Source organism: Agelaius tricolor, unplaced genomic scaffold (assembly GCF_023055355.1).
Source record: "Agelaius tricolor isolate 1412-34295 unplaced genomic scaffold, bAgeTri1.0.p SCAF_9, whole genome shotgun sequence".
In the NCBI taxonomy this organism is placed as follows: domain Eukaryota; kingdom Metazoa; phylum Chordata; class Aves; order Passeriformes; family Icteridae; genus Agelaius; species Agelaius tricolor.
In genome coordinates, this window is record NW_027269269.1 from 32619630 (window position 1) to 32691718 (window position 72089).

General features: G+C 40.1%; 1 protein-coding gene across 1 annotated transcript; it reads left to right on the forward strand.

Annotated features, from left to right (window-relative positions):
• The first annotated feature begins 1265 nt into the window (after positions 1-1265).
• IMPG2 (interphotoreceptor matrix proteoglycan 2) lies at positions 1266-56020 on the forward strand. The gene is made up of 20 exons (XM_071433539.1): positions 1266-1554; positions 2923-3176; positions 14535-14701; positions 22993-23024; positions 23123-23146; positions 31857-31903; positions 32361-32452; positions 35462-35623; positions 36690-36748; positions 38066-38083; positions 40003-40247; positions 40882-40964; positions 44547-44859; positions 45313-46970; positions 47800-48019; positions 49229-49439; positions 51095-51283; positions 51471-51669; positions 52580-52659; positions 53534-56020. The coding sequence occupies exons 1-20, from the start codon at positions 1475-1477 to the stop codon at positions 53544-53546; spliced, it is 4146 nt and encodes a 1381-aa protein (XP_071289640.1). The 5' UTR covers positions 1266-1474; the 3' UTR covers positions 53547-56020.
• The last annotated feature ends 16069 nt before the right edge of the window (positions 56021-72089 follow it).

Genomic DNA, 72089 nt, shown 5'->3' on the forward strand with positions numbered 1-72089 from the left:
CCAGTGCAGTGTTGTCTCTGTGCTGTTCCATGTATAGCTCCAGCATAGTGCTGCCAGCATCATGGTGAGCTTGGCAGAGGCAGACTAGGTCTGATAGTGATGGTTTGATTCTAAGAAAACTGGGGGTGTTCAAGCATCTCAGTGGTTAAGCTTTAAGTGTAATTTAATAATTTTGGGGCAGAGAGGGGAGAACTAAAGAAAGTATGTTGCTGTTTTGAAAAATATCAGCTAGAGTCTGTTAGATGTTAGAGACAGAGCATAAAAACAAAGGTAATTTTATTTGATTCCTGTGAGTGTTGTATGTGTAATACTGCTGATAATTCCTGATATGTGAATTGCTGGCAGTTCAGTAGAGCAGCTAGAAGAGAGAAGTGAGCATTGTACTGCCTAAGGAGCTCTGTGTAAAAGCTTTGCAGGCAGACACCTGGGAATCCAGCTTTGAAATACTTATACAAAACCACTACCAAAAATAGTCACTATAGCCAAACCAGGAGTTTGTTCAGAGTGATCTGAACACAGTAACCAGGAAGCCCTGAGTAACACCATGCAGAAGACAGCCCTGAAGGAGATTTCCTAGGGGTCTGAATGCAGTCTGCCATTGCAAGGCAGCTTCCATACATGTTTCTACAGTGAGCTGACAGTGGAAGGGAACTGAGAATGCTGCTACTTTCCTGTGCTCTGTCCTTGGCTGATCATCAGCTATCTGTAATCGCTTCTTGCTGCTGCTCATGTCAGGTAATACCTGAACAGAAATGAAAGAATCATGACTTGCCCTGGCTTTATGTTTGGAGGAAGCACTGCTTTTGGGGTGCAAGGGATAGTGGTGGAACAGCACAAGACTTTCTCCTTTAGCACAGACTCGACAGCAGCCCTGTAACCAGAGGAAACAGTCCCACAGAGAGGTTGCTTCAGTGTTTACATATACCATGGTGCTTAAGGACTCATGTATTTATATATGTGTTTATATTTGTACAAGCAGAAGACAAAACACACAAGATTTTCTACTGGAGATTAGTGTGCTCCCCCTGATGTTTTGTGGCCAGCAGGATTTTTAAAAAGTGCAGAAATTGAAAGGCCAGTGAAAAAGCGTGGTTAATTAAATGTGAAAGGTGCTGTCCTTGTTTGGACTGTCTGTTAATGGTATGACAAGCCCTGGTAAAGAGCTTAGCTGGCCAGATTAAAATTAAAAAATTGTGTCAGTCCATCTGCTAGCTCCAAGGAGTCTACTTCAATCACCTTTTCTTGTTTCTTCACTAAAGCAGAATACTGTCTTTGAAAAGAGCGGAGCCAGGATGTATTGGTTGACTTTTTTTACCTAATGCTTTCTCCAAAGATAATATGTGACATCAAGACATTTTCAAGAAGTGCAATGTTCTTGGTTGGGTCAAGGCTACAGTAAAGACAACAGCTCTTTTGCTAAAAGGAATTGGGATTATTTTGCTTTTATATTATTTTTTTAATTACACGAATAAGTATGTTTGGCTTCATGTGGAAAATCTTTCTTTGCCTTCCGGGAATGATTAACACAGATCTTCAAATAGTTGCAGGTAATGCAGACATCTTTCTTATGTTCTTGTTTACAAATTTAGCTATGGTAGTGGATAGAATTAGAAATACCTCTCTGATTTAATTGTAACAAAGTGGGCTAATACAGAGAAATGTTTGGTCAAATCTGTGCTGTGATAGCAGTGAAAATATGGAATACTTAGACTGATTTCCAGGTGGCATAATTGCACATTTGTCTTGCTCTGAGTGTAGAAGTAACTATAGGAGGCAATTTTTTTCAACTTTGAGACGTTAAATGCTGGTATTTTTTTTACTTTTCTTTTTCCTTTATTAATTTTGTGTTGAATCTTTAAAAGTAAGGTTCTATCTTCTACATATGGACACTGAACATGTGTCAGTTTGGGTAAAGATTGGCGGTTTGCCTTAGAGACCTTTTTTGATGTTTTTTCTGCCTCTGCTGTACCATCTGGTGATCTTCTGCAACAGAGCTGATTATGAATACACCATCAAAATAACCATGCCTTTCATCTTTCAGTCATAAAAGTCAAAGGTCTACTGACTATGAAGCTGCAGAATAAACCCATAATCTATTGGATGACAAATGCCATAGAGTTATTACTATTCTTTCTCTGATAAGTGATTGGTTGTGATTGTTTTTCAGGCATGTTTTCCAGGAAAAAGTGAAAGAAATTGAGCTAAATAATTTCAGATCAACTGACTTCAAAGGGTGGAAAATTAGACTGTCAGACTAAATCTCAATATACATGTTCTTACCTCAGCTGTTTCCTCAAGTTTCCTCTGGAATGATGTGGAACATCTAATATAAGAGGGAATTAAAAACAAAACACACATGCACACAAAAAAAAAGCAAAAAACAAAAAACCAAAAACCAAAAAACCCAAACCAAAAAAACCACCACCAAAAAAACCCCAACATAAAGCTGATGAGGCCTTTTATTCCTCTTTTTTCCCCTCTTCTGTAGTAGAGTAGAGACCTGTCTCTACTGATGAAGTTTAAGTGTCAATTCAAGCAGCTTTCTTTTTGCAAGGTATAAAAATCTGTTATGGAAAGAAAGTATGGAGGAGGATTATTTCTCAATTGTTTCTTTTACTTCGGAAAAGCCCTGAAAGCTTCCAAATACTTGTTTGTTCACAAATATAGTCCCATTGCCTTAAGCCTAATGGCAGATGCAAAGTTAAAAACAAGGCATTAGAATTCAAAGGGTTAGAGACTTATGCTATTTTACCATTTGATGGGATATTGTAAAGAGCTTAAGGTTGTTTATAACATCACAGTCAGGGACAGGTTCTGTTAACAGAAAAAAAGCACAGCAATCTCCTTCAGAGACCACAGAAGTGGCATGAAGATAGGGATGGTTGCATCATTATCTCATCTGATTAATTTTGTGTGGTTTAATTTCACATCTGCAGGAGGAGGACAGGCTAAAGATGTTTCACCAGCCCCTCAGCTCAGTGACTGGCAGTTGGCAAACCCTTCTCTGCCTCCTGGCTTGAAAAAGCCTAATGGCATCATGGATGCTGAGCAGTTCCACAGGCATGTGCAGTTACGGAGGAAGCGATCCATTCTCTTTCCCAGTGGAGTTAAGATCTGCCCTGATGAATCTGTTGAGCAGGCTATTGCCAACCATCTCAAGTATTTCAGGCTCAGAGGTAAGTACATCTCATGGGTAATTGATAAAGAACATTCACTTATTAAACAATAGTTCAAGCTTTTAAACATAATACATACCAGGCCATAGGAAATATATTATTACTGGTGAAACTAATTTTTCTGTGATAATCTTGCTTATGAGAGCTGTTCTGGGCTAAAACCCCACCACTATCTGTCTACACTCATATATCATAAGAACTCTCGCTCCCTGAAACCACATTGTTTACTAAAATAATCCTTTCTCAGAGCAATTTGAATGCTAAGAAAAATAGGTGCTACATACAGAGTAGCCAAATAACAGAATTTTTTTGGTTTGTTGAGTGTTCTTAAAGTGCCAGTAGAATTCATTGAGGGGCCAATCAGAAAAGTTAAATCTGAGACACTGGCACTTCAGCCATGTGACTTCTGGCTATGGCTGGTTGTACAAAGTGTGCAATCTCTGTGTGTCAGGCTGTAGTATAATAGACAAGCAAGCTTTCTTTTAAGATATGGGAGTTGGCGTGGCACAGCTTTCTCTGCAGAGCTGCCATATTCCTGCTAACATCTTCTTTCACTTGGTGAAATATTACAGTGACATGATGTATTTCAAACCCTTCTATCTGACTGCATTGGAATGGGGCATCACAGTCATGCAGCACTTTCTGCTCTTTGTCTCATAGCATTCAAACAATTTGTAGCTATCTTAATGTGTCTGTAGAAAACTGGCAAAATGACAGAGTTGCTGTCAGAGTAGAAGGAAGGGTGTTCAGAGACTCATGTTTGATGAGATTTGATTGTCTATAGAGAAACTCTCACTGGTGACAGTTTATTTACTTAGACAAGTGAAAAACACCGACAACCGTGAATTGCTTAGTGTTTGCATAAAAATAAGCATAACAATGTATTTGGAGAACAAAGTGGAATTATATGGGGTTTTACAGCCTCATTCAAATATGAATTTTGCCCAGCTTGCAAGGGATGTTGACACTGATGGTGATGCTGATGGTTTGACAGGCTTTGCTAGTTTCTTATTTCCATCCAGGAGGACTCAACCATTCTTTGTTTGTTCAAAGTGATCCATACATACCATGGGCTTTAACTGCAGTCACTCTCAGTTATCTGTGGTAGGGGTACATTAGGGCAATACCAACTAAGCAAAGATGTGAGTGATAATAAAGAAGAAAGACATCTGTAAATTAGGTTGCAAAAGTGTATTTAGGTCTTAAGAACCCTAGGCTGAACCAAAAATCCACCTAGTCCATCTGTTTCCTTACCGGATTTAACAGCTTTCACAATCCACAAGGTTTTCTTGAGCAGAGAGGCTGTGATTACTATTAGTGCTTTTAAATTAAAACTTTTGAAAAAGATCTCTGAAAATGATAGAGGTGACTAATTAGCAGCAAGTCACACGAGGTCTAGTTCAAGTGACTTGTCATTTTCATTCTGTTAGCAGCAGCTGCTGTTCCAGGAGTGTTGGGTGGTGTCTAATGATGTCCTGAGTAGGCACCTGAGGTCATGAGAGTTCATGTGCTGTGTATTGGGTTTGTGTGGCAAAACTTTGGTGACAGGGGGCTACAAGGGTGGCTTCTCTGAGAAGCTGCTGGAAGCTTCTATACCAACAGAGCCAAGGACAACCAGCTCCACTGGTCAAGGCCAATCCCATCAGCAACAGTGCTAGCACCTCTGGGGTAAAATATTTGAGAAGGAAAAAGTTACACAGCAGCAATTGCAGTTGAAAGAGAAGAGTGAAAATAAAAGAGAGAAACAGCTTTGCAGACACAAACTGAGTGAAGGAGGAGGAGGAGGTGCTGCAGGTGCCAGAGCAGGGGTTCCCCTGCAGCCTGTGGTGCAGACCATGGCAGTCAATGGAACTGCTGAGGTCCACCTGCAGCCCATGCAGGACCCCATGCCAGAGCAGAGGGGTGCCCATAGGAGGCTGGGACCCCATGGGAAGCCCACACTGCAGCAGGCATTTGGCAGGAGCTGTGGCCCCCACAGAGAGAGGAGCCCACACTGGAGCAGGTTTGCTGGCAGGACTTGTGACCCCATGGGATTCTGTTCCTGAAGGACTTGCACCCCATGGGAGGAACCCACACTGGAGCAGCCTGTGAAAACTGCAGCCCATGGAAAGGACTGATATTGGAGAAGGTAGGAAAGAACTGTTTCCCATGGGAGAGACCTCACACTGGAGCAAGGGAAGAGTGTGAGGAGTCCTCCCCCTAAGGGGGAAGTAGTGGCAGAGACTGCAGTGATGAACTGACCACAGCCCCACTCCCCCATTCCCCTGCACCACTGTAGGTGAGGAGTTAGAGAAAACCAGGAGTGAAGTTAAGCCTGGGAAGAAGGGAGGGACGAGGGGAAGGTGTCTCATGATTTGGTTTCATTTCTCCTTGTCCTGCTCAGATTTGATTGGTAACAAATTCAAGGAATATCCCCAAGTTGAGCCTGTCTTGACAGAATGTGGTGAGTGATCTCTCACTGTCCTTATCTCAACCCATGAGCCTTTTGTTACATTTTCTCTCCTTTGTCCAGCTGAAGAGTGGAGTGATGAAGCAGGTTTGACAATGTCTGAATTCAGTGTTACTGAATTATGTGCAAAGTTTTTAGTAGCCATCCAGATAGCCACAGTCCACTGTCAACAAAATAATCCTAGGAAAAAGTATAGTCACTGTTTAACACTCAGAGACCAGCTACTATGGGTCGCTAGGAAAACTGACCCCAGAAGGGAATAAATATAAATGTACACAGAACCTGCTGATTTTTCAATCTCAGTGTGTATTGCTAGAATTTTTTTTTTAATTCTGTATATGTTGAAGTAAGAAAAGACTTCAATATCAATATATACTTTCTCTGGAAAGGATGGTTCTAAAGTCTATTCTTTCCTTGGTTTTGCTGTACTGCCAGCAGTACCATGCCACTACGTTGGAAGGAAAGGCAGATTGTATTGTGATGTAAGAGCTTATTAGAAAATAAGAAAAGGTTTGCATATGCTGATTATCCAGATTGTCTGTTCTATCAGTGTCTACCTTAGAAGGAAACAGGTGGGAATATAATTATCTGTCTGTAGCTCCTATATCTTTATTTACTTCTGCTGGCTAGAAAAAGCCTCTCTAAGTATCAGAGACTGACAGATGAACATTCCTGTCATGGGCTTTAAGGAAGTGCTTCTGTCCTATTGCTGTAAGCTTAACAGTGGTTTTTTTGGTTTTTTTTTTTTTTCTGCCTACAACATCTGGATGGTTTTGAGCCTTAAAAAGCTACAAGATGAAGAATATGATAAATGCATAATAAACCATTAAAAAATATCAAAGTGCAACAAAATACAGGGATCCAGAGAAAAATCAGTATTTTCTAAACCAGCGGTATCACACTTCAACATATGAAAGTCTAATTAATGGTATGATGATTGGTGGTCATTTTATTACTGTGGTATTCACAAGCAGCAGCTTGGAATGGGGTGGGTTGTTCTTGCTTTTCTACACTTGCAGTCCACAAGACAAATTTCTGAAGTGCTGCTGTATTCCTACAGTCAGAATAGAGTTTTGCAGTAGCAGATGATGCTATTTTCACTCTTTTGAGACAAATCCTGTATTATGATTGTCTCTGTACTGCCCTGTCTCTGTATCTGCTGTAGCTGTGTATGGAGGTTGCTGCCATAGGGTGACTTTGTATTTCATTTTTTGGAATGTGGGGATGGAAATCAGTCATAAATGTTTTACAGACTGGGTACTGTAGGCCTATAGGCTGGATCTTAGAGTGCTTTTGAGTGGTGTCCTTTTAAAATGGTGTAACGTTATGGTTGCTGATGGAAGAGTCATGTAAATGTAATGGTGGTTGGTTCATTGCTAGACTGTTGTGACAAACACAAAGTGTGTCCAATGGCAGCTGGAGATTCTACAAAAAATATGTTGTGGAATAGTGGGATTTCAGACAGTGAGTGGGCTGTACATGTTAGTGTCTGCTATGATGTTCTTTACTGCTGACAGGGAAATGGTAGCCTGAGCAATAGATAAATAAAATTTATTACAGAAAAACAGACACACCCACTCAGACCAAGCCTTTTGTGACCAGTTACCTTATGTGCACAATTCAGTAAATTTGTCCATTCTCTGTTGGGTAAGTTGTTGGTAGAGGATTGTAGTAGTTGAATTAGCATGTAAAACAGAAACAGTTTAAGGATTACAAGATGGGTAAGCAGTACAAGCCATGCTATCCCATGCCTCTTAATTGGGCTGCTGGATTTTATCACCACGGCTCAGGGTAATATGCTTCTTTGCCACTCTGAGATGTAATTACTCTACCTTACTAAATTCTCAATTCTACAATTTCCCCCTACTGTGAACCTCTGTCTTAAACAATTCAGTATATGTTTTGAGCACTTTTTTGGTTTTTGTGGGGTTTTTTTTGTGGACACTGATCTTTTCACATGAGTAGATCAGATAGTCTCTCTGCCAGAACTGTTCTTGTCAGCCAGAGCTTCAGATAAATCCAAACATCTAAGCATAGCTTTTAAAGACACTGACCAAACAAGGAAATAGATGGTATTGCAGTGAGCCATAGCTGATGAGACACATGGATGTTTTTGAACTTTGGAAAGAATTCCTGTTTCTAGGGAATTAAATTCTATGCATGAATGTAATCCCTAGATTGGGCATAGCACTATGCCTGCTCATTTCCCCCTTTCTTTGGTCCCTTAAAATCTGTTTACTGAAGTATTAAAAATAATGGTGTTATTTTCTGCATGTGAACATAGTCAAGAGTAAAGTTTCAAATGAAGATAGTTAAGAGCAAAGTTTCAATTTGATACTGAAGTCATAATGTTACAAGTTATTCAGATTTTGCTAATAATGATGAAAGCAAAGAGCAAAAAGTCATGAAAAGTACCTGGCTAAAAACCATACATTAAATAAAGAATCTGAGTGAGCCTTTTTTCCCTGTTTCCCCTGCATCTCTGGCACATATTCCATATACCTCATACTCAGCAATAAATTTCTGAAGTTTATTTGTAGAAGGTCTGTCTCCTCTACATTTGAATTTTTAGATACCAGCACATGCTTCTAATAAACTTGACTTTTTCCATGGAGGACACTTGTTAGTTTTTACTGAAATATTGTTGGTGAGAATAATTTATGTGCTAGAGTTTAGTATGTGAGTGTTCAAATCTAAAATCTTTGATGTGAATTAACTAATTTGCATTCAATTATTTTCTCAATTTAAACCCCTTGTTTGTTTTGTATATTTTTTAAGGGATGCAGGCCTTGTGTTACAGGCCATACACAGCAGCATTCCAGCAATAGATGAGTGATTTCTCTGCATGTGTGTATTAATTTGTTTAACAAATACTAACAAAGCCTTTGCAGCAATGACCTCTTAGGAGGGGTCTGTCCCTGTGATTGCATTCTTCATCAAACCCCTCTGCAATTAAGCTGTTCAGTTGTACAGAAATTGTTAGAGGGGATGGGGAGTTGGTCTCACATTGCCTCAAAATAGAATATTTAGCCTGATTCAGTGCTCCTAGCTACCACAGACGATTCAACTCTTAAGAAGCACTAATGAGATTTAATTGGGATTAAGCTCCAGCACTGCCCACTTACACAAATGGCCAGAAAGCCACCCTACCCCCTACAGGGTGCTCAGTGCTGTCATGTGGTGCCCCCTCTGTTAACCTCAGAAATCCCTGAGCACAGACTGAGTGTAATAGGCTAATTCTCTCTCCTTGGAGAGATAAATGCATCCCCAGTGGTACAGCTTGAGCCACTAGGTTGCTGTATCCTACCCAGGTGCATGAGGGGTAGCCAGACTGGAGAATTTCACAGCAAGAGAAAGGTCATCTAATCACATCATAGATCTTAGCTGGAGGTTTTGAAAACAGTGACCATGCCTCTAGGAAAGGAAGCTTCAAATAAACTTTTTTTCACTCATTTCTGTAGATTAGTAGGACTGAAAAGAGCATGTGTCTCTGTATGAGGAATTTTTTGGGTTGAAACACAATTATCTTAAGCTTTTCAGGGTATTTGCTATTAGTTTTGAGTATTACTTGAGCTCAGGCACTGCATTTGAAGTAGATAAGCTCCCAATGGCTGGGCTTTTCTGCTTTTGAAGCAGATAGGCTGATAGACAGATCTCATTGGAAATGTCTTATGACATGTCTGGCTTTCTGAAGCATCCTTTGAAACCCAATTTAGCCTATAAATGTTAAGACATTGCTTACTTCAAGTGCCTGTGACACAGTAGAAGCTTGAACAAGAGCATGGACCAAAAGTGTCCATCTTTTAATTTTTTTCCTAGCCCTTCTTTCACATTGAAGATGATTATCTCAGTGATGAGTTAAGTGACTTTTAACTTGTGAGGCTTTTCAGGATGGAGTACATGGAAAATGTAGTATATGCATGCAAAATATACTTTGGAGTAACTGCAACCAAGCTGTGTGATTTGCATTCTTGGTTTGAATTCTGGTTTATTGTGCCAGTCAGTTACATGACTTCAGCATAACAATTCCTTTTCCTGTAGTCAGCTGGACCTGATCACAGCTCTTGTAGCAGGGAGCTTCTCTTCTCATAAGCCTTCATTCTTTTTTTTAACATTTGAATTCTTTGGAGGAAAATTGCGAGGTAGCTGAGAAGTTAACTAACTTAAAAATACAAGTTATTTATTACTGCAGCCATGGAATGAAAGAAACAATTTTCCAGGGGAGCTTACCTTCCCACTCATGTGTAGCTTCAAGATTCTTAGCTCACTGCCTTAAAAGATTGATCTCGATGTTATGATGCTTTTAATCAGTATTGTTTGCTGGGGATTAGAGGCCTCACCACAAATCCTGTCTCCTCCAGGGCCTGGTGTGGCTAATGCTGTCCCACATATCTGTGCCCCTTTAGCAGCCCAGTGAAAGTTTGGAGTGAGATCCAGGCATGAAGAGCAGCTCTTCACACATGGCCCGAGGGCTGAGCTGCCCTTCAGGTGGCAGTGGCAGTGCTGCTGGGTTGTTGGAATTTAGGACATCCCTCTGGCTGTCCTGGATTGCCAAGACCCCTCCCGGGGGGCTCGGAGACTCTGGCACAGAGCCCAAGACCCCTGTGCCTTTGATCTTGACCCATGGAGGAAATTACCAACCTTATATGAAGAATTACAAGCCACTACAGTATAAGTAGAATGATAGTGAATTTATCATGGGGTGAAAAATAGATTTTTAGAGTTTTTAGAATGGGGATTCAGGGGGCAAGATGGAGGAATCTGGGCATGTCCAGCCTTTCTCCTTCTTCTTCTTGGCCTCCATCTTCTACTGTGATGTTGGCACTTTTAGATTGGTTTAGAGTAGAAGCTCACTGTCTAACACAGGTGATAGGCATTGGAAAGTAGTTGTAAATATTGTACACGTAGTTCTTAGTATAAAAAGATAACACCGCCCCAGGGGCAGGCAGAATGCCTCTGTCTGTCTTGCTGAGCAGACCTCAGCATGCCAGGAGAAAGAATTTTATAGATAAGAAACAATAAACAACCTTGAGACTGAGAAATAAAGAGCTCTGACTCCTTCTTTGAATGCCGGGCTGGGAAAAGAGACTTTCTAACATCTCAGGGTCACTCTGACCAGCTAAAGTCCCGAGACTGGGTCTGCTCAGCAGTTCTTCCTCATGCTGGCAGGACTGCCTGCTTTGTTGTTTTTTAAGGATTTTGTAGCTAGTCTTTGAAAACTAAATCCTGGAAAGATCATAATGCAAAAACCTGCCCAGCAGCTTTAGTTGTAACTCTGGATAATTTGGCTCATGACAATTTATTATAAGCTCTCATGCAACAATTTTTTCCCATTCTCTATCTCCTTTAAAAGCTTTATATTTAAAACTCAGAGTAGCATTTCTAGTTGAAAAGCTCAGTGGTCAACTTTTTGGTCCCCCTGCCTCTCATTTTGTTTCATTTTCTGTTTAGGTGTGAAGGGGCTGCTATTTTAAATCTTCGCCAAAAGTTGTTTCATTTATTGTCAGCATATCTAGGTAATGTATTTGACACAGACACTGGCAAGTTTCTGGAAGGATAGAAAGGAAAGACAGTGAATTACTTTAAAAAGTAAGTTGTAGTTATTACCTGAAGCTTCCAGTCAAGTCCTGTTTCACTTTGGTTTTGTGCCTTCAACTTTTGTCTACAGTGTCAGAATGCTTAAAATCTAGTTAATGAAAAACACATTTTCTTTATGGGAGTTCTCCAGAATTTGAGAAACTTTGTAAAACTTCCCTCAACTACAGATAGCTGAAAACCATCACAGGGTGGGCTCCACCTTCAAGAAGAAGAAGGTCAATCACACTTTTTAGCCAACTTAAATGCACTGCGAGGGTGGTGTCTTTTCAGTTCCTTGGATGGCCATGTCAAGTCAAGATGAGAATTGGCTCCTTTTTTGATATTCCTGAAGGAGACGTGGAACACAGTATTGTGCTTGTCTCTTTCTTTACATGTGTGTGATTTGAACCCCACTGAATAGATTGTGTTGCTCTCTCTCTCTCTATGAAATGGCAACTCTCTTCTAACTGTAAAAGAATGAAGATATTTATGAGAAAGAGAGAGAACAGTTTTGTTTCAGTCTTTCTTAGCCAATCCATTAATTTACTGTTGAGCACCCTATAGGTAAGGACATCTGAGGATGGTTCTTGCGTTGAGCCCTTACAGCCTGGATTTGTTATCCTGCAAAGCAATCCCCTGCTTTACAAACTGGCCAGCTGGAATAAACCAGACAGTGACAAGATGGACTGTGTGTCAACAAGGTAGTGCAAGGGGACTGTGTTGGCAAGCAGCTCACCAAGGCTGAGGGTGTGGTTTCCTGGACACAGCTGATAGAAATGTTCAAATGGCAGTTGTGGTAGATGTTTGATTGGAGTTTTTAATCCCTCCCTGTGTCTCAGAGCTAACACACTCTGTGTGGATGGAAGAGAATATAGAAGGAGTTTGCACTGTGTTGTCCAACTTGTTGCTCACCTCAGTGGAAGCAGCTAGATAGGAGAGGCTAGAGAGGACAAAATGTGACTCCTTATCCCCATCTCATTTCCTCCTTTTGCAGAATACATGCCTGTGTTGACAGCTTAGGTCTAATTAATGGGCTTGGAGCCCACAGATGGCACAAAGCCTTTGCTACAGGAATTCAGTGGGGTGTCTAATTCCAAATGAAAGGACACTCAGAAAATCCTTAATCTATTGGGAGCCGATTGGAACAACTGTTTGTATGGGAGCAGCTTGTATTCAGGCAAGACACTGTCTCATCACATTTATTTTAAACTTGTTTAAGAGCATTAAGAAAAATTACCTTCAATTACTTGCAACTGGAAAGCCAGTCCTTTGCCTGTTGGTATTTGAAAACTCTAGGATTAGACAGTGTCCCTGCAATGTATTTGCAAGCTATTGCTGTGGCTTCAGTGGTTACTGGGAGTGTGCTGAGGACTTAGCCCAGCCACAGGGAGTAATCTCATTGCAGGATTGTTGCTCCACAATGTGGTGCCTGGAGTGAAGGGTAGGTAGGATACAAGTCCCACCAAAAGAAACATGAGCAAGTGGCATTCCTTAGCATAGGCTTCTGGACTTGAAACCAGACTTCAGTCTTTTCCTGGATGCCTAGCTCTTACAAGTGGAATGGTAGGGAGAATATTACAGATGTTATTCTGCTTCAGGAAGCTTATTAGTACTCCTGCAGGAACCAGAAATCCCAGAGCAGGATTATGCCTCCATTGCCTGAGGTTTGTGCAGAGGCCAGATGAAAATGTGGTCTCTGCCTCAAAGTGTTTGCAAGTGAAACTTGAGGGGGGAATGTGAGATGGTGCATGGATGTTTGTCAATTTGGCTATTTGTTTCTGATTAATAGAGATGCATACACAGATTGGAAACATGGACAATACTTTGCAAATCAGTGTGTTTTACAGATGAAGTTAACTGCCCAGATGCTGAAGGGGTGCTAGAACAGTGATATACTACTGACAGTTAATTATGCAGAGTTTGGGGACTTTATTGTTCTCTGGTTGTGCATACCATGCACATGGAGCTACAATGCTCCATGTCATAACCCTGGGAGCACGGCATGGAAATGAGAAATGTCTTTGTATCTGTAGAATTCCGCAACAGAGAAATGGTCTCAACTGCTCTGATAAACTAAAATTCAGGGTGAAGAAAAGGACTTTTTCTGCATGATTCTATCCAGTGTGCCAGAGTCAGCTCAGCTTTAAGGCTGATGCTGCATAGGAAACTATTCCTTAAGGCTGTTATTTGTAATACCTTTGCATTTAAGAAAAATGTCCATCTCTTGGTTGAATAAAAATGTTTCCATATGTGATCTATGTGTTAAGTTTTACATATGTACATTTCAACAACTTTGAATTTGGAAAACAAAGCATAGAGAAGAAATAACAGCAAGGTACTGCAAGGTACTTGATTTGACAGCCCAGAGCTAACTTTAAAGCTGATTGAAGAAAGTAGCTTTCTAGAGATAGATTCAGTCTCCTGTAAGGGCTTGCTTGTGATATCAGGACTTTCCCGGAATGCAAAGCATTTCTCTGCTGAACTGTGTGTCTAAGTAGTGAAATCAGATTAGGCCAAAAAGCAGGTGTTTCTGCTACTCTACCAGGATGGCATTTGGTATGAATGATTTTGAGAGTTTGCCTTTTAACATTGCTCTTTTCCAGGACACAAGGAAAATCCTATAAGTCGTTCTCTCTTTGAGTTATCCTGGGTCACAGAGTTGTTCTTTCTGGAGCATGTGATCAACTGCTCTGACTGGCAAAAAGAGCCTGTGCAAGGTTGGGAGGTTAAAGTAGGCAGTGTAGTGTATGATATTAGACCTTAATTCTCAGGCTGACTGTTCAGAGCTGTCCAGTTCTTTCTGAGTGAACATGTACAGTACAGTTAGAGCTTGACTTATTTAGTAGCATATTATTTTGTCATCATCCTGCCTTGTTTTTTGAATTATGAATGCAGTTGTAATTTCTGAAATGTATCTTAAATTCTGTGTAAAGGTGAATCTGAAGGAATTGTTACTGACTGAGCTTACTGAACTTTCATCAGTGCCACCCTCTTTCTTACAATTTAAGCTCCAACTCTACTTCCTATGAGGACATTTGCCATAGTATTTCAGTTTTCTAGGTTTTCTAAAAATTCAGTTCATTGACCAAATGGCAGTTTCAGTCAGTGGAAATATTGTTGTTCAGGGAGAGAGGTAATATGAGTGTGGAAGATCGACCCCATCTTCGTTTCAGTCGCTTCAGTGCTTTCCCCAATTCCATGCAGATGTCAGGTTGCTGTTTTCTGTGTTGATGTGCCGACAAGCTCACAACATTGGGACAATAATAGCCTGGGCACCTGTGCCACGGAAGCACTCCTGTTGTACTAACACCAGATCTTTCTTGTGCCTTCAGTGTGCCAGGAAACAGTCTGGGAGGTCTTCAAGACATTCTGGGACAGACTGCCGGAGCGTGAAGAATATAACACGTGGATGAGCCTGTGTGAGGAGGGCACGATGAGCATCTTTGAGATGGGCACCAACTTCAGCCAGTCTGAGGAGCACCGGAGCCTGATTGTGAAGGTGGGTGCAGCAGCTGCTTGGCAAACTAGTCTGTAATAAGAGAGACCAAATAAGAGATACCAAATGCTGTCACCTCTTTCCTCCACAAAATGTCACAAATCTCCCTGTTCTCATGGGCAAGGGGACCGTGTCCCACTGCAATGTGCACCTTTGGCATATGGCCTTTGGAGTGATGGACAGAGGCCTCAAACAGGTAGGAGCGGGTATTCCAGCTCTGGGATCTGTAGCTCTGAGATCAGTTCCAAAACAAAGAGAAAAGCAGCAATGAAGAAGAGATGTTGTTGTCAGTAGAGGTGTTCCTGACAAGTAGAGGGTGTTTAGACCCACAATGTCAGCCAGGCTGTAGTGCCTTTTCCCCTGGGGTGTGTAGCAGCCTCCCTGCTCTGAGCTGCACATTGAGGTGTCTTTAGCACAAATGGCACTTGGGAGCAGGAAGTTCCAGCTGTAGTTCTACCAAGCCCTATGGCACAGCTGCCTGTTGGATGTTCTACAGGTCTGTGATGTCTGTGCACTGCTGCCTGACTGAAATGAGTGTAGTTAAAAATAAAGTAGGACACCAAAGTAAAAACTTTGAAGGTAATTGTGGCAATTTGCAGGCAGTCCTGACATGAGAAGAGACAAGAATCTTGACTCCATGTTTCAGAAGGCTAGTTTATTATTTTATGATATATATATTATATTAAAAGATAATGATATACTAAAACTATACTAAAAGAATAGAAGAAAAGATTTCATCAGAAGGCTTGAAAGGAAAGAAGTGGAATGGAATGATAATAAAATCTTGTGAATGACCAGACTCTGAGACAGCTGGACTGTGATTGGCCATTAATTAGAAACAACCACATGAGACCAATCACAGATCCACCTGTTGCATTCCACAGCAGCAGATAACCATTCTTTACGTTTTGTTCCTGAGGCCTCTCAGCTTCTCAGGAGAAAAATCCCGGCAAAGGGATTTTTCAGAAAATATCATGGCTATGGGTAATAAATAACATTAGGTAACTTGCAATGGGAAGCTGCAGGTTAAAATCAGTGTACCACAAATGTAAAACGAGTCAATATAAATGCAGAATATCTTGGTATATTTTCTGTTGATTCAAGTTTATTTTAGCTTAAAGAAAATAAAAGAAATATTAAGTCAAACTAAAAAAAGCCTGTCTCATATGAAATACAAAGATGTAGTTTTAGGAGTTTGTGTATTTTAAAGTAGAGTGCTTAACTTTGGATTCATCTAAGGTACAGTAGATATCTTAATTTCTCTGGGTAAAAGGCTTCTTAAAATGTGTGGTGCCTTATGTATCTTCTTTAAGATTACTTTTGCAAAATAATGGATGAATAGTTTTATGAAACTTGTAAGTCTTAAATATGTAACTCCCTAGAAACAGTAAGTTTTGTCAGTGTGGATGCACTGGTTTTTTTCCCCTCCTGCTTTTTTATTGGACTTCTATGCTAGGAATGTGCACTAAGAAAGATGAATATGGAAACTGTTGTGGATAATGGCGAGAAGGTTTTTTTCCTGAGCCTGTATGTTAGTCTTCCCAGGAGATGCTAGCCAAAGTTTGCTTCTGTGAAGTCTGATGATGCTGTTACCCTTAGAAGAGTTTGCAAAAAGATAGAGAGAAATAAAATTAATGTGATTTTTTTAATGCACACAGTGCATGTAACTGCTTTGTGTTCAATTTTCACAGTAAGATAATCTATAGTGGGAGTTTAAAAGAAATCAAAATTACTCTTGGAAACAAGGTGATGCATCTAATTTCCCACTGCTGCTCTCCCCTTTTGGGTATGGCTCTGCAGCATTTCAGTGGAATCAGATAAAGTGCTCTGGGTTTGATCTTTCCAGAAGGTTTATATTTGTTTAGGTTTCCTTTCTGCTTTTCTGATGGGAAGGATGAAAGTTTGACAAGAAAGTTTAACAGATATGTATGCTTGGCAGAGAGATTTTTGAATGTAGAACCTGAGAGTGAAATAGAGGGCAAAGGATAAACCCACCTCAAACAAGATGTTTTTACCAAGCAGAAAGATAGCACAGGCAAACAAGTCTGCCGATGTTGCAAGTAGAAAAAAGGTCTCAGAATTTTCCACTGCAAGAAAACTGAAACACAACTTCTAGCTTAAACTGTAATGTACTAACTTTTAGTGACTGGAGAATAGTAACATGAATATGGTAATTACAGTAGTTATGATAGGCTATAGGTAAAAGTAAAGGTATAGATTGGTTCTTCTGTATTAAGATGCTCAGCAAAGAAAAGTATCTAATGCATTGTAACCAAAACCAAAGGGTGTCCAGGCCTGCCTGCAGCTGGAGCTGACAGCTGTAGGCACAGGCTCTGTCACACACGACCCTGGACTGCTCTAATGTTTTGGATACAATAAACTGCATTTTGGAGAGCAGCCTGGAGTCCTGCATCCCTCATTCAGGCTCTTAAACTTTTCTTTTTGTATACATTGGCTGTTATTGTCACAGCACTGCTCTGCTGCCTCTTTTGTATAGGCATGTTGGCAGTTTCTGGCAATATTTTTTCAAAGTGTATTTCTGTATTACTTTTTGGTAGATTGCAACATGAAATTTAACTGTTAGAAATGCTGCATGTGCTGAATTCCACCCCCCCACCCCCCCCCCCCCCCGCCCTCAAAAGAAGTTCAGGGTGTCTGAAAATTAGAGAAATTAAATCTGTGGGGTTTGCATTTAATAAACAGTAATTCAGCAAAATTATTGCTTTCATGATGCTTTTGTTGTAGTGTGGAGGGTCTGTTACCCGCAGTGTAATTAAATGCCATCTTATTAGCCTTCCTCCTTGGTTTTCTTCTTTATCCCTTCCTCTAATCCCCAGTAATCACTGTCACACTCCCATGGATGCTGAAATGTCTGCTCCATCCTAACTTAGTTCATGTTGAGAAAAATTCTCCTTCTCTTACTTTTAACATACTTTCTTACTGGATATCAGTTGAGGCTTAGACCAGTTTGTCTCAGCTTTCATACTTTTTTTTTTGTCTTGGAGATGTAAGGTCTGCCTTTGTGGGTCTCCCTGTAATATCTGTATATACATGCATGCTCTGTATGGGCTAATGCAGGATATATCCTGAGTTTCTTTAAGCAGATTACTTGCCAGATTTTCAGAATGAGCAGGTGGATGTATTCATGCCAAGCATAAAAAAAATATTTAAAATATCTTTTTTTCCTCTCTTGAATTTTCATTTTAATTTGTGTGATCATGTTAACTGACAGTACCTCACATAGAAATAATACTATCCCAATTAATTTCTTTGGATATTAAGTAGATTTACAAATTGTGAGATTGTTAACCCATCTCTTTTTTCAATTCCTGACTGAAATGCAAATGGAGATGGTAATTCCAATCCATAGGGTGGGTTTTTTTCCAGTATAAATCTTCATGTAAACATTCCTATCTATAAATTAACTTGGCTTGTGTTCCTTACTGTGTAGCTGTATTCAGTTCATAGAATGTGACATTCATCTATACTTTGAGACATATATGTTTGGAATTCCAGTATTGCCAAATTTGCCCTGACTCTGCCCTGTGATTGTGGCCATGTTCCCACTTGTCCTAGACAATTTTTGGAAAATCCAAGTGAGGAGAAACGCAAGCAAAAGTAAATATTGCTTTCCCAAGAACCATGGATGACTTGCTATGAGATTGAAACACTGCTGCCAAAGCAGCACAACCTGTGCTGCTCATAGGAGAATTTACAGCTGGCATACAGGACTCCTTCCCAAGTCCACAGCAAAAAGCAGCTTAAAGCCTGATCCTGCAGGGCTTTCAGTGTAAAGTTTTGTCTGCATCCTGCATTTCCAATGTGGGCATGTAATACACATCATAATTTCAATTTCCTCAGATTTCAATCAAATTTCAGAAAATAAAGTTTTAAGGAGCTGCAGTTCCTTACAGGTCTGATAACAATCTACAATGACAAGAGATGTTGAGAAAAGCTGTTATGAGAAATGAAGCCTTAAAGGAACCCATGCAATTTAATCTGTTGAACAGATTCTCAACCATACCTGCTGAGGGCTCCTGTACAAGCCCACATCTTTATCAAAGTGTAATCTGACAGTGTTGGGCAGATGGGACCACAGGAACTAGGTTATGAATCCTTTCCAAAGGAAGCAGGTCTGTAAGATTTTTTTTGGTTGCTGGTGAGAGGGAAATATGTGCTTTGCCCACACTGGTGGGCCTGAGAGTCAAGAGTTAAGCTGAGATTTAGCATTGGAAAGGAATTTGCAGCACAGCTTTCCCTGAGAATCAAAAGGCAGACAATTTCCCCAGCAATCCCCAAAACTGTGATGGGAGGTGCTAACCTACCAAAACAGCAGCTTGAAAAGTTCCTGGGACAAGATACAAACCCTTCAAGGGTACTTTTGTGTAGTATTGACTTTCCAGCCCATGAGCAGCTCCATCTTCTTCACTGTGTTTGCACCACAAAGTGCTCAGTGACAGATTAGGATGAGAATGGAGAAGGCAACCCTGCCTGAGGGCACCCGGATGGGTGGCTAACAAAACACCTCTTAGCACGTTGAAATGGATACTTAGCAATGTAAAATGAGTGATTTTGCCTCATTTTCTGAATTCTGAGGGCCATATTCAAAGGTGGGATGGAGCATCCCAATGATATGAATTATTTGTAAACCCAGTACTGCTGTTTGAATACTTCACAGAGGCAGATTATTTTGTATTCCTCAGGTTCACGTGGAAGATCTCTTCTGCTGTCTCCTCTTCCCCTGTTGTGTGACCTTCTGTGCTAACCATTGTCTTTCTCTGTTTAATTAAATGTTCTAACCACTCTTTCCAGTTCTTGACATTGTTTTCTTTGCATAGAGCACCTCCTTTAGTTTCTTCTAAATCTGGAAAAAAGCATATTAAATCTGCTCTTTCACATCCCCCATCCCCCTCTATGCATGCAAAAAATAAAAATTTCACTTGCCCTCCTTTCAGCCATAGTCTCAGATTTCCTTTACCCCTTTTCTTATCCATGCACTTAGTGTTCTCTTATTGACTTTCATTCTTCCCATTTCAAGTTTTAGCCTCCTCTAGTTTTAAAAGAAAACCCTTTGCCATATATATATATCTAGTGTTCAAGTTGCACGTAGTTGAAACAATATCTGTTTCACTAAGCTGCTCCTGATATTTCTCTAAATCACTGTAGACAGTATTTTTACCTAACCTGTCAGAGATGTTCCTCAAAGCAGTGCTCCCTATTCTGGCCTTTCTCTATAGCTTCAGTTCTGGCCATTGTCCTCATTTCCCTGAATCATCCCCGGTGCTGTGGCCTTGCCTCCATGACAGCGTGGCTCTGCCATGCACTGTGGTGGGGAATCAGGACAGGCACATAGAGAATCATTTCTTGGTATCACTTTCCTGTTGTAAATGAGGTGTGTTGGTGGGTTAAATCAAATATGCTTCGTACAGTACTGCACAGATGGAATTAACTAATATGGGATTATTTCAGATCTCCTTGACATTTCCTTTGCCTTTTTCTCCTGCCTGGGATTACCCTCAGGATATTTTGTCTTCTGTGTATAATGATAGGCAGGATCTCTTAGGATCAGGCAAGAATGTCCTTTATAATTGCTTTTCTGCAAGATCATGAGTTGATAGAAGCTCATTTGGTTGGTACATGTGATTTGCTGCATTGTTGTAGGCTGTGTTTAATGTATTTGTATTAATTCATGATAACTTTCCATTATGTAAAATAACTGTTGAGGAAGGTGTGCACCAGAGCAATGGACACAAAACTCAGCTTCCAGCATCAGGAGAATTGGTGCAATAATGCCAGGAAAGTCGCACTTCAAGAGAATTAATTTGGTACAAAGCACCTGCCAGAGATAGCTTCAGTGAATAAAAGCACCCCTTAGATTTGGTGTGGCTGCTGCTGTTATGGAAAACTATTTATAGATCTCTTCAAGTATTGAAAGGGTGAAGACATTAAATAATCTTTGCAGTCTGTGTGCAGTAGGTCAATTTCTAACTCCATCTTAATGAAGGAACTGAGTCAGAGAGATGAGGTGTTTTGACAAAGGCTATTATGTCCTAAATGATTAAACATGCCAGTATTAGAACTCTAGAGCCCTTGGCTTCTAATTAGAGGGAAAAGGGGATGTTTACCAAGAAGTTCAAATATGTCATCACTCGCCCCCACCCCAGGCTGGAAAGCAAATTGAACGATTAAGAGAGAGAAAGAGAGTCACACTACATTCGATTGCAATAGGGGCTGCTAGTTTACTATGAAATTATATGAGAATTAAGTAATTTGATGCCCTACTGAAAATGTGGATGTGGAGACTGTGTTGTGTTTCTTATTCTAGACTTTGGCCATTAAAATAATAATTTGACATTTCAGGTTTGGTTCTTATAAGTTCTCCTTATGATTTGTTGAATAGGTGACTTGGAAATAATAAGACATATTGGTTAAGTCCAGGGACCCTGACTCAGGGAACTTGGGAGCCACCAGCTCCTCAGGCTGCCCTGCAACAGAGTTTTGGCCCAGGCACCCCTCAATGGGATGTCCCTCTTCCTTTCTCTAGAAGTCAGGTCTGCACTGAGCTCTGGTCTCAGGGGCCTTTGAGGAGCAGTGAGTAAAGCTGCTGGGTATAGACTAGAACTAAGTATTGAAAATATGTCTAAGGCCTGTAATACTTGGGGTTGGTTTTAATAGCACCTACAAATCATCCTGGCTGGCTGAGTGTGGAAGAACATCTCCTTTGCTAATGAACAAACACTTTTTACTGAGCTACTACTTGCAGATAACTTTCCAAAACCTTGTGGAGAGGGAATCAATCTCTAGATTGATTCCTTGTAGATGCCAGTGCACTAGGAGTGAATATACAGGCACTGTATAGATCAGCACAATGAGCCCTTAATAAAACTACCCAAAATCCAACACAGCTGTAGTGGGCACGAGTTAGTTTCCACTGTTGACTACTGGGTTTCTTTGTTTGCCACTTAAAATTAGTCTTGCTGTGTCTTAGTTTTTCATACTAAAGAATCTCTAAATGCCTCATAAAATGGAGTTGTATAATAAATGTTGGTCAAAGAACATGCTGAAAGGCAAGCTGACTGAAATTAGTATTTTAGCAAGCCCTGCTGGGGCTGATATCCAGGCTGACTGCCCTTCTAGCTGTGATCACAATGCCCTCATGTTCTAGAAAGAAGAGAAGGCTACTCACTGACATGGCTCCAAGTCAATAACAGCTGAATTTCTTCACTTTCCTTGAAGCACAGGAAAACACAGGTGAAGAGAGAGAGCAGGCTAACCTGCTCAAAAAGTTTTTTTTTGCCTTTTCAACCCTTTTTCACAAGAAGAACCATCAGGATAGCTTAGTGGCAATCCTTAGGTCACTGAATACATATGGGTGTTTTTCAGAGAAGTTTTCAAAGTGAAAATAGTATGTTTAAAGCTAATTTCAATTTAATTTCAAAGAAGATACTTGAGTTGATTCACCTCCTGTTGTTTTTACTGAAAAATGTACCTGCATTGATTATACAAAGAAAGCCACCCCAATAAGCAGTCCACCAAATAATTCCTTTTTGATCCCCTAAAGCAGAGAAGCAGGAATTTTGCAGATAGACATTAATTTTCTGTAAGTATTTGCTATTCTCTTTACATTGGTACAACAGCAGGATCCAGTGTTATTTCTCAACAGCTCCCATTATTTCTCAGGACCTCCTCTGCTTCTTGCAGTGTTCCTCACAGGAGCATCTCTGAATTTCCTCTAGAACTAATGGCAGTAATACCTTGAGAATTTTAATGAAAAAAATGTGAACTGTGTAGCCCTTCTTAGTCTTTTTACACCAATACATGAAAAACATCATCCCTGCCACTTGTGTAGCCGTAAACAAAGTCATCAGATTAATCTTGCTGTGGTACTTTAAGCTGTAGTTTTACTTTGAAAAGATGCTCTTAAATCTATAGGCAATTAGCAGAAGTAATACTGAATTTCTGAAGACTGCTTGCTTAAAAGCTTCTTATTGTTGGCATCCTCTAACGTGGGAGAACATGGTACCTGCAGAGCACTGTAGGAAATGTAGAGCACCTCTGACAAACCTAATGCTCTTTGCACTGCCTGGTGTCAAGTTTCAGTTGTATTTTGGAAATGTCAGACATATTTCCTTTTCAGCAGGGACTTTGTTAATAAATTTTGAACTTAGCGAATGACAGTACAGAGAATAGAATTCTTTCAGCATGCAGAAGGAAATAAAGTGGTATAAACTGCATTTCAATTTCTTTCACTTTACATTACTCAAATATATTTAGGATTTCTTTTTGTTTTCCAGAAACTGGCCTATTCAAAGGAGGCAATGGGCAGGTGAGTATCTGTGTTCTCCTTGCATTTTATTCTCTCTGGAGATAACAACGGGGCTGAGCTGTGACATTTTGTAACCTTTTCTCTCTTTTTCTTGTCAGTTCCTGTGCTGATTGGTCATGTGGGTAAGTAATTTTCCCTTTCTAAAGGCTAGTGGTAGTTCCTTTCTCTGGTTCTTGCTGCTGCTGGCATTGATTGGTGTACTGAAGATGGACAGCATTCACCTTTGTGCAAAATACGTACAGAAAAGTGTGGTGGAGAAATCTGGCGGTTCTTGCATGTGAACCTCTGTCCTGGCATGGTTGGCATGCTCAAAATATCCCAGCCAATCTGAGGCTTGTACTTCTGCTTAAGTGTGTCATCTCCTTGTTGGCTGTCAGGCACAGACCCAGGCTATTTACCTGAAGAGGTTTAGTGGGGGAAATCTATTCTGGGAAGGAGGTGTGTCCATAGTTACTTGTGTTAGTGTTCTGGCTCTCTTGAAAATCCTTCCCAAAGGCTTTCAGGTAGTCCTGGTCATCATTACAGAAACAAAAAGAAACTGGAATATTTTGAAATGCTATTTTGAAAGACTTTCAGGAGATGTGTTCCATAAACAGGTACAAGGGAACTGGCTGTTTGGGCTCCACTTCTAACAAGGCAATGAAACTGGAAACTGATTTGTGGCATCTTTGTAGCAAAGCAAACCTGAACTTAACCTTTATTGTCATGTCTTTTATTGAATTCAAAACAAGTTCAAATTATTATTGCTCCACTGCTACTCAGAACATAATCTAAGCTGTTATTTTTAGGGTAATTCAAACCCAGACAACCTGGTGCTGAACTCCTCTGAAAAACTGGCAGGTTCAATTCTCTGCTTTACAGGACACATAAAGCTATGCTAAATATGAGTAATTAAAATACCAGGAGGAGTAATCATTTAGAAGACTTCTTAGAAAAGCCTCCAACTTCTCAAATCAGGTATCCTCATTGTGATTTCATAACCACAGCATAAGTTAAAATTTATAATGTGAGCTGATAATGGCAAATGTATTTCCTGAAAGGTTGGTTTCTCTCAGTCCTGTGGAGCTGAGTGCTCCTTTGTCAAGAGCACTCCCTGAAGCCTCCAGGTCAGCAGGGTAGTGTCCATCTGTTCTGAAGAAGTTTGAGTTTGAAAACCTACTGCATCCCTCTGTGTGATCATTCAGGAAACCTAGCAAATGTAGAGATACATGAGAAGAATTGGAGTCAATGTATCTAGAGTCTGCATGTACTGGTCTAAGCAGAGGAACAGTGCAAAAAGACCAGCTTTTGATTGAAAGGTGCATCAGAGTGGTAAATGTTGTATTTGTCCAAAAGCCATCCTATGAATTGTTTAATGGCAACATTAAAGGGGTTCCAGCAGACAAATGGCAAACTTTGCCAAACTCAGTTCACCATGGGGCTGTGCTGCATCTGTCTCAAAAATACACTGCTTTTATTTCAGTATGTATTGCTTCAGATTGTTTATAGCTTCAGGTTGGGATCTTTGTTATTGCCATCAGTTTAAACTTTGGGTTTACGATATCTTTTCTTCTATAATTTGTTGATGTCTTGTGCTTGGAAATTGTAGTGTTTTATAGCATAAAGAGGGTGATAGAGGACCTAAGCAGTGACAGAAACAGGTAGACTTGCCCTGGGTAATGGAACATCAGGAGAAATTAGTAGAAATAATTTTTACATTATAAAATCCAAACTTACTCTAAGACCATTCTGGACATCTTAGAGCATTTATGGTTTAAGATGTGAAGTTTGTAAGCCAGAGCCCTATAAAACACAAAGCTATGATTTTCTGTCATGGGTAGAAGATATCTAACTCCAGATGTCTTGTCCCATCTCAATAATGTCAACAGCCAACTTTATTCCCTGAAAAATTACCCACACCTCCCAGTAAAGATCAGAATAAATGTTCTTCTAAAAATATTCTGTAAGAAATTTGCATAAGTACCCAACCCAGGACAACCATCAGCCTCTAATGTGCAGGATGGTAAATCCAATGTACAGTCCTTCCTGCAGAAAGGAAAAGTGAGTGCAATTCTACCCTCTCCTGGGCATTGCTGTTCTCACCTGCTGACCCAATTGTGCAGAGAGAGGCTGGTTCAGTGCAGGGCAGTGCTAGGATCTGAGCACTGTCACCCAGCTGTGTCACCTGTGTCAGAATGGACAACTGTTCTGGTCTTGTCTTGAGGGAAGGCAGGACTGTCCTCAGTATTTAGATGAGACGTTCAGGAGAGTTTCCCACACTGCCAGGGAAGAGCAGGCTTCTCCAGATGGTGCCTTGAAGTGAGGGTCTAGCTGAAGTCTCTGATGTGTCCTGTGGTGAGATCCAGTGTCTCTGATGACTGTGCAGAAGCAGCCATTTCACTTTGGAGGCCTGGCACTGGGTATATTTCTCTGTGTATTTTCCCACTGATAACAAGAGAAATTTTGCCATAGGTTCTAGAGCATAGCCTTCACACAAGAAACTATTCCATAAGCTTTTCTGTGAAACATTTTTTTTCTTTGAAACTATTCATTAATTTGGGGTTGATCTGGAATGGAAGACAGGCCCTTGATATCTGTTAGTTATTTTAACTATACTACCTCTCTAAATCAAATCAAAACTGTGCTGAAAGCTGTAAACAGTTGTAGAATAGAAACTGTGACTTGAGTAGTTTGATACAATTCATACAATCCTACCTAGATGTCAATATGGTGTCCCCCTCCAGCTGGAAAAAGCTGACTTCATCTAGTTAAATGCTGGGATAGTTTTAAAGCAGCCTATGGAATTGTGCCTTGTGCTCTCGTGGTTTAGTTCCTGGAATAACTCCCAATCCGGCATTACTGACAGTGGCGTAACAGAGGGATGGAGGTTTGTTCCCGTAAGGTTTAGAGCGTGCATTCACGTAGGTTAAATGCCCAGCTAGCCTGGCCTTTCAGGAACTGAGGATTAAACTAAGTACCACCAAGGAGAAAGCCTCAAAAGGAAAAGCAATATATGGGACACAATCCACATGTGTACACAGCAGCACAGCTGACATTGTAGACTTTTTGCCCCAGGTGGGAGTGTCAGAGCACTACATCAGCTGATTGCTTTATTCAGTAGGCCACTGGCACTTCACACTATGAAGTTCTATCTCTTAATATTGGAGTCTGTCTCTTGACAACAGGACAGTTCTTTTGTCTGATTCCTGGGGGATCAAAAGCCAGATCTTGAGAATCAGCTGCAAGCAAAAAAGTAACACAAAATTGTTGCAGTAGAAAACAAGAACTTTCATGTCATAGCCTTGCTTGAGTGCTGTATGCACAACAGCATACTGAGGAAAAGATAAAGAGGATAGGATAAATGAAAACGAGGAATGTAACACACTACTTTTTCACTTCTTCGTGAGCATTTTTAATGTAAAATGAAATATGTAGACGCACCTGTCCTTTCTGATGGTACTTGCTGATTCTAGCCTCACTGAAATTAGTTGCAGTAAATCTTGTCCAGACCTCCTGTGTTCTGTCCATGTTCTCTACCTTGGCAAATCTGGAATCCATATTTTATCAGCTGTGGTAGCAATGGATGATGATGTATCAATTTGGCTTTTGCACTATTTATCTAAATGTGCTTTATGAAAGAGTAAGAAGTTTGTCTTCTATGCTGGGATCATTTCTTTAGTTCAGCAGTTCTGTCTGCAGTGATGTAGAAACCTACCTGAGTTTCTCTACTGTTTGCATGTGGACTTGGCAGTGATATTCCTTATTTCAGACATTTTTTTATCATCTGCACAGCTTTACCACATGTGAAGAGTTCCACACTGTTCCTTTTCAGTTTTATATTTTCTTTTGTGCTCCCTACTGTCTGGGAGAAGGATGAAAGGTTTGTCCTATTTTAATTAGAACCAAAAGAGATGAAAATTCAAGAACTACCTAAATGAAGATTAAGATAAATGCATGAAAATAGTAAAAGGAAGAGAATCTGAATACAAGGCTTTGTCTTGCATTCTGAAATTGCATAAAAATACTTCCTAAATTCTGTGCTAGTGTGATTAAAATGAATTTAAAAATGAGAAAATCAGACCATAAATTTTTCTCACCTTTGTGCAACATGAGAATTGAAGTAATATTGTTCAAGAAAAAGAAAAGCTTGACATAGCCAGTTAGACTTTAGAACATTCAAACTGACCAACAATCTTATAAATAATGGTTAAACTGGTGGATGCCCAGAACATGTAATACAAATTTGAAGATATTAGTTTATTCAACCACAGAGTTGGGTTTGTCTTAAACCTTGAAGAGAAATGTAGAGAAAAATCTAACTAGTACCTTCATAGAACTTCATGGAGAGCTGTGAAATGGTATCACTGATGGCACATTTGACATGTCCAGAGTGTTGCTTCTCCTTAATAACACAGCATGGCTGCACATAAAGAACCAGTTCAGGCCTCTGAATCAGTGGAACTCTGTTTATGCTTTGGTGGACTGGAACTTGTCATGTCTTTTGACATGACTGATGTCACACAGAAGTACATACCATGGGCCTTGACAAAAAGAGGAATGTAGGCTGTATTTGTGAGCTGTGATTGCTGCGTTAATATGTATAGGCTGTCCATAAGCACTGTTTGCTTCAGATCAGCTTCCTTGGCCCTTATGGATCTTGTCTTACACCTGCCCAGATCCTGGTGTCTAACAGAGCTGTGTGATCTGAAACCGCTTGTTTCTGCAAGGAAACACAAGTGCAGTGTTGTTTGTTCTGGTGCTTAGACATCTGCTTGTCCATATTCCTTCCTGCCTCTCCATACATATGTGTATGTTTTTATATTTTGCCTACTGCTCAGCCAAGATGATCCAGGGAATCATTCATGCAGGTAGGACAATGGAAATTACATTTCATGTGTCTGTGTCTCAAAGTCACAATAAGCTCCTGTTGGAATACAGTCCCTCTACCTGGAGTGGCTTGCTTGTGTAGGTAGAATTAAAAATCGAGTGTGGGCCTTGGATTAATCCTGGGGCAAAACCATAAAAACTCCTGTGTATTTTAAGTGGTGCAAGTGAGTGCAAATTTGAATCTGTGTTTACCTTGAAAAGTGATGTGTTCAGATGTGTTCCAGTATATGCATTGCCATGTGCATTTTGAGTGACTTCATTAGAGGTGCCCAGTACAATGGATGCATTTTTAGGTGATCAATAAAGTAGGCATTTGAAAAATGTTAAGGGGAAGTAGAAGGCAAAAAGAAAGCAAACTTCATTGTTCTGGTAAGGCAATGAAAAAACAATGTTGTGCGTAAAGTGAGCTTGGTTACAGCATAGTGTCCTTAAAACTATATTTTCATCCTCTTGAAAAAAAGTGGTAGCTGATCATTTGACCAAATTTGGTGCTTGGCTGGTTTGGTTAGATTTATAAGGGTTTTAGTAGGTGATGTTTAAGTGCTTGGTTTTTAATTTTCAGCCAGCCGTGCGCTGGAATTCTGTCAGAAAATTTGGTAGCTCCTGAGGGCTTGTATTTAAAAGCTGGTAAGAATATATTACCTGGCCTTGACAAAGAGTGTAGTCTTTGTTGACAAAGAGTTATTGCTTAAGGAGCCGGGTTTGCTTAACTTAACTCTTAACACAACCTTAACTCTCCCCTTGACACTGGCCTTACTCTCACCTCACATTTCTGCGCTATCCTGGCTTCCCCAAGGCCTGGCTTGGGCTGTGGTTGTCACCATGAGGCTAAACCAGTGCCTAAGGTGACACTTGTGACAGAAGCACCTTGTTGGAGAGCTGCCATTTGTTTGGTCAGTGACAGTGAAAGTCCTCTTGGACTTTTGAAACTTGGAGAACTTCACTTTGATGTGTCTGTGACCAGTAATCTGACCTAGAAGTAGATATTGAGAAAGATATTAGGCTTTTCCATTTGTAAACTGCTCCTCTTTTGAAAGTGTGATTAATGCCACAGCATATTGTTTGGGGTTTCTTGTCCACTTTGAGGATTTTTCCTTTAAAAGCTCAAGCAACTTAGTTCAGGGGGCTCCTGTCTGGGTGGGTCTGGGGCTGCCCTGGGGTGGTTCCAGACAGCTTTGATGGGCAGGGCTGAGCCCTACACTGGGGGCAGTGGCAGCTCAGGGAAAGCCTGTGTGAGAACGGGCAAAAACATGGCACAGGGAGAGGAAGAGGGAGCAAAGAGAATGAGATACAGTGGTGTGTGGAATGCCAAGGCCAAAGGCACCCCACCATGGCAAATCATGTATTCCCTGCAGCTGAGGGAGGACTCAGACTGGAACAAGCAGACCTTTCCTGAAGGAACTGCTGCCCCTGCAGAGTGTGCACTGGGTAGAGGAGTCCAGAGTGAAGTTGAGCCTGGGAAAGGGTGAAAAGAAGTGGTGTTTTAATGTTAGTCTACTTTTCACTACCCAAATGCACTCAAATATGCAATAAATTAGTTTTCCCTGAGCAGAGTCTGATTTTTCCCGTGGAAGTAATTGGTGAATGATCTTCCTGGCTTTATTTCAACCAAGAAGCTTTTCATCATATTTCCTCCCATCTTATGGAGATGGAGGGAGTGAGAGAGTGGCTGGGTGGGTGTTTGGCCCTTGGCCAAGGCCAACCCACCTCAGAACTGGGTTCTCAGTAGGTCAAATAGTGATTTTGGTCCTTTTGAGATGCCCTGAGTTGCAGCACAGGTGTGCAGGGACAATGTGGGATGTGGCAGGGACAATGTGGGATGCATGGGTGACCTGTGCCTTGTGGGGCAGTAGCTGGAGTACAGGAGTGCCTGGAGGCCCCTCAGAGGATACTGGGCACCAGCCTGTGGCCACCTGGATCAAGTCCCACGAGTTTCAGGTTGGGATCGGGGCTTCCCACAGCAAATCATGTGTGTGGTTGTCTTCTTCTTTAGAAAAGGGGGAGGATACAAGACTCATCTAATGGCTAGATTTAAACAGACCAGAACATTAAAAATCCCGTAGCAGAGTTTTTACTATTCATCACTTTCCTTTTGATGAGTTTCTATTCTGACCCTAGTTACACTGAACAGTTTGTAAGAAATAAAATCCTGAAGTGGTTCACCTCTCCCGAAAAGTAGAGTCATTCTTTCTTCTGAACATTAAACATGATGCACTAAAATGCTCTGATGCTGTAATTTGGTGACGCTCTGTTATAAATGTAATATACTTCCTATTGAAACTGGTAAAAGAGGCATCTTGAACTTAGGTGAAGTTAATTGGAAAATGTTTCATCAGACCAATTAATAGTTAAGCAATAGTTTTTATTGCAGTTCTAAGATGACAAATGAGTAAAGAAACTAAATCCCTCCAAACCATAACCAGCATTCTCAAGAAAATATCCTTAAAAGAGGCTATCTTGTCTAAATTACACTTTTTAGTAAAATTTTCCAGTTTTGGAAATGATTCAAAGATTTACTTGGCAAACTCAGAAGCAGTCTTGCACTGTGCTGGCTGAAAACAGGTACCAGTGTCCATGAGGTGGAAGCAGGCACAACTGCATTTCAAAGTTTGCATGGAGTTCATTGATTTTATTTGTGTAAGAAAATACATGAAGGTACTGTTTAAATTCTTGAATAAGTATTTTCTGATTTTTTCATGTAAAAGTTTGTATTTTTTGTTAATATTTTAGAACTGATGTGGAGATCTCACCCTGTCAGTTTAACATTCCCTGAACTATGTTTTGGTATAGTTAATTATTTTGTGGAGGATTGACTGTGCCTTCTGGGATCTGCAGAATGTAACTGTGAGTCTGGTTGTCTGGCTCGTGCTGGAAGCCTTTTTTGGAGTAACACAAAGACTGACTATACAGCCTGAAGGAGGCAAGATATCAACTTTGAGTGGAGTTTTGCTTGAGGATAGGATGGACTGCAAGACCAGTGGTAGAGTATGGGAATCATAAAACAAACCTGGCAAGGCCAGGAAGCATGGCTGACATTGCATATATTGCTGGATATACTCACTGCAATGGCTGTTTCATGGCACAAGTATGATCACCAATAAAAAAGGAGATCCTTTAGAAGTAAGAGAAATGTCTCAATACAATGAACTTCAGTAATGTTCATGTTCAGTTTCTCCCCAGCAGTTAAACCTCCAGTCTTACCACTTGTGCTGTATATATTAACAATATGGCAAACTCAAAAAATAATTTTCCCTTCATCCAGGAAAGGATGTCAGAGCATGTCTCACACTCTTGGTAACTTGACAGTTTGCTCCAGGCTTTTACAGAATTGGCTCCAGGCAGCTTGGGTTTACTGTAAGAGTTGCCAAAGCTGTTCATTTTTCTTCAGGCTGACAGTCTTCATGTGATTGTTCTTCTTTTCACATCTGGCCCAGAGTCGCTTTATATGCGTGTGTGAATCCCATAACTGGGTTTGGAAACTGATGTGTTTTAAAGATTTCCAAACAAGAAGAGTAAAATTAATTATGGAAAGAACCCATCTTCTTGCAGTGATTTCAGTGCAGTTATGGTGTTTTAGTGCACTGGGGGAGGATTTTAAAAACTGAGTGGTTTATAGGGTATTACCAGTTATCTTTGCAGTTTATCTCTTTGCATTTTCTTTCTTTACAGAACTAGAAGGCAAAATGTATTTTTGTATGGGACTCCAGGTCATTTGGGATATAAGAGGCTTAACAACAGAGACACACATGACGTGTTGTATGATGCAAGTGACCCAAAATCTAAGTTGCAAAATATAACTGAAATACCCTTAAGCCTAATTTTAATGAAGTTATGAGCAAAATAGAACCATGAAAAATTTCTTCTGCACATGTGCTTCTTGGTGTGGTATCAGAATCACAGAAATATCAAAACCTACTACATTTCTCTTACCATATCCAGCTTCAATTTCTGATTTTTTTTATCTAGTGGGACTCCTACTCCACCTTCGGATGCTGATGTTACCACACTGAGAGGTTAGTTTTTATCTAACTGCTGTTAAGGCTGATTCTGAATTACCAGAAAATTGAGGAATTCATGTGTTAGGATTTCAGAAAGAGCTCTGTATTTTCACACCTCTCTAATGCCATTTGTAATCTGGAGATCATGTTATGTGCTGACATTTTTTTATTTCATGAATCATGAAAATCCTACTCAAGAAATTAGTTCTGTGCCAGTTTTACTGCACCTAAGTTCATGTTTCCAAAAATACATCTGCTTAGCAGAATGTCAGCATCTTATAGTGATTGATGTATTTGATACTTTTCCTCAGGCTTTTCATGTGCCTCCTATGCTTTTGCTGTCATGATGATGGGAATAGGAATCAAATTTGACTATTGGTTTATGCTTGCTGAACTGCTTCTGTGGGTGTATAGAAAAAGAAAAACAACAAACAAACCCAAACAAAATAACACTGCTCTCTTTCAAACTCAGATGCAGCTGCCAATGTTCCTCCCCCTCATGAGGTCTCCATCGAGAGTCCTGCAGGTGAAACCATTCATGAGCGTGACAATGTGGACACCACTGTGAGTGGGTTTCTTTTCATTTGGTCCAACATGATATTGTTTATGGTCATTTACACTTTAATAGCAATTAAAGGTGTTGTTAATATGGTGTGTTAACACAAACTAGGATTTCCTAGTTTTCTTGGTTCTAAAATTAAAGAGCCAGACACGGTTAAGGGATAAAGAGTTTTTTACCTCAGTATTTAATAAGGAGTCTTATGGTGCAGCAATTTGCCAAGGTGGAATACTCTGAAATGCACACCCATGGTAGAGCACATATACAATCTTACAGACCTTGCAAATTAGGATATCAACAAGGATGTTCCTTGTTGGCTTGAATGAATAGTATGACATCCCCCTATCCCCAAGTGTTCTCCTCTAGATGGGCCTAATCCTGATCTACAGGATGTGTTCTAGAGGGGACCTTGGTTTCTCAAGATAGTGTAAGGCTTTCTGGCTTGCAGCTGTGAGGCCTTGAAGGTGTTTGGTCTCCTGGCCTAACAGAATACCAGGACTATGCTAAGGTGTCAGACTTAAGGAATTAGAAGTATGCACACTAAGGGTACTGAGAATGCATAAGAGGTATATTAAAAAAAAGGCAAAAAATCATCACAGCATCAATAAAACTGGGTATGAATTTCTAAAGTTTTAAGACATTTTCCTTGGCAGATATTTTTTCCATTTGGAGAGGCTTTGAAATACTTCTTCCCCCACAGTGGGAGATGTGGGAGAAGATATATCAGTTGAACTATCAGGTGAGGATTTTGCTAGTGTCATAGGACTAGAGAGGGAATGCCTAGTGGCTCTGAAAGCTCCAAGAAGAGTGTGGAACACTACTATTCCTATGGAAGCACAATATTCCTTAGGTTGCTGTAGTAGAGTTTCAAGGGTCTGTGGAGTACAATTGTGTAGGACAGGGGAGAGGTGACCTGGACAGCCTTGAAGACTCTGATACTCTGCTCTTTTTCCTCTGTTGATGTAGGTGAACTTGTATTTAACATCTTACAAGCTACTTGTTCTGTGATATTTAACCAAAGCTCACAACACAGGGAAGTCTAGACCCCATATTTAAAACATCTCTCTAGAAGTGAGCTGACCACCACATAGGTCCCAGGGCAGTATTTGCTTCTAGGAAACAGGTCCTCCAGATGAAATTTTAATTCCACACTCTAGAATCCAATTGCAGTATTCATGGGCCAACATGACCGAAGAAAATTTTGTAAACCAGTGTAATCAATCAGCTGGCTTTTTTTTTTTTTTCTTATAAAAATGAAGCTCTCAGTGGATCACAGAGGAGCTTACAAAGTTTCACATGCTGATTTATTGTGCTGGGATTAACTGGGCCATACTGTTCAATAACCTAGTGTGGCCCTGGAACAAAGTTGAACCAAACTGTGCTTTCTTCTAGAGCTTTCAGTGCTGACTGGAGCTCTGATGTTGGAATAAATACAGAATATGGAACAGACAGCTTCTGACTCAAGTGCAGGGTCTGGCCTTATGTTATGTACCAAGAACACTTGTGGTTTGGTCCCAACAACAGCATTATTCTTCTTTTGAAACAGAACTGCCTGGAATATTTCTGCTGGAGCAGAGAATAGGACCACTCAGTAAATGGGAAAGGAACCAGAATTAGATTGCTGCTGCTACAGCATTTTTACTCTGTACAGTTACATCCCACCTCATTGTTCTTAGCAGCCAAAATGCATTGTTGATTATAAGGCCAAGAGTGAGCAAAGATCATCTTCTGCACTTTGTATGCTGACTATACCAGGTTTTGGGGGGCTGATAAATTATTTAAACTACACGGTGTTGCAAACAGCCAAATCATAGCACTATATATATATGCCTGCTAAATGTGGATCTCTCAAATGCTAACTAACTTTAAGTAATGTACCAGTCCTTATGGTCTTTGGGCAGAGTTATCCAGTGAAAAAGGAATGTGAGGGGCTGGAAAGAGAATTTAACGAAAAAAATTTAGAGGGTTCCTAAACAATGTAGAAGTTGCTCACTGATGGCAGATAAATTTTCTGGAGAAAGTTTTTTCCATTTCCTGCTTGATGCCTAACTTAAGACTGCAGCTTCATTGAAAAAATCTGTTTTTCTGGCTCTCTATTTTTCCTTTTTAATAGGAAAAAACAAAAAAATATGTATGTAAATAGTCAAAGACAAAACCTCTAGCAAAAGACATTTGGCTAAAGTTAACAAGCCAGCCTTCTCTTCCCTCCCAGACAAATCTCTATTAAAAAAAAATAAATTTCTGATGTCTTTCAGTATACCACAAGGAATAGTATGCTATTTTAAAAATACTAGGGAAGTAAGCAGAAAACATGCTCAGTCATTCAAATTGGATTAAAACTTGGCATTCACTGCTGCCTGTGGCAGCCATGATAGCTCCATGCATCCCTGATGCACTGCAGAGCCACTGCTCTGGGGCTTTTTGAAATAAATACAAAAATGAGTAGACATTTTTGTAGACAGAGCAGTTGAAGCCCACTGCTTTAGCTCAGCAGAGCTCCCATTCCCAGTGCCCACTGTATATCTGGGGGGATTCTTCACCTCCTGAGGCTGAACAACACAGAGTGTTATTCCAAAGGTAGAACTTGGCAAAGGCAGCTTGTCTTCCAGCTGGAAGAGTGCGTAGGAGCCTTGTGATAAATGAGTACATTTTGGGTAAATCAGCCTACACTGGCTGGGCTCAAATGAGATTTTTGAGTAGCCATGGTTGCACTTTAAATTGCTTCATGAACATCCCACAAATCTGTATTTCACTTTGTACCTGAGGTCAATGAGATGGATTTACACTAAAGGTGTCCAAACGGAAAACAGAATTATCTTCAATATTTGAATTCTCAGGAAGTGCTCTTGCTTAGTAAACTTCCTTATTAGTGCTGCCTCTGTCCCTGAGGCTTCACAAGCACTCCATGTTAGTGCCAGGCAAACAAGTGTGCTCGTGGCTCCAGCACTGCACACGCTGTGCTCTGGACTGCAGCATTCACCTGCCATTAAGTGTGTCTCTTCCTTCCCTTCCAGATCAATAATGAGATAAAGAAGCAGGATGAGAAGATAGTCAGACCTGTAACTGAGCAGATGATTGAGTTCAACATTTTGATTGTTGGTGAACAGTACAGTGAGGAGCTGAAGGACCCATCTGCTGCTGAGTATCAACTGCTGTCTGAACGATTCATTTCTCAGGTGATTCCCTTCCCTAACTCCATTTTTCCTTTTGCTGGCTCTGCAAAGCAATAGCAGCAAAAAGCATCTGTGTCAGGGCTGCTGATTTTTGTCTTCCTATGGTTTCCAGTATTTGGTGGTTTTTTTGTTCATGATGGTGGTAATTATATTGCCATCATATTTTGGGAGCTGGGTGTGTTTCTGCCTTTTCTCTTTGGAGAGGCATCTAAGTTGTCATATGGCTGCTTATCATGAACCTTATCTTTTCTCTAGCTTTGCTTCCTTCCTAGCCCCATTTAGTTTGGGTTGGTTTTCTGAATCCTTTTTACTGGGCCTAACTCTGTGCCAGATCCTGTGCCAAATGGGAAAGAAATGTATTCTTCACTGCAGCCAAAAAGCTTCACCATGACTTTCACGAGTTGCTAGCATAGGCTAGACATCTTAGTTTTCCTAGTTGTGAGTCCCAGTAGCAATGCCATGGTATGTGTGTGTGTAAAAAATGTTGGATGGGACAGAGTCCACCTTGGCACCATGGATATCCCACTCCTTTGATCCCTTGCCTGGTTTTCTCTGAGTTTGAATAAAGAAGCTCTCGAAAAAAAAGTCAGCAGCACTGTGATTGTTTAAGTCTCACCAGAGACAGTTTAAAAATAGGGAGATGGGGGAGGAGAACAAGAATTTACAGAGTAAAAAATAATCCTCAACTGGCAAGGATCTTTGGAAGCTAAAAAACTTTCTAAACCAGCATGAACTTTCAGTATTCTCTGTCTTGGTTTGGTCTCCTGTAGCACAGTTGATTATCTTGGCAGTCTCTTTCCATTTCTCCCTTTGGAATGTTTCTATGCAGTTCTTGGGGAACGCTGGATGTTGTTCTTCGTACTTTTTATTTCCCCTTTTTCTAATAACGAAACGATGTCACCAAAACTACTCTTCCATAAAGAAAGGAATATTTAACTGTTTTTCACCTATTAGATATGACAGCTCAGATACATTTTTGGACAATGTTAGAAACACTTCCTAATTTTTTACCACATGAGCAGAAGTGAACAGAATCTCTGTTAATTTTTTTGTTTTTCTGTCAAAATAGATTAAAAGTGTATTTGAAGGACTACCTGGATACAAAAGCATCCATATCCTGGATTACAGGTAAAAAGATCCTGATGCATATATGGTGATTGAACCTGATCATGTAGGATGGTGCAATGAGCTGACACGATGCTTGGCAGGATGTCAGGCGTGCGTGTGGGAACTCCTGGGATGTATTAACTGACTGCTCTCATATTTGGTACCTCCATATATGCAACTGAAATAGAAATACAGAACTGATTTTTTTCCTTCTGGCATTCTTCCCATGAAATGCTTGCTGTGATTTTAAGACAAGGCATTATCATTCAAGATTCTATCCTAAAATGAAAAGATATATTAGTATCTACTACTTCTAATCTATCCAAGTATTAAACAGGGAAGGACATAGACATCCTTTTGGAAAAAAAGTGGTGTATTTAGATTTCTTTTTCAAATTCTGAATGTTAATTTGGGATGGCTCTAAAGGTTAGTGTTTAGGATATGTAAAGGCCTCTCACTCTTGGATCAAAAAAAGAGGTGGGGGATAGTTTGATAAATGATGTTGAATGTTTTAACTCTCTGTATTCCGAGAAATATACTTTTAAATCCATTTGTGCTTCAAAGTGACATTTAAAATTAATTTGTTAAGTTAATGAATCAAATGTAAAATGTCTGGCTTGGAGTACAGACATTACCCAAATTGTAATTTTTCTTGAATGGACTGGATACAACTTTCAGAATCTAATGAGTGTTTTCATGAGTTAATTTAAATTGTGTTTTCTTTGAGACTGTAAGCTGTATTTCTTAGAATTTATTGTCTGGACTATTTTAATTAGCATACATGTAGGTAACAAAGCAACGGTAGTGAGAGAGGTCTTGTGGTTGGAACCCTAGGCTACATCCTGTTTTCAGCCTGGAAGGTAGCAAAATCTTCCATCTTTGTATTTGCAGTCCAGTAGGTTTGCAAGCACTAGATTCATTTGAGAAGACAAATAAAAGGCTGATATTTCTGGCAAAATCTGCTCTCTGCTGTGCATGACAAAAACCCACTGGTTGTAAGTTAAACCTTTAGGTAGAATAAGTGAACCTTGATCTTCTTGATACTGACAGCAATTTACCTGCATTATTTACAATAATCTGAGATGGCTCTGCTCTGCTGATTCCTTGGGATCAATAGAAAATATCTCAGTTCACTAAAAGCAGAACAATTTGTTATTTGTTATTTGTAGCTGAATAACTATGAGTAACTATGCAACTAAAAAGGATTTTCCTGTATGTGTTTTCAAATGGTTATGCTCTATAGAATACCAAAGCAAATGTGTTAAATTTTTAATACTTAAAGGAAGTTATGACATTAATTTAATGAGTTCTGCTGTTCTGTTTTGTTTTTACAATCAGCCCTTCCGAGGAAGACAGGTAAAGACAACTTTTTAATAGATATTATCATAATACAGATGGGAAAAACATGTTTGGCTGGAGGGCATTGTTTTTTGGGATTTGTATTTTAGTTATTTAACATAAATATTGTGAGAGAAGGTTCTACCTGAAACTGCAAGTAACAGATCTGTTTCAATTAAGAATAAACCTAATTTGCTTATTTAAGTCATAATGAGAAAAAAAAATCCCTCAGGAAAAATCATTCTAAACACAAGTCAGCTACTGGAGTAACTTGTGTATAAGAATCTCTTTTATGAAGAAAACAAGATTGCTGAACAATGACTCAAAGTCTTCATACTTTGCAGCAGAGTCTTGAATAGATATGGGATTATTATTATTACTGAAATTGAAGTAGATAAGTACCCCACAGTTCTCCAGCAAAGGCTGTTGGCTTAGCTTCAAGGCCAGAGGTGCTGCAGATCTTAGCAGAACTTTAATAAATATTCTTTAGCAGAACATGGGATTAGTCTGGACTTGTTTTCCATCAGACATATGCAAGTGAGGAATCCAGAATTTTCCTTCTTTAGTATGTTAAGAATGTCACAAGACAGACAAAGAACTGCAGCCTTAATTTACTAAATGTATTAATTTGTTCTCTGTGTGTCTCAGCATAGCCAGTTTCCATGAACAAGTTTAAAGAGAATGAGCATTCTAATTTTTCAAAAAAGGTTAGAAACACAAATCTCTTTACAAACTATATGCAACTGTTCACAAGGGCTATGTTCCAGGCACCAGATGGTCAACCCTTTCCAGAAAGAGGATGGTGTTTAGTTACTTACTAGGCATTATGAATGGCAGCACAGTTGTATTCAACCTAAATGTTACGTTTGAGGAGCACACTCTGTTCCATCTTTCCTGTGCCTTTTCACTACTGTTGTCCTTTTTAATCTCCTCTGCTGACAGTCAGTGCCCATGGTGAGCCTATGGTGGGCTCATGTCAATGATAGAGCCAGCAGCAAAACCCCAGGCTCCTGGGTTTAGTCAGTGTATTTGTGAATTTTCTCTGTTGTATCTGGAACTGGGGTTTTAAAGACTTCTCTGAACAGAGACATTGTTTTAGAGATCCAATCCAGCTTTGTGGAATCAGGAGAACCTGCATTCAGAGCACATGTTTCTAATGCTTCAGAGGTTACTTAATTTTTCTTGCTGCGTTCTGACTACAGCCAAAATGTGCTGTATCTTGTAAAGTTCCCTTGTGCTTATGCCCAGTGTATGGTAAATCTGATTGCAGCCTAATCTGTTGTGTGGAAAAGGACATCCAGATGTATTAAGGAAATGAAAATTAAGAAAATGGAGAGAGAGGAGGAAAATGGAGGAGAGTTAATATTAAACAAAACCCCTAAAATGTACACAGATACAAAACTGAATTATAGAATACATGATCAAATGAGTCTAGATAAATTTTCCCAATTTGATGAATTAAATACTATTTGATTGCCATTAAAAACATTCTTTCAAGCAGGTTAACATTGTACAGTGACAGAGATTAGGGGTCTCACTTGCTACTATAGATTGTAATATGTTTTTGTGTATATTTTCATACCTCAGAGCCTTTCCTATTACTGGTATGATCTTAAAATCACTACTCTCACCACTGCATGCTGATGGACCCACTAATAATGCTTGCAGAAAGTCAGTGTTTTGGTCTGCTTGTGGTCTGTCTGCCATTCACTAGTAGAAATGTGGGAGTGGGACCAGACCAGATGTCAGTTTTGGGTAGCATTTCCCTTGAGAACTTTGTGAAAAGAATCAAGTCATTTTTATTCATCCTTTAAAGCTGTGTATTTTTATATTAAGAAGGGTATTGACATGGGCCCTTGTGAAAAATATGTAGTGATTGTTTGCTTAGGAAAACCTTGAATTTCTCATCTGTATTCTTTATCTTTTTACAATGGAAGTGGGGTGGAAGTTCACTATGCTGTCACATTTGATGGAAAAGCCATCAGCAATGCCACCTGGGACTTGATTAACCTTCATTCAAACAAGGTGGAGGACAACTCCTTCATGGGCATAGAGGATAATCCAACAGTTGTGTACACCATCAGTGATTTCCGAGATTATATTGCTGAGATCCTCCAGAAAAATGCTCTGCTTGAAAATGCTTCCATCTCTTTAGACCCAAACTCTCTTCAGCTTACTAATGGTGGGTATTAATTGTGATGCACTGGAGTGCCACACATCTGACTTCTTATAAAATAAATCTCAGATGAGTGAATTATTCAGCTGTCCTCTGAAAAATTAAACAGAACAAAATGAACTATATTATAGCCTGTTTTGCTCTGATCTTAACCAGGTCAAGTCATTAGCAGTAGCATCCTATTCTTGATCCATTAGCCTAGCCCCCTATTTTATTTTAATTTTTATTTTTAAACTGAGGTTTGTGGTGTGCAGTTTCAGTAATACTTTCAAAAATTAATAGGAATAGAAGGGAGAAATGTGGTTCACATGGTGCACATTGCATCAGGGTGACCTTCAATTTAGTAGCTCTGTGTTGGCCTTAGGCAGCACAAAGGGAATACCCAGATTATTGTTGAATATTCAGTGATCCTGCTAGAGGTGATGAAAGAGTGCTGACACCCCTTTGTTCTTATCTTTCCCCTTCACTTCCTGTCAGTGATTTGGAGGCATTTCCAGAAACAAAATCTCTCTGGCAAAATTTTTGACAAGATTTTACTTACAAATCTGAAACCAGAGAGGGTTTTTTAGTTGGTCTTCCAACACAACTTCCTCACACTGTGACTGCAGCCTTTAGATCCCAAGTGTTTCTATTTCCACAGTGAAGGAAATACTGCACCCCACATCAGAGGACTCATCCTGGATTACTGAGCACCCAGTCGTGCCGGAGCGCCCGGAGTTTGATGTGAGTATGGTTCTGAGCAGTGGCCTTTGGACACATCTGAACAACTTAGTTCAGCAAGGTAGAATTGTAGCCAACACTCAGAGCTTCTCTATCCTGTTGTTCATGCAGAGCAAGTACTAATGAAGGCACACCTTATATTGGAGTAAAAATTGATGACACCTCTCGTGATAATTCTAGTGTCTGCTGCCCAATAGTTTGCTGTAATCATCTTATTTTGATTATAAACATCTCTAAAGAGGTGATTCTTCCTTCCATGATACTGCCTTTCTTTGGAAAGAAGAAATAGATGTAAATCCTACAGCTGGCTGCTAGAAGAGATAAAATGCTAAGTGTCATAAGCTCCTTTTGTCACTGTATTTATTTCAAAGAAAGTTCTCAATTTGGTTTTTAAATTATGTCCATCTTCTTAATACCAGGAGAGGAAAATGACACTGACACTAGTTCTATTGTTTTTTTTTTTGTTTGTTTTTTTTTTGTCTCTTGTAATTGTCTCCTCTGACTCCCTCTGGAATAATCCAAGGCACAGTTTGGAGTTCCATATTGGACAGAAGACTTGGTGTCCCTGACCATGTCTGTGCAAAGGGACTTTAGCAAAGACACTGAGTTAGGTGCCAGCAATGCTGAGATCAAGTCAGTCAGTTTTGCCAACAGAGAGATCTTCTGAGTGCTGAATCATTGTCTGGGCAGTTGGTTTCTGCTCTCCACTCTGTTCTGTAACACAGATGTGCTTTCAACAAAAAATGACCTCAGATCACGCCCTAAAATCCAGATCCACTTGTGCTGGATGGAAGGTTCTCACTCAGTCCATCATGAGATAATGTTATGAACACAGACACATTTAATTTTAGCCAGCTTCTGAAATGCTTATGTAAGCAAAATTTATTTTCACAGAATGCAAATATTGTTAGAATGGATGTAGGTATAATGTCCTTAATTTCATGACAGTTTTTGCTGAGTCTTAAAAACTACTCACTGATGTCTAAAATGAAAACTCATGTGGATTTGCCATAATGGATTAAACATGGTGTAGATAAAAAATACTTTAAGCTGGCTTTCAGAAAAGGGCTTTCTCTTTACCGGAGACATCTTATTGGAGACCTCTAACTAGTCTAAAATGTTGTAGATGTTTATTTTAGTAAGACAAAGAATTACCAGTTTTTGGAAATGTTATTATGACAAAAAATTGTGGAAGTAATAGTTCTCTAATCATGACTGTGAATAAAGGCTTCTGTAGCTTCAGTCAAAAACTCTGATTATGTAAAAGGTATTAAGTATATCCCCAAACCAGCTGTGTACAATCTACAATACACAGGTAATTTGCAAAGTAGCTTCAGATAAATATAAGAAAATCCTAAATATGTTTAAACACTACACAATCAATCAATTATTTCTACAGATGTCAAACCTTTATGGTTCAAGTAGCTGCTTTCAAGTAGAACTGTTACCTCTGGAAAAGAACTTTGCTATACTTTTCCCCAGGGGATTTGAGAATAAGCTGGATTTATATTAACTTACCAATATTATGACATTACATGGGATTGTCATGATTTCACCATCCGATTGCTACAAGATGGTACAACTAATTCTTTTGAGTTTTGCAGCTCTCTTTAAAAGTAAAGCAAAAATCAGGTCTGATTTTTGAAATCTGTATTTTCTTGTTTATGTTGAGTTGTAAAAGGTAGAACACTCTGGCTTGAGGAAAGGACAATGCCTTTCTGGCAGCAGAAATTGAAAAATCGGGGAGAAGGGTTCTGTGTTTACAGCCATCTATCATATTTGTAAGCCTTTTACATTGGTGAAAACCAGAAGTAGCCAATATGATATTATTGTTAGTATAATATATTGCCCTGCAACAAGAATCTTTGAATAATGTTAGTTGCCATAGGAGCATTTATCCACATTCAAATAAATGAGGAGGTGCAATCCCTGGCAACTAAATGCTTACATTAAATAAATGTATTGAGGAGAAATTGCTGGTAGTCCTAATTCATTCTTTCTGGAATTTATGTGTGTAATTTATTTCTAACTTTGTACAGTAACTCTTTACAGCTTTATTTATAGTGGCTAGTCTTGCCAAAAATAAAATTGCTGGAGCACATGTCTCTATGGTATATATACTTTTCAACTGATTGTCACCATATAATTTAAAAAAATTTGATGAGACTGTGGTGGCATAACAACTGGCATTTTTAAATATGATCATTACATGCAAACAAGTAATTTAAGAAAAAAAAAGTACTTTTACTGGCCTGTTTCCAAAGCATTCAAATGCAGTTTGAATTAAGCTGAAAATTTAATTCACCCTTATTTCAGCCTGAAGTAAAATTTCAAATTGAAAAGTATTTGGCTTCTTCCTGTTATTCCTGCTGATCAAGCAACAGAAAGAGATTTGACAGGAATAGTGAACTACAGAAATTCTTACAGTGGTTTTGAACTGAAATTACAGAAACCTGTGTCCAGTGTAACTTAACTTTACTTGTCACCATTGGCAGTTTGTTAGCCCTTAGCAAACTGCTGCTTCTTGAAATTGCTTGGCAGTGTTTCATACCCTACAGGGTTTTTGGTCCATATCCCACTGCTGCACAGCGTTTATATGTGGGCAGGTATCCATATAGAACACTAATTCCTGAGTTTTAGGCTATCAGCTTGCTTTCATAGCCTTGACCAAATAACTTATTATCTTTATTGCCTTTTTCTAATATAATTACCTCATCAGACACCATAGTAGGAGATTAATAGTCAAAGATGAAATATGCTAACTACTTTAACTGTAAACCAACTAATGATTGGGACATGGAATAGTAAGTAAACGTTGTGGAAATTGGAGATGTAACAACAAATTTTTTTTTCACATTTCAAATAATTCACAAATTCATTCTGCATGCACTTTGTTATTCATCATTACTGCTGATAGATTTTTTTTTTTTTTCTGGGCAGGTATCTTGGCTTTGAGACTTTATTATTCCAGGTTCTAAATGCTCTTCATTACGTTCTGGTCTCTGTTATTCTCCTGGGTTCTCATACCCACAAACTAAAAGATATCAATAAATGATAACTGGGCATGCATCCATTGAAGTTCACTTTCTACACTGTTTCATGTATCATAGTAACTGAAATATTAGAATTGCTGTATTGGTTGTGTGGCTGATGAATAACAGCTGTTAGAACCTCATCATGCTTTAGGAAGGCAGAAAACATTTATCTTTGATTTAGTTGAAGATGGACAGATTGATTTTTTCAGCACAGGAAAAGAGATGGGGTTGGACATAGATGGTAAATCTCTTAATACCCTAAGGGGTTCTGCACTCCAAGCAATCAGAAAGGCTCTTTTCCCTTTTTGGTGGACATGACTGGACATGCCATTTGTCAGAAGGATGTGCATCTTACATGTCTATTGCACAAGATTAGCAGGGATCTGTATTTGCCCCTCATCCTGCTGCTGTGCATTGCTCCCTCAGAGGCAGTAGTCTGAGTTCACTTGGCCCCTGCCTGCTGTTAACCCCTTCTGTGTGTCCAGCCCAGTGCAGACAGTCAGTGTTTCCCCGTAATGGTGGAAATATTAACAGTGGCTTTGTGTTCCAGGACAGCACCTTTTTAGCTGAACGTCCTTCTGCAGATGAGTCAACTGTCAGCAACGCCTTGCCCTTTGATCCCATCAAACCAGATTCCAGCTCAGACAGTGAGCAGGCCAGTGACAATGAAATCCAGCCAAGACCAGAGAACATTGACCATGAGGCTGGCTTGGCACCTGAAGCTCCACTTTCCTCAGAGGCTGATGTCACTTCTTTGCCTGATGGGCAGAATTTAGAGACTAGTCATTTAGTCACTGTACCAGTGTTAGAGCATGATTCTGTGGACTCTCTGGAATGGCTTTCAGCCCCCAGTTCTTTAGATGGTAAGTTAATGCTATTGACTGAAGCTTAAATTTGGATACAAGTATTTCCTGATACTCCCCAAATTATAGTTCACTGAAATGAGTTTTCAGAAAAGTCTGAAAATTGAGTATCTTTCTCTGCCAGTTTTTACCTTTTGTGTGTGCATGTATCCAAGAGCTATTTACCAAGGTAAAATGCTTGTAATAGCTAATAATACCTGGAAATGCTACATACATGGCACTTGTTAAATAGCATAGAAGTAATTTTCTATGTCTTGACTTGGCCCATAGAATATCTGAATGGAAAGTGGAAGAGGTTAACAGGGGTCCTTATGACTTTGGTATACAAAGGCCAGGATATATTATGGAAAATGTGGAACACAGATCTATGGACAATAAAATTAGTGAAACTTGACACTTTTTATCACAAACAACATCTAATTGTCAATTTGTTTTTAATTTTAATGTTTGAAGATACTGGACTATCTGAAGATCTTTTGCCTTTAAGTCCTTCTCACCTTGTGCCTGAAGAATCTCCATCTACCGATGACTATGGAGTCCCTCTGCTTTCTGCACCAACAGTGGCCTCTTCATCAGTTGTAGAGACTGATATTAAAGAGAAGGAAGAAGTAATCCAAGGTAGTCCTGAGGGCAGTGACAGTGCAGACTCTGTGGAAGAAATTCCTTTTCCCTTAGAAGTGCCCCCTATGGAAGACGAAACTGATATATTTCTTGGAGATAGAGTTATATATGATGATGGGTCTGGTTCAGCTTTTGATGGTTCAGGAAAAGAAATGGAATCAAGTATCTGGCCTTGGGAAGAAGCAACTCTGGAACCAGTTTTCTACCCTGGTCCTGATAGCTGGCTTGAAGATGACAATGAGTCTTTATTAATCAAAACTGAGGATATTCCTGAAGGCATGATTTTAGACTATATTCTTAACTCTGGTAATAAATTAGATTATGATCTTTCCAAAGATGAGAATGAAGGGATAGTCAATATAAAAGATTTCCTTGATGAGTCTGAAATATTTGTCTTTCCAGAGACTACAACTCTGCAAGTACCTCTGTTACAGACAGAAGAGCCATCGTCTGTGGGACCATCTACACAGACAGAAACTCTGGGCATGTATGATTCCTCTTTTGTCATGCCAACTGGAGAGGCCCCTGTCTCACCACCACATATAGATCTGTCTGTGGAAGATAGTGTCCATACATCTACAGGGACTGTCAGTGTGGAGCAGCCTGAGGAGTCCAGTGTAGGCCAGAACATAATCCCTGAAGGAGTTGAACACCAAAGCGAAGACAGGGCAGTGGTAGAAGAACTATTCACAGTGAAGCAGCCGGATGTAATGGAAGCTGCTACAATAGGACACTTGGACACAATCTCTTCAGAAACTATTCTGACTGCAGATCCTTCTGTGGTAAAACTTGATGCTTCCACAGAAGAGCAGCAAGCCCTAGATTCATCACTGGCAGACCAAGACACCCATGGATCAGCAGTGAAGGAACCAGCTGATGTTTGGCCTACTGACAGGGCACTAGAAACCTCCTTAGACCAGACAGTGCAACCAGCAATGCCAGCAATGGTTACTCAAGGTTCAGCTGCAGCTCCTTCTGCAGTAGATCACACCCCTGCCCTAGAGGGCTTTGCTGGACAGGATGATATAGACCATGGCACACATATTTCCATGAGCTTCAGCACTGTTATGGATTATCAAACAGTGAGTATAACAACAAGCACTGTTGATCTTCCATCCCACCTCCCTCCTCTGGGATCCACACCATCATTGTCTGTGGCTACCTCAACAAAGCTGGGAGATGAAACAACGAGAGTCCTGGATGTTTCAGTAGACCTGGATCATGTTAGCACTGCCCAATTTTCTCCTGAGCAGACTGAGGAGGGAAGGACAATGACTGAAAGTCACATTGAGCTAACCACTCGTGTCCAGTCCACAGAGATGGCCAGTGTGGCTTGGGCCACACACGAAACTCACTACAGCAGCACCGTCCCGTCCCGAGCCCTAGTTGTGTTCTTCAGCCTTCGGGTCACCAACATGATGTTTTCAGAGGACCTGTTTAATAAAAACTCCCCTGAATACAAAGCCTTGGAGCAGCGATTCCTGGAGCTGGTAAGAGTCACTTCTGTGATAAATGTCCATTACCAGATAGACAAAAACTGTTGGTAAATTATATTTAGTCATCCCTCACACAGAGCAACTCAAAACTGGTGTTTACATATAAGACTTGTGTCCCTCTGTGGGGAAAGTTCCTTCTGGAAATGGATGATGGGATGCTGTTCATCTCTTATTCAGATAATAGTCTCTCTCTGTTGGTGTCAATGAATACAGCAGTGTAGCTGAAGTCACTACTACACTCCTCCTACTTGCTTCCAGAGTGCTCTGTATTTAGTGTATAGGGAGGAACATGCAAGAAAACCTGGGCTGTGAGCAGGTAACTTTTCTGAAACACATTCAACCTGTCCTAAGTAAGAGATAGCTCAGAGAATTAAGCAGTTTCTAACCTGACTGATGACTTGGAAAGCTTCACAGGAGTAACACAGCAATAACTGCCAAATTTTAACGGGGGAATTCCCCTCTTCTGAGTGAAACAAACATTCTCTTGTGGGAGATGAAGGAAGAAAAGCAGAGAGAGGGAAGGGGGACATGCTTGAAGGAAAACCCCTGTGAAATGGCAAGTATTCCAGGTACTTAGATCAAGGGAGAGCACATGTGTCCTGAGAACTGTGCAAATTGCTATACTCTTAAGAACTGCCTGAAGTACTCAGGCTCCTGGCAGGCTGCCAGCACAGACTTCAGCTGGGTAAAGATTAATGCCCTTGATGTAGGATTTGGATAACATCATTCAGACTCTAATTGTCTGCTGCAGTAACAGTACAACTGGCTCAAGTAGAGAGAGACTCAAATATTCAGCTTTTCTTTCATATCCTCTGTGTTGCAGCTGGTGCCCTACCTTCAGTCAAATCTGACAGGATTCCAGAATCTGGAAATCCTGAACTTCAGAAATGGCAGCATTGTGGTGAACAGTCGAATGAAATTTGCCAAACCTGTGCCTCGGAATGTCACCAACGCTGTGTACATGATCCTGGAAGATTTCTGCAACACTGCATATCACACCATGAACCTGGCCATCGATAAATACTCCCTGGATGTTGAATCGGGTAAGCACAGCAGGAAAATGCAGCTTAAAGCAAGGGATCCAGAAAAATTTCTGGTTTAAGTGCTAAGGATCCCAGCAGCTCAGAGGCTGCCCACTGCTCTTCAAAGGCTGGGCTTTAGAAAGACAGTCTTTCATAGAGTAAAAACAAACAAATGAAAATCTGTTCTGGGACTAAAGAAATGAAGGTCAAAGTGGGACCCAGACAGAAAGCTGTATGGGGTCCATATAGATTTATGGAGAAAAAATAACTATTGGAATACTCTGCATGATGCCCCTGTATTTAACCTGGGGAGTGGAAGAGAAGAACAGCTCAGGGAGAACAGTGGTGCCCATCTCTCTGGTGCTTACTTGCATGTGTGGTTTGAACTTACTCCACATGGTTATTCCCACAGGTGGTAGCCAGTTTACCTGCCAGGTGGGCATCTGCACAGGTAACAGTTGCTGCCTCATGCTTGGGGTAAGGTCTTGGTTGCACTAAAAAGTCACAGGCCTTCTTGCTTCACTTCTCTGATACAGGGAGAAGGTCATTTTGGTTTTTTCCCCTGTCCAAGCCAGTGCTTTACCACATAAGCAACCCAGAAATATCTCCTCTTTTGAGGTTAGAGAAAAATAAGAGTGCTGACCTGTTGGCGTATGGTAGCTGTTCTTCCCTGATAGGTCTCTTATAATGATGGTCTAATTAGCATGGCAAATGTTCTGATATCGATTGTTTAACTGTATACCAGCCTCTTAAGCCTGATACAAGTGAGATGTCTTGAATGCTACAAGCACATGCTCCTTGCAGACAAAAAGGCAAATCCCCTTACAGCAGATGGCGAGTGCCTGAAATCCCACTGCCCTTCCCCATATGCTGCCTAGGTGTTCCATAGCAAGAAATACTGGAGATCACCTGTGGTTTACTCATTTGTAAGGGAGAGTTCCAGCAGACAGAGAAAATAGGAGGTAATGTCTGTTCCAGTATGGAAAAGATTACTTTATACTTGCTTTTTTGACTGTTTTTGGGTGGTCTTAGCCATGCCACTGGCATGTGCAGACAGAGGAATGTTTGCTAGGGCTTGTTCACCTCAGCAGAACCTTTTGTTACTCACGAAAGGTGCACGCTGGATTTTTGTGGATTATCAAGAGACCATTAGAGAAGATGGCAGCCAGCACCTTGTCTCAGTTAAGGCTCTCCCCTTTCATTAACAGCTTTTGCTCTGTGTATTGTCAGGTGAGCAAGCAGATCCCTGCAAGTTCCAGGCCTGCAACGAGTTCTCTGAATGCTTGGTAAATCGCTGGAGTGGGGAAGCTGAGTGTGTCTGCAACCCTGGCTACCTCAGCATCGATGGGCTGCCCTGCAACAGCATTTGTGACCTGCAGCCAAACTTCTGCCTGAACGATGGCAAGTGTGACATAAGCCCTGGGCAAGGGGCCATCTGCAGGTAGGTCACCCTGCTGCTGGAAGTTGTGCTTCCTGGATGAAAACTCCCATTGTCCCCTCTGTTGTAGCATTCCATAAGATTTGTCCAAAATTCTGTGCAATATTGTGTAACAAGTGAGTAGATTGTGATTATCATTCATGGTGTGCTGCTCAGTGCAAGTCGCAGTACTAACACTAGTTTTCCTATGTATATATAATAAATGAGACAGTAAGAAATTAATAGAACAGAAGCATCAGAAAATAAAACTAACAAGGGATAGAGGTTGTAACGGAACACACTCGGTTGTTCAAATCACTTTTATTGGCCTTTGGGGACAGAATTCACCTCCAGAGGTTTTCTCAAGTAGCAAAGTGTTTGATAGTGTCATGTCACCTATGAGAGGTAATTCCATAACAGAAATTTATACCTGAACATCACATTGATAGTGCATAAATACATTAAATATACCGCTTTTGGTCTGGAAAAAAGCATAAAAGTAAATCATTGCACATTTGAGAAAAATCATGTGGGTTCATAAAAGGATGAAGGAACAGGCCCCAGATATTTGCTTAAAAAAAAGATACAGGATTGCTGTATTTTGCAGTAATCAAAAAGACTTTGTGCAAGATGAAGACAAGTTGGTGATGCCCCTGACACAGCACTTTACTTTTTACTTTTCAGACAATGTAATAGTCTATTTTTCAAAAATAAAATGTGCCTATCAACAAAAATTAAGAAAACGACCACAAACAATAGTATTACTACTAGTAGTTATTTATGTTTCTTCATGTGATTTTTTTTAAAGTTCACCTAGAACTTTAAAAACTTCCCTAAAGTCAATCTCAGACTGTTAACAGAAGAAATAAAAATGGTTTTAAAACTTCAAAATTGGATATTATCATAGATGCATCATACATTTAAATATTTGTGTGATAGTGTTACTCAGAAGCAGCTAAGTATCTGAAACCAAGCCTGTTCCAGTTCTACCTTTGCAGTGGTATATCACATACCAGGCTCAATCAGGGCAGTTTTTCCTCAGTCTAAACACCTTCCAGTTTTAACATGTCACAGGGTACTGTAAATTTCATAAAGCACAGGTGTTTTCCCCCACAAAAGCATTACCCTTTTGCTATTTTTCCTACCTTCATTCAATTCCATTATTGGGGTATTTATCCTGGATAAGAGAAGGCTCCTGGGAGACCCTTTCTGTGGTCTTCCCATACTTAAAGGGGGCTTGAAACAAACCCTTTGGCAGGGTCTGTTGTGGTAGGCCAAGGCTTAATGATTTTAAACTAAAAGAAGGTAGATTCGCACTACATGGAAGGAAGAAATTTTTTACAGTGGTGGTGGTGAAACACTGGAACTGGTTATCCAGAGAGATGGTAGATGCCCCTGGATTGGATGGGACTCTGAGCAACCTGATCTAGTTGAAGACATCCCTCCTCCTTACAGGGGACTAGGTGACCATTAAAGGTCTCTTTCAACCCAAGCTGTTACATGATTATCTACCAAAAAGTATGTCCATAATAATAACAATAATAAAGAAAATTGGTGATTGGACAATGCAAAGACATTTATTTGGGGTGATTTAACTGAGGGCACATCATAACAGCCACTTAAATACATTAACCAAAGCTTTTGCTGGTGGGTAATTTCCCTGTGTTTCTTTGTGGCAGGTGCCGTGTGGGAGAGAACTGGTGGTACAGAGGGGAGCACTGTGAGGAATACGTGTCTGAGCCACTGGTTGTGGGCATTGCAATTGCTTCTGTGGCAGGATTCCTTCTTGTGGCGTCTGCTGTCATCTTCTTCTTGGCCAGGACCCTTCGAGATCAGTACACAAAGAGTGATACTGGGGACTCCCAGGGGTAGGTGACACCATCTAATATTTTAAAACACACCGGCTACAATGAGGATAATTCTGTCCTAAGTCTTATATCACACGGTTTGCAAGCACCAGGACGTACAGGCACCTCCAAATGCCAGGCTTCCTTAGTCTATCTGCTGCCCTGCCAGGCCGCAGAGAAGCTCACAGTGTGTTTATTGCTCCCCCAGGCAGGGTGACAGCCTCTCGTCCATTGAGAATGCAGTTAAATACAACCCCATGTATGAAAGTGACACGACTGGCTACAGCCATTATTACCGGAGATATCCGCAGCTCACGTCCTACAGTTCCACCAGTGCAGAGACATCCACAGACTACAGCAGTGAAGAGATCAGGCACATTTATGAAAACAGTGAGCTTACTAAGGAGGTAAATGACCTTGTTTTCATAGTAGTATGGGAAAGATCATGGAAACAGTAAGCTTATTCCACACTTCTAACCTCAGAGGTGGGCCCGATCTTTCCCCAGTGTCTATGCTCCAGATAAAAAGTTTGCAGCTGCTGCAACTACTTAAAAGAAGACAGAAAAGCTTGCTTTCCCTGCTTGCTTTTAGAGAAAGTTATGGTTTTGTTCTGACCTGTAATGAATTTCACATAATAAAGGAGCTGACCCCTTAGGTAACTTCATGGGAGCTGGGGAGGTTTGATGTATTACTTGACACAACATTTACCTTTTAAAGCAAACTCTCTTATGTAAGAGAAGTTGCACAGTGAAAAATTGGTACATCCAGGCCTTTTCACTGGATGCTTTTGTTTTGGGTGTCTTCTGATTGTTTTTAAAGTTTAAGTCTTTCTATAACCTGCAAGTTAGATCACATCTCATTTCTTCCTGTATACACAGTATCCAAGGTTTACTCTAGGAGGCTAAAGAGAAGGGATTTACATCCCAGAACTAACCACAGATCCTTAAGCAACTGTGAGAGGCGTGAATCCAGTACAGAGCTGGTAGGCTGAATGGTAGGCAAAGTATCTCTGAGAGACAAATGGTTTTGTGAAAGCCTGTTGAAATGCTACACTCTGTCCAAACCCTGGTTTTGTTTTGAAAGTGAGGTATTACTGAAGTCAAATAAGTGCTTCACTTATTTTTTTTTTCAATTGGAAAAATTATAATAAAATAAAGAAAATAAAGAAGAATTTTAGCATTGGAGTGCCCAATTTCAAGCTCCACTCTTTGAAATAGCAACACCTAGGAGCTTGATTTCCCAAAACCCAGAAATCAGTTATTTCTGTAGCATTCTGATTTCTATTATGTACTTACAATTCTTTTTATTGTGTTACAGGAAATTCAGGACAGAATTCGAATTATAGAGCTCTACGCTAAAGACCGCCAGTTTGCAGAGTTTGTCAGGCAGCATCAAATGTGAGTGAAATGTCTTCTCTGGATAACTAACTCCTTTGATGTTTTGTCCTGTGGCCTTTACATTACTGTATTATTTTTTAAGGTTCTAGAAATGTTAGGACACTAGAGACTAAGATTTCAACATTATTTTCAAAGAGGTTCGACCCTTTTACAGTATTTAACAATCCCAGAAGTCCCAGGGGGTAAAAAAAAGGGCAGTGAAGAGGAATCCAGAGTTAATGGGTGTCAGAGCTCTGATATCAATTCAGGTCTGTGAAAGCACAGACAGAATCTCATTAATTCTTCTGGTGTAATTCTCATTGCCCCGTGCTTTGTTTAAAACCAGAAATTTTAAAAAGCCTAAACAAAGATGCTAGGTTGTCTTGAGTTCTCAAGATTTGGCAACTGACCAGCACCAGACAGGTCATTGGTACAGTCATGTCTGGTATGGTGGGCACCAGCTGTAACAGAAACTTTACAATTCCAAACAATTAACCAATCTGAGCTGTGTGCTTTGATGAAAGCTAAGCACAAGGAAGGTCCTCAAAGACTAAATTGTTAGCATGAACTGTATTCCTGCTGTAGGAAGCAGCAAACCACAACTTGCTGGGTCACTTTGAACAATACTGGAGTACAGTTCCTTGGCTTCCTATTAAAAATATATACAGTAGCCAAATCTCATGTTCCCAGATCTTCAGCAATATTTTTTTTTTTTTAATTGAAAGGAACAGCAGTTCCCATTTTTCCATGTCAGTGGTTAATTTTTTCATCTTGAAAAGGATCAGCATCTAGATTTTCCACAGCTGGAAAGCAGTAAGGCCTGCCTTGTATAAGCCTTGAATCCAATGTTTGAAAGAGATGAACTTAACCACTGCTTTTCTGTTTTTCATTTTAGGAAGCTGCTTTAAGAAAAAAAGAAATTGATAGAATACACGTGGGAGATAAATGCTACCTTGCTGCCCCAGCAACGGGCTCAGATGTAACTGCAAAGTTACTTATAGTCTTAACATTGCATGGATGGATACAGATGTTTTCTACATGAATGGCTAAAATGTACAGATGTCTGTTTGTCTCAATTTCTTCTGGCTTTTCCGTGTAAACTGACACTTATAAGAGGCAATCAGAAGTGGCAGAGGTTACAAAAATTCATTTTTCTTTAACTTCAAAATGGACATTGAAAGATTTTGTATACAAAGGCAAAAAGAAATCTCCTTGGATAAGACAAGATACATGCACAACCAAAATAAAATGCATATTGGAAATCCCTGCCTGGCATTTTATCCCCTCACTGGTGCTTCCAGTGGAAATTCTATGGATATAAAACACTAGCAGAAGGAAATCTTTGATTTGCAAAGGAATGAGTTGTAGGGGAGAACTATTGTGCTAGAGTTATGTTAGCATGATTTTAAAGCATTCACAAAATTTTAAAGCAGGCACGAACAAAACCTCGTTGGAAAAGCTTTTCTACTGTACAGATGCCTGATGTACATTTTGCTACCTGGCATTAGCGAAGCAGAGGATAGCACTGAGCCCGCAGCCCCCTGAGGGCTCTCCCTGGGACACAGGGAGCCTTGGCCAGGCAGGACAGTGCTTCTGCAGCACACTGCAGTGTCTTTAAAGCCAGGATGGGTGATTCTCCAGCTCGTTCTGGCAGACACACAAGCTGGGGCACAAGAAGGGCTTCTGTTGTACAAACGTTCTGTGAAGCTTAAGTGGCTAACATTGATTTTTACTTTTTTTTTTGTATGTAGACATTTTGTTTCATATTTTGTAAGTTAATTGCATTATTTATCTGTTGTGTGTTTCCTTCCCAGCTTGTTTTCATAATGGATTTAGTTGTTGAAATAGAAAGATGACTAGTTTTAATAATTAAATACTATGCTGGCATTTGTGCCCATTCTTTTATATCTATATTATATTTAGTGTTCACTCAGTGTTGAATTCAGCCAACTAATATTTGAAATTACTGAACTGGGCAGTAGCCTGCCATGAGCTCCCTTTCAAAATCAGGTACTTAAGTCCATGCACATTTGGTAGATGTCAGCACTTTCCTGTGGGGAAGGAAAAACTGAAATTATTCTTAGTTTATTGGGAATCAGCATAGAATCCCTTAAACGGAAGAAGCCTAAAGCATTTTGAAATAGCTGAATTGAGAGGGGGACTTCCAAATCAAGAAATGGAATTTTATCTTCAAGTTATGAAGAGAGTTCTGACTATATGTTAAGCTGTGTTGGGACTCTGTTCAGTCCCCCAAGGTCTCTTGTTAAAGTCATTAACACAGCTGTCAGGGTTAGGCCATCAATTACAACCACACTAGCTTGTGCTAGCAAAAAAGGCCAAGTGATTTATAACATCTGTAGTTCTCGGCCCCCATGTGCCAACAGCCACCTGATACTTTCTAGAGTTAAGTGACAGTGAGAATTACTTGGTTTTCTTTAGGCAGCTTAGCTAAACAACAGAATATTTCAATGCAATTTTTCTGTGTGTCCTGGAGAACCTCACTGGATCACTTGTGTAGTACCTTCTTGCCTTGAGTGGCAGGGGATGGGTATCAGAGCCACACATCTGTCAAAGAAATGCTTATATAAACCACTGAAAGCCAAATAATGCCAGACAGCAGGAAATATTATGGTGCTGCTGAACACTGTGAGCAGATGTTATGAGACAGAGTTCTGCTGGCAGGCCCAGGGGCTGTCAGCGTCTGAGGCACAGCCCACTCCTCGTGGCCCTGCAGCACCATGGCTGAGCCATCCCATAACTCCAGGGCCTGTGATCCAAGCAAGGATTCCTGGGCTCAGGGTGGGCAGCAGCCTGGGATTTGTTTCTGTGCAGCTCAGCTGCCAGCCCTGGGAGATTTGGTGCTGCTCCTGCTGGGTGCAGCAGGGGATGGCAGCTGGGATCACGGAGGTTTTCAAGGTGTTTTTCTGAGCACAAGCTGATATGAGGCTTGGTTACACTGAGTGTGAGGTGTTTCAGTGAATATACAGTGATATTTTCTTTGTGTGTGTGTATACATATGAACATGATGGTATGTTTTCACTACAATAAAAAATTATTTCCAAAATATCTTTTCTATAACATTCATGTAGAGACTGAGTTTGACATGGAGAAGGTGTCTTAGCCATGAGCATTTGTGTGCGTGTAAGATCAGAAAATTGTTTTGTTTTAACAGAGTTGGCTAAGCTGTTAAACTCCTTTGCTAACAAATGTGCTAAATATAGTTCATTAACACTTGCAAGGTTATAGACTGAAAATTCATGCTGGAAAGCACATACCTGGGTTTTTTGAAGGTGTTTCATCCCTAATCAAATAACCAAGAACTTAATGAATGATTGACTTTCTTTGATAGTTTCCCAATCCAAGGCAAAGATAAAGAACTCTAAATATCCTAACAAAACAAACAAACAAAAAAAAACCCCAAACCCCCAAAACAACAAAAAAGCCAACCACCACCCAACCAGCTCTGTGTACAAGTCTATCAATCTATTATCAGTGAGCATGCACTTTTTCACTAGATAAAAGTAATTACTTGAATGACTTGGCTTAATTTAAGAGCATGGAAAAAAGCAGGTACTGTTTACCAAATGCTGACAGGTCTGTCAGCATCTGTGGCTCCCCTCAAGGCTGGAAACATGGGAGAAAATGAGGTTCCCCAGGATGCTTCCAGCTGCCCCTTTAACAGAGGATCTCAAACACACAGCAGCCCAGGCTGGATCTCTCAAGGCCTCATTTTTAAACCTCAAGGCACTAAGCCACAGTGGCAGAATTCTATCAGGGCCAGAAATTCTAAGAGAAAACAAGTGTTCAGAGCTGCAAGTCTAGCACACAAGCCTTTCAGGAATTCTGTTCTCATCCTGTATTTGCTCTTTCGCAGAGCACAGAGCCTTTTCCAGCAAGAAGCTAAAAGATTCCAAGTAACTGAGTCTCTATTCCATGAAGCCCCAGACTGTGAGCTTCCTGTACTGCTGGATAACAGTTTAGTACCAGAAATAAAGGCTTTTTCAGGTTCTCAGAGACAGCTGAAACTACACGTTTCTCTTATCTCCTCCAAACCAAGGAAGTGCATGAATAAACTTTTTAGGTTTTAAGAACTTACAGCTTAAATGTTAAAATGAAAAAAGCCTTTAATAATCAAGAATTTCTTTCACATTTCTCATCAGGCCTGCAGGAATTGGTCCTTATTCTAAAGGGCTGCAGGAGTATGAGAGGACTTTGAGCCCTCTGTCCCATGAATTCTGTGAAGAGAGGCACATAAAGATGCTAGAGCATAGGGACAGTCATCTCATCCTATAAAACACAAAACAAAAATATTCACCAATCCCAATTTATTTGTCTATCTGTAAGCATTGTAGGACAGACACAGACTGACTCTATACAGCAAAGGAAATGGGTCAGGGCATTGTTACTGTTTTAAATATTAGTAAAAAACTCACAGGGCTTTTGTGGTGTTTGGTTTATTTGAAGAGTACTACAGCACTAGCAGCATTTCTGTCTTATCCTTCTGCTCCTTGATCCAGTTTGGGAATGGATGCATCATCTTCTATATTACATTGATCCGTTTGCTTTGGTTTTGCAGCTGGAAAAAAATTCCAAAGCTATTCCTGTGCCAGGATTTTTTTCATTTGTCAGACCAAGTGGCTTTTTCTTTTTTTGTCCTTTATTATTTATTATTTAAATTTTTTTATTAAAAAATTAAACCAAAACAACCAGAAACAACAACAACAATGACAACAAAAATCAACAAAACCTTCCCACACTTATTTTTAGTGTTTGCCCCCCTTAGGCATGGAGGCAAACCCACAGCCATGGTGGGAAGGCAGTGTGGTCTACAGAACTCTTCCACATGGAATTCTCACTTTGTTCTTCTTCCCACCACAGTAACATTTATAAAGTCAGCATGTGAATATCTGTTAAAAAACCCATAAAGTTTCAAAAACAATCCCACACTGGAATGTCCTCCCAGGGCTGGCAGGGAATGTGAATGGGAGCCTCATAACCACAGAGACTGACCCTAAAACCTTTAGCATTGCACAGATAGCTCCTGATGGGACATGCCTAATGCACCACTGAATACACCAAGCTAACAAAAGCAGAAGCAGTGGGTATGTGACTTTAGAGTAAGGTGGATGGTAAATGCTTTGGGGTTTTCTCTAAGAACATTGATGCTACCATGGACATTTTTCAAACAGCAAAGCACATGAGAGCTTTTCACTTACCTGCTAAGAAAAGAAAGGAAATAGAAGCTCCTGGTAAGGTGTTCAAAGTTGAGAACCAGTCCACAGTTTTCAGGCAGACCAAACCAGTCTCTAAAAGGGAATCATGTAGCCTGGAAAGATGGAATAAAGTCATATCAGCAGGAAAAAAGTAAACAAAGAGGTTATATTTTAAAGGTTTTTTCCCTATATAAGGAAGAGGAGAAATACCCCACAACCATTATGATTTGATAAACCTTCTAGTCAAGTCAAGCTTTTATGTAATTATCCTTAATATTGCTTTGCAAAGGGGAGGCCAGAACTCTGAGAATTTTGCCCAGTCAGGCCCTCTGCAGCCTTCTCTGCACACAGAGATGAGCAGGGAGGAAGGATTAAGTATGCTGTGTGCATCTGTCCTTGGAGGTCACATGGAAAATTTTACTTCTGAAATATTAGTGAGAGTTGTGCATAACCCTGTAGAGCAGAGGTTCTGCAGCTTCACTGCTCAGCACCTATTCAAGAACTGCCTTGTGTAAGGTACTCTCAGCTGCCTGTGAACAAACCTGTGAACTGTGCACTGTTCCTCTCCAGATGGAGCACTGCAGCACCCCTTGTCATCATATAAAAACCTGATGAACTGTGATGACCAGTATGTTTCAGAAGCACTTAAAAAACTTCCCACTCTTTAATTACTTGTATGCAAAACCCAGGTGATTTTATAACAGGAGAAACTTGGTCATGGGGGAAAAACCCTGCAACCCAGCAAAAATAGCAGAGCTGTTCAGTCCTGTAATATAGAAAACCGAAGATGAGAATTCTCCAACACTCATGTGAACCTCTTATGAACATTTCTTAAAGCAGCTCTAGTTAACTAAGCCTCCTGACATACAATGGTTGTGCCCTGTCTCCATTCTACTCTGGGAAAAGGGAAATCTCAAATTTAGCAGAGATCAGTCATCAGAGGATGCATTCAGGGACCAAATCTGAAAAAATCAGAAGTATTTATCCAGCTTTAAATGAAAGATCATGAAAAATCCTACAGAAAATTAATGCTGAAAAACTGAACTGGTACATCAAAATGCCATTACTTTGGCTGCACTTTATAAGACCATCAGCTGTCTCAACCATCTGGGATTATTTGATCATTTCAGGACATCTGCTTATCTCTAGGGTGCTTGCCTCAAAACCCTGCCACTCTGAGCTTTCTTCCCTCTAGTTAGTATCAAAGAGCTTCAGCTTGGAAAGGCTTAATCAAATTTGAACCCTTGGTTCAAATTAAAGAAGCAGCCCACCCCAGTAGCAATACTAACTGCTCTACACCCATAGCAACTGGATCCCACTTTGGAGGACTTTTGAGGCTGGGAGGAAGGAGCAAAAGATGGGGTGAAAAAACAGAGAAAAGACAAAGCTACAGTCTGATTCAGCAACAACAGCTCAGATACAAGCCTATGTGAAACTGCAGAAATGAAAAGAAGTCTCATCCACCTGTGTTGATAGGGCCTTTCCAAGGGCAGGACAAAGAACTGATGTCAACCTACTCTAGTTAAAATGGTTTTGGTTGATTCCAACTGATTACGTCTCATTTGCAGCTGCTTTCAAAATAAGTTCTGGACAAGCAGGGTTCTCCTGAGCATCAGCAAGAAGACCAAAGCAACTACAGCCTACCAAGCAAGTGTCAGCCCAGTAAAGCTGCCATAAAACATGCAGACCACAAAAAGATATCATACTAAGAGGGAAGATTGCCAGCTTAGCTTGGGTTCAGGGCAGTGGCCTAGAGATAAAGATCCTGTACAGGGTAGCACAGACTGAAGTTCAGTGAAGGCCAACTTGTCCTCTTGAGTAAGCTATTCCACATGGACTGTAAGGTTGCTCAGGTTGCTGCCAGACTAGGGGACCTCACAGAACACACAAGTGATGGTTTGAACAGTGCTGCCTTGATCAGCAACTGAGCTCTGGAAAAGCAGGTTAGCTGCAGCTGGCAACTGCTGGCCTGGAAAGGCTCATCCCATGGGGCAGCCCACATCACCCTGGTCATTTCACCTGCACTGATGGCAGCTCTCCTCTCAGCAGGACCCCTATCCACACCTTCCCATGGGTAGGGAGGCCAAGCTCCCTCCCCAGAGATGGCAGGGCAGTTCAGTTTGGCCAAGAAGAGTGTCCTGGCTTTGGTGGGTGCTCACATCTGGCACACACAGAACTGTATTGGTTCTCCAAATGGTACAGGCTGGAAGGGTGCTGGGCACTGCTCCCTGCCAAGGGTGGAAACACTGCAGCTGTCAAACAGACATTTTCCAGTGTCTCCTGAACAGACAGAACTACAAAGACAAAAGTGTTCTCTGGTTTCGGGATCTGACAGTTCACCTCATAGCTTATTATGGAAAGAGACTGATTCCTCTGCAGAAGACTTCAACTATTGGTACAGCCTTCTCTTCTTAAAGGAAGACTGAATAAATGCAGTCCTATTCCAAGTCAGCATAAGGTTTGTCATTTTACTTGCTTTGAAATTATTTCTTTAAATCATGCTGGAAATCTTATGCCTATCATTTTTAAAAAGCAGCCTGTTAAGTCAGATATTGACACATTACTGAGAAATCTGCCACAAGGTGTTTCTAGAGGCTCTGTGTTATAGTCAGGGTGCTTTCTGCAGAAAGTTGGCTGAACATCACCCTGGACACTTACTAGCCTGAAGAACATCCAGCCATTGAACAAACCCCTGAGTGTTGCCCCAGAATTGATCATGACCCAGTCTTGAAAAACTCTGATCTAGGTAAACTCCTTCAACACTAATCCTTTGCTTCACAGCTCCCTCCAAAACCCTGCCATCTACCCACACAGTCACCAAGGCCCAATCTTTAACCATATCTTCAATAAGCTCTGCTCCCAGAACCTCAGAACAGTCTCATCCCAGTCTAGTAGATCCTTGCCAGCAGTGACAGTAAGCACCACTGCTCACAGTAAAACATTTTTTGGTAGTAATAATTAGCTATTATCCACCCAAACACGTATCTCTTCTCAAGTTATCACACTTATCTGCAGTTTGCCTCTCTGCTGAGCTGTTGGTGACAGTCCATAGCCACTGGAGACTGCCATGATATGACCATTTCACATGAACCACCAAATCACTATCCAAGGACAGTTGATTTTCTAGTTGGCGCTGAATCTCATGAGCACTCACACAAAATGCCATGTACTCAAAGTTACACTTCATCTGAACATTACCCACATAAATAAGTATGGATGTTAATAAAAGGGAGATGTCAGCACTAAAAGGTGTTGAAAATTATTTTAGGAATAATGAATACTTTGGGGATTAACAGTAGCATATGGTACCTTTCACCTCCAATTTACTGGTACAAATCCAGCTAGAGCAGAATGGATAAAAACCTTTACCATCTGGTGACTTATTGCTTTATGGAAAATAAGCAAAATTCACCACCATAACTGGAACTCTTGTTGGCTTTCTCAGTAGACAGATCAAAGAGGGGTAGAACACTCTTTTCCCTCTCCAGGTCTATTTACCTGAGAAGTGAGGACAGCTGAATGCCAAATAATACTACCAATCCAATACCAGAAATTAAAATATGACCATATTTTATTCCATTTATTAGGGAACGGGATGATTTATGGTTTTCAACCCAAAATCTCATCTATTTCTTTCCTCCATCACAATCCCCCACAGCAGTAGGCATAACAATATTCTCCTTTTCTAAAAGCTTTATCTAGCTTCTTAAATCATTGCTGCTATGGCAGTGCTACTTTACTATGATTCACATTTAGCAGCTGTTATATCACCCAGAACAAGGAAGCCTGAAGTAATCAGCTTCCATGCCTCCATGAGTTCTTTTGAACGTTATGCTTTTTTTATTCAAGAGTACCATCCAAGTTTGAGTTACCTGGTTTGTTTATAAATTTGCTCTCTCATGCTCCAATTTCTCCCTATGAGCTAGAAAGGTTTTTTCCTAGAAGAAATATTATCATTAATATTGTAGGAAAAATGCAAGCAAATACTATCAGTTTTGAAAATAATAGCAACAGCTACATAAAAGTCCTCTGAATTTCCTGCTAATTTATCACTTGGAAATGTGGAAATCACTTTATACATAGCAGAAGTTACTAGCTGTTTAACATATCTAATCTTTCTTAGTGGCATATGGGAGCTTCTCTGAATAACTTGAAACTGAAGATAATTTGCTTGCCTTCTTTAAAGCTTTATTTTTATCCCAGAGCAAGTAGTGTGTTTTTAAGGCTGAGTGCAGCTACTTTCACATCATATAAGGACCAGGAACACAAATCCCATCAGAGAAATCCCTTAAGTTTCCTTGGCAAATCTCCACCTGTTGTTTTGCAGCCTCTTAATAAAAAAAACTCCAATAAGGGTTCTTATTTCATTACCCCATGTACAATTTAAGCACTACTGATCATGACAATGCAAACTGGAGACGTTCTATTCTTTCTCCTTTGCCTGTTTTATTGGGGTGATTAACACATGCCAAGTAAGACAAAGCTAGAAATAAGTAAAAGGGATTGAGATCTGCCAGAAACATCATCTTACAGATCATATTATGTCTTTTCATACTCCAGTCACACCAGCTCCCTGCTCTGACCCCCTGTGTCTGGATACACTGTCTGGCAGGGCTCCCCAGGGAACATTTTCATGCATCTGATAAACTTTTCCAGGTATCTTTGGGCTTTTATCCTTACTCTGAGAAAAATAATATTAAAATAAAGCATCAGTAACTACTTAGTCACCAAATATTTGGAGCCAAAAGTAACCCTGTACAACAGAGAACAGTGAGCATTATTTTAAAGGACCAAACGCCAGGCTGTAGTTTAAACACAGTGGTCTCTGTAGTGACTTCTCCCTTCCAGGTCTAGCATGCTATTAATTACACAGCTGCTGAACCACAGTGGAATTCCTGGCTGAAGGAATGTGCAAAGTTTCAAGGGGTACTCTTCTGAAAATGAAGCTCAAGGCATGAAGGGTTACTCAAGAATCTCAAGGGCCAGAAAGTGCCTAGGCCCAGATGCCTGCCCATACCTGCATGGCCTGCTAGAAAGACAACCCAGTTTAGGATTTTCTTGACACTTGTCCATTTAAGATTTCAATCCACAGCCTTTGTCCTTCAGATTCTTCTATGTATTTGTGGCACAGACAGAAGGAAAGACTGCTTAATTTGAGCCTTGCTTTCAGATAGTCCTGACAAGTTTCCTGTCTCTCATCAAAACAAATGGCTTCTTTAAGGCTCTCTGTCAGCTGGTGCACTGCTCTAACAAGTTTTCCAGGAGAAAAATAACAACAATAACATAAATATAAAACCAGAAAAGCAACCGTTGACACAGGTTTAAATACAATTACAAGCTGGCTGAAACTAGATGGAGTCCTAGAAAAGAGATAAAGGGGCAAAGTTTGCTTTGAAATGGACCATGAAACTTCAACATAAGCTTGTGCTGTTCTAACAAAAGGTAAACCAGAAGGACAGGAGGTACCAGAGACTCATTGCTATCTCCACAAAACCAGCTCAAACCAGAGTGCAGTGGCATTTGCAAGGCAAACCAAGGGTCTTATTGGATGCTGTGTAAAACCAGAGCAAAGATCCCAAGAGGATGGGTAACGTGTCCAGTTCCCAGAGTCTAAGCTAGCAGTGGCTTCCCACAATTTGCAGCTCCTCTGGGACCATGCTTTCCAAAAGCCAGAGAAATTAATTCATGATTGGTGCCTCTGCACATTGCAAAGACTTCTGCAGTGAACTCTCAGAAGCTTTGGGGTCCATGTTGGAGCACACATCATCACAAGCATGGATGCAGTAACATTCTTCTGGGTGAGCCTAAACTCAGAGTGCACACCTTGGTGCTAGAGTCACTTTTGGGTTTACATTTGCAGTAATATACAAGGAAAACTGTCTCTAACTTTGTAGTCAGCAAGCTTCCTCACTGTCAGGACTCAGCCTGTGGAACCTGCTGAGCCTGCTATGCCTTGTTAACTCTTAGCTCAGTCTCCAAGTGAATGAATAAGTAAAATAAAATATCAAATACAGATTAAAAAAAAAAAAAAAAAGACACACACAACTACTGCAGCAGACTTCAGTGTTATTAGATGTACCAGAAAACACTCAGAGAAAAAAAGGGGTGTGTGCTAAGATCATATTCTCTATTTCTTACTGTTTTCTGCATCCTCGTTTCTCTTTTAGTTTCTGATTTATGGCTTCTTCAATTTTCTCAACTTTTCCCACTTCTTAGCTGCATTTCTTATAGTATGGGTAAAATGTAGTATAATATTTAACTTTCTCCTGTCATAAAGTGGGACTTGAAGGTGTGCTGCACACTGAATGGCTGCTGATTTTCTCATGTGCTATCTCAGGTGTCTCAACTCTAAACAATATTTTGTATCCCCTTATATCCAATTGCTTTTCCTTGATCAGATTGTTATGCCCCAATATTGTTATTATCATGAGCTAATAATTGAAAATAAGGACTAAAATGTGTCTGTCTTGCTATTCACCTGTAATAAAACAAGCTGTCTGAGACTGGAGGACTTTGCATACAAAGACATCTAACAAGATCCTGTGACCTGACAATGAACTTAAAAGAACTGGGCAACAAATGAGAAGGACTCAGGCATTTAGACACACAGTGGTTCTTCAGGGCTTGCTTGGATTCTGGACTCACTTCCACTTGGAGTCCTCAAACCTAAATACTATTCCCCCCAGCTTTCTAAAATGGGACAGCTGAGCTTCACAAGAAGGAAATGTGATGGGCACCCTTGGAGGCATCTGACAGCAATACCTTTGAGCATGAGCATGTTTGTGGACTTCATTCTTGTTCTCATTTACACCCCTGACTGAGCTGACCACACCAAACTGACCTATTGCTTTACTGCTTCAGCCATCACCATCTCTCCTCATCTGCCTTTGGCAATTCTGCTTTACATTCTGTGCATGGCTGCTGTGATATGGGTGAGCCTCAGGGTACAGAAGGAGTTACATGAGACTGGGTTTACTTAGCATAAAAATCAGCATATCTGTGTAATACCCATAAAAAATCATGTACACACCCAGAGCTATCCCAGCCAGCAAGTTTGAACTGTCCTGTTCTCTGAAACAAAGATGGAAAGCAGTGCCAAAGGGAACAAAGCTCTTGAAAGTTATTGCATGCACATTCTGCTAGAAGTTTTCTCACATTCTCGCGATTCACATTCTTAGCTCTGTTAGATCCTAAGGGGGCTTCTTCCCTCAAAAATTGTGAATTTCACAAGCTGTTCACAAAGAAAATAAGTTTTGATCCATCTTTTGTCAGCTCCTGGATCCTGAAAAAAGTTTCACTTTTTTATTTTTCAGACATTCTGTAATGGTTTTAAATACAATGTGGTCAAAAACAATCTTGGATTCTTCCTCTGTAAAGATATCACACTTGTGACACTGACCACAGCATTTTTTGTGTGTGTCTCATCTCCAGCCTGTGCCTGCTATTTCTTTCTTTGTAATGCCTATAGAATCTGATCCCTCTCATCAGCTTGATATTTTTTCTTTCAGCCCCATCACCACTGGCCTTTCTACACTCATCACATTTCCTCACAGCTATTCAGTGTAGCATTGTTCAGATAGTTACCCTAAGCAGTAGCTTCAATTACACTGCCTTCATTGATCAGTCATCCTCATCAGCCTGGGAGCTCTAACAGGACTCATCCTCTGCCTCCAGGAACATACCTACCTTCTCTTACCCTGCACTGCTTTACTGTCCTGCCATCCATCCCATTTAGTGCCACCACCCTTTGCTGTCCCACTCTCTGTACCACCTCCAATAGAAAACTCTTGTCCACAGCTCTCTGTGGAGATTTCTCTGTCTTCCTTTATGAAACACTTTTAATGATTGGGGTGACTGGGCTGATTTCCCAACCCCACAGACATGGTTTCCCAGTAGAAAGCCTACCCAACAGAAGCATCAAATGAGCGCTGCTAACTTCAAAAATCCCACCAATCCCAACTTACAAAAGAAAGAAAAGGTTTTTTATATAGTTATAAACACACCATTCTTATATTCTGAAATTATGCCTGGCCTTGTACATTTAGTTTACAGAATCATATTCAGTTTTCTCTGCTCTGGGCCACATTCCTAGCTGTCACAGGGTTTTTGTGTTGTTCTGGGCAAGCTGCTAAACTACTAAATAGCTGTAAATCTGGAGCACCTACTTCCTCTTCCATAGAACCAAGGGAAGTACTCAGCTTTCTCAGGTTAATGGTAGGCCAAATTATATTTATCTGTACACGTTTTCCTCAATCTATTAATTGTTCTCCCCTAATAATTAATTAGACAAGGATTATATTAGTGCTTTATTTGGGTGCTGAAGAAGCCCATTAAGCATTTGAGGAAAGTTCACACAGAAACTGTACAAATTAATTTTGGTAAAAGAGCAAAACTAAAACCCAACAAAAGCCATTAAATCTGGCCAAAAACCAAACAGAAAAGCAAAGCAGTGAAACACCTCAAACCCTAATAGTGCAGAACAAATAAAGATTCATGAAAGATAGTATAACCTGTTAAACATATATTACCTCTCCTTCAAATTACCTGTAGAAAATTCTCTGCATTTACATGGTTCTCCTCGTATCTCACTAACCACAGTGTCAGGGTCTTTGCAAGCTGTCAGCTGACATAAGGAGTAACAGTTGTCTTAAATTGAAATTGGATGCTGAACTAGCAGCACGAGGGCTCATTACAAAGAATGAAGGAGAAAGCCTGGCCAAACTTCTCTTCAATTTTCATTTATCCTTTAAGGACAATCAGGAGAGCAGATGGTGTATCATTCCTGCACAGCTTCTGAGTAAAGAAAGCTGATCCATTTATTTAATAGTCTTACCTCCTGTCAGTCCTGTCTTTGGCAAATGGCATAGTGCAAGCTTTCCCCTTACTACAAGACTTCTTTCCTGACAGGCATGGAAAAATTTAAGCTTTCCTGTCAGTCAGATGAGTCCCTTTATCCCATTTGGCAACAAACCAGCAAGTCTATAAAAATAGACTGCCATCTGACTAAGCAACTGAGAGCCTGTAGGACATGCTGGAATACCAACCTGAATGCAGTTAATCAGCTGGTGCCTTTCCAGCAACACCTTCTAGCTGCTCACAAAGCATAGAACACCTCTTTCAATAGTGCACTTAAAAGAACATATTTAAAGTGGGCATTTGCTTTGTTTTCTTTGGTGTGAGGATGTGGTGTGTGTGTGTTTTTGTGGCTGTACCACAGCTTCCTCATTTTAAAGGTTTGTTAACTTGAGCCTTTCTCATGAGATCTCTCTAGAAAGTCTCGTGCTATTTCTTTTCACCTTTTGTTTTTTGGGACAAAAGGGAAAGATAAAAAACTCAAAATCAAACATAGTTCAGAAGGCTTTCGTTCAGAAGGCTTCTACATAAAGGCTGTTTGATGTAGTGCATACAAGTTTGGCAGACAGGAATGACCATTGTTGGCTATTAGGAAAGCAGCAGACAAACACAGATCAATCTTTGTGAAAGCGAAGTATTATTGTAAAATCAGGACCCCTAATGAAAGAAATGATTGGCATCTGACTCGATGGGTTTGGAATGCTGAATGCTCATTTTATTAAAACTATATTATATTACATTATACTATAACTATACTATATCATACTTACTTCTAACTAACTACTGAAAAACTCGTGACTGTCAGCCGACAGTCCCAACACACACACGTGGATCCTACTGGTCAATGAATCAAAACACCATCACCAGAATCCAATCAAGTGATCACCTTGGGTAAACAATCTTCCAACACATTCCACATGCTCAAAAACACAGGAACAGCAAATGAGACAAGAATTGTTTTGATCATTCTTTTCTCTGCTTCTCTCCATTCAGAGGGCATGTGAATACTACAAAGTATTTCATGGTATCTGACAGTATCAAGAACATTTTGGTATTATTGACAGAAAATGTTTCTATCTAAAATAAATTAAGCTCCCTCCATTCAGATCAATTACCAACAGAAGCTAGAAAGAGTCAATAAAGTAACTGGAGTGAAAGACACTCCTCCTTCCTCTCAATATCTGCTTCACCAATTTAGTCTCCTAAACAGGGTAACCTTGAATAAAGAAGTAAAATGTAAATGACTTGCTGACAATGATCTATTCTATTATTTCAGGCTGAATAATAACATGTGATGGCTTCAAATAAATAAAATTATTCTACAGGAACCAAATTCAACAATTAATAATAACACCTGAGAAATTTTTGAGGTGTGTATACAGGCTCTACCTCGTTATCTGAACTTCACATTTTGGATCACAGGGAAACACTCACCTGCCTTTCCAACACTGCTTCTACTCCCTCACTCTCAAATGTATTTAAGCAGATAACCTACAGCACACTCTGCTGGAATTTCTAGGCTGGTACTTAACTGAGAATTTTTTCACTCATGCTTTTCCAAGTAATTTACTTTTATACCTGTACAAATGATAAATACAATTAAAAGCCTTATATTATTGTTGACATTGTGCCCTAGAGATGCATTAGAAAAGGTACTTGCACTTCAAAGAATGAGCATACTATTTTAATTAGAAGTGAGCACCAGTATGGGACAATAGGTAAGGATATTTCAGGGAAGAAGTCAATACCTACTGTATTAGGGACAGGGCACAGGGACTGTTACATCTAGACTGCTATCCCAAATTACTACAGAAGACTTCACTTCAATGATAAATTTCAAGAAAAATGTAAATAAATGCTATGTCAAATATGAGAGGAAAAGCCAATTTCCAAGAGAAAAGTGGGCATGCAGTATTCATTTAACTCATTTGTATCACCACTATTCACACTGAAGGGAAGAGTGGAAAGAAGAAAGTTTCTAAATTTTGCTGTTGCCCACCCCGTTATTTTTTTATTATTATTGTCTTAAAGACATACCATGGTAATCTACAAGACTATGTGATCAATTAAATCAATACATCTGCAGAAAACAACCATGTATTTAGAGTTTCATAGAAAAAATTGTTAATTATAGAGTAAAATATGTGTATCTCAGTCCTCTACTGAAGTCTTTGAGGAGAGAAACACATCTCCAAGATATAACTAAAATTAGGTTAGGAGAATTTGCCACTTTCTACTAAACTCCACAACAGAAAAATTCTGACTGGAAGCTGTGCATCACTGACTGGTCCTGTGAATACTGTTAGTAGGCAGAGAAAGCTGCTCACCATTTTTGCAACTGGGCACAACCCATTTGTCATGTAGGAGTTTTGTTTGCTTGGTTTCTTTTTGAAAACTAAAAACAACATCCTTTTGCAAACAGATGGTAGCAACTAGTTTGATACAAGCATTAAATGTAAAATCTCCCTGTTTTGCCTACTCCCCGTGTAATTTTACTGGATGGCAAATGTTCCAGACCTTGTGGATCTATGTCCAAAATGTTCCAGGTCTTGCAGAGGACATATCCTTAGATCCCAGAGTAAACAGGCAAAGTCCAAATTAACTTCCTTTTAAACATGTTGATAAGTTCTTGGTCTCAACTTTTTTTAATTGGGATATCAAAAAAGATATCAAGAACCAAATTTTGCTACCTAGAACTGGAAAGCCTGTGAAGAGCAAATCTATACAGCAAAAAAGAGGAGATGTCTAAATTGCAGCAAGAACACGAGCTCCTCATTTCTCCAGATGATACTCTAATCTGTTAGAAGGAAGGCCAGTTTAGGATTTTTGTAGTATTTTTGTAGTACTTTCCTTTAGCTGGGGGCCTCCTGCTCCCCCAAATGCTGTTTTTCCTTTTAAGTGCAGGAAGGACTATTCATTCCAGTTGTGGAGCTGCATGCAGTCAGTCTAATTTATTGCATTTGGGCTGAAAAGGATCAAATTCACATTTAAGATCAAAAAACCTGTAGCTGTTAAGCTAATTATAGCAGGGGTGAGTGTGTGTGGGAGGAGAGATGAGAGCTGCTGGACTTGAACAGGAGATGTAGCAAACCTACACAAGTGGAAATGACAAGGGCTGACTGCAAAGCAAATGCTGGCATGGCAACTTGAGTTGGACCTGACTCCTAGACCACAAAGACAGGAATTTATGAGGGGCTGGAACATCTTCCCAGCTTCCAGCAGCATGAGCAAAAAGAGCACATCCTATTGCCAATTTTTCTCCCTTTTTCTCTGAGCACTTGTTTTTGGGATGTTTGGGACGTTTTGGGACGTCTTTTTTGGGGATGTGTGCTTTCCATCATCTGTGAAAGCATTCATCAGTGTGCTTTGAGAGGCAGATGAAATGAAAGTGGTGTCTGGTGGCCACACAAGTAATAAACATTCAGAGACTTTTATCCTATTCAAGCAAAGCCAAGCTTTGAGTCCTGACTGGCCCCCAACACTTTCCTTCTCAGTTAGAGTGCCCAGCAATGGCTGGACAAAAAGCTGTATTGCAAGGAATTCTTCCTGCAGTCAGCCTGGAAGTACTGCAGATTTTCATGAAAGAAACTGAAATTCAGTAACCATGTTCAGTATGGCAATGTATAAACCCCTGATTAAATAATATACATCTTAAAAAAAAATACATCCACTGCTAAACTTGCCATTATTTCAAAAGGATGTGTTCTAAGCAAGCAGTACTTGAGCTAAGTCTCTGCTGACTCCTAGATCTTCTTCCCATGGTAACTGGAAGGATTGCTTTACTTCCCAAGAAGTTCTACATGACTGTTGGCCATGCTGGGCCAATATGATGGTGAAAGTAACTTTTAGTTCCTACATCATTACATAGCAGTGCAGTCACTGCTCCACATCCTCGTTTTGCTAACAGTTAGGATGTTTTCCTTGAAGATTTTGGAAGACAAACTTTTCATGTAACTGGCACACACCCCAACATCATCATCATCATCATCATCATCATAATCATCAATAATACAACAATAACAACACCCAAAAACCCACAACAAAACACACAAAAACCACCCCCAACATAAAAACCCAAGCAACCAAGAAATCTTGCTATCATGACCCACTTTAAAGAACAAAAAATCCTAATTATCTGTTGAATCCACAGCTAAAAGCCTGTGGGAAAAAAAAAAATCACTGGAAAGAAGAGAAGCTTCACAGTTCAAATCTAAATCTAATCCCAGAATTAGGGGTTAAAACACAGGCTTCCAGAGAAAAAGCAAAAAATCTGTTTTGGTGAGTTAAAACCTTATGTGAAGAACAGACAAACCAATACTGATTCTTTCCACCTGAAGATGGTGGAGTTCTGGGAAATTTCTTCAGACAGTATCCAATTACACACAGGGCCCAAGACTTCAGAAACACATATCTCACAGCACACATAAGAAAGGGATGAAGTGCTGCCTCTCAAAGACTCATCTCTTTTTGCTCCCTGCAGTTCCATCCTGCAGCCAACTCCCCTCTCTTCTGTGCAGGGATTCTGCTGTAAATCTCAAAACTGCTAACTGCTCTCACTGCCTTTGTTTCCAGGACTGCTAAGTAGTTTAAAGATAAAAGTAGTTGCTTCAAATCGTTTTCCATGTTTTTACTGATCCAGCTTCTGTCTTTTGAAAACTCAGATCTCCTACAGTAAATGAAGAACGTTTCCTTCATTCTCACTGATCTTAATTTTGAAATAGTAGTTAATAATAATAATAATAATAATAATAATAATAATAATAGTAATAAAGTTCAGCTGTACTTCAGCAAGCATTATTTTTTCTCCCTACAGCTTCTTGAAGTGTACTAAGCCCAAGAGATGTAGCATTTTGGACAGTCATGTTACTAAAACATGTTACCAAAACATGTTACCAAAACCTGTTCTCCCCATAAAAGAAAGCATCTGCCTTTACCATCTACTGCTTTTATCCCTTGAAATCATCTGTTTTACCTAGCATTCTCCCATTTTGCCTGCATTCAAGTTAAAATTCTCTGTGTGTTGATACAGAAACTGCATGTATCAACTTTCTTTTCTTCTGTTAAAAAAAATTAAAACAAACAGACAAAAATCCTCAAACCAGAAAAAAACCCTCCACCAAAAAACCCATGCACCAAACACCCCCCAACAAATCTAAATCCAACAAATGGAGCTTCAGGGCATTCCTGCTTTAACTTCAATGAAGACTCTCAGTGAGTAAGACTCAACTGTAAGCTACTTCAGGGTGTTTGACAACTTGCAAGCACAGAACCAAGAAACATTTTACATATTGCTTTATGAATGCCAACTGTGCACCCTGTGTATTTCAAAAGTGAGGTTCAGGCAGCACAGGGGTGCAAACCACTAAGGTACATGTAAGTCAAAGG

Coding starts and splice junctions, on each gene's coding strand:
- IMPG2 (XM_071433539.1), top strand. CDS start 1,475: ATGTTTGGCTTCATGTGGAAAATCTTTCTTTGCCTTCCGGGAATGATT. Junction 40,248..40,881: donor CTCTCTTCAGCTTACTAATG/GTGGGTATTAAT, acceptor CTATTTCCACAG/TGAAGGAAATACTGCACCCC. Junction 48,020..49,228: donor CTCCCTGGATGTTGAATCGG/GTAAGCACAGCA, acceptor GTGTATTGTCAG/GTGAGCAAGCAGATCCCTGC.